At 42.2% G+C, this 69,735-nt stretch overlaps 2 protein-coding genes across 11 annotated transcripts; both read left to right on the top strand.

The window, feature by feature from the left end:
* The first annotated feature begins 9,323 nt into the window (after nt 1–9,323).
* On the top strand, nt 9,324–41,838 carry LOC108393487 (putative adhesion G protein-coupled receptor F2P). 4 transcript variants are annotated; one of them, XM_073225109.1, is made up of 9 exons: nt 9,325–9,740; nt 14,015–14,057; nt 14,746–14,897; nt 16,909–17,142; nt 18,068–19,429; nt 32,553–32,594; nt 35,231–35,290; nt 37,818–37,893; nt 39,110–41,838. In XM_073225109.1, the coding sequence occupies exons 1-8, from the start codon at nt 9,657–9,659 to the stop codon at nt 37,863–37,865; spliced, it is 2,025 nt and encodes a 674-aa protein (XP_073081210.1). In that variant the 5' UTR covers nt 9,325–9,656; the 3' UTR covers nt 37,866–37,893; nt 39,110–41,838. The 4 variants fall into 4 exon arrangements, with proteins under 4 accessions (XP_073081211.1, XP_073081210.1, XP_073081213.1 ...); XM_073225112.1 differs by lacking the exon at nt 14,015–14,057 and having other exon boundaries at nt 14,834–14,897; XM_073225111.1 differs by lacking the exon at nt 14,015–14,057.
* Nucleotides 41,839–42,560: 722 nt separating this feature from the next.
* Nucleotides 42,561–65,818, top strand: ADGRF4 (adhesion G protein-coupled receptor F4). Of its 7 annotated transcripts, none has more exons than XR_012126415.1 (11): nt 42,566–42,808; nt 50,936–51,046; nt 51,916–51,970; nt 54,375–54,526; nt 55,730–55,981; nt 56,827–58,206; nt 60,214–60,255; nt 60,680–60,739; nt 62,202–62,258; nt 62,786–62,864; nt 65,089–65,818. XR_012126415.1 is itself a non-coding variant. In XM_073225107.1 (10 exons), the coding sequence occupies exons 2-9, from the start codon at nt 50,948–50,950 to the stop codon at nt 62,253–62,255; spliced, it is 2,094 nt and encodes a 697-aa protein (XP_073081208.1). In that variant the 5' UTR covers nt 42,566–42,719; nt 50,936–50,947; the 3' UTR covers nt 62,256–62,258; nt 65,089–65,818. The 7 variants fall into 7 exon arrangements, 5 of the variants coding, with proteins under 5 accessions (XP_073081209.1, XP_017509794.3, XP_073081208.1 ...); XR_012126414.1 differs by lacking the exon at nt 62,786–62,864 and adding an exon at nt 62,514–62,785; XM_073225107.1 differs by lacking the exon at nt 62,786–62,864 and having other exon boundaries at nt 42,566–42,719.
* The last annotated feature ends 3,917 nt before the right edge of the window (nt 65,819–69,735 follow it).

Below are 69,735 nucleotides of genomic sequence, written 5' to 3'. Positions count from 1 at the left end.
CAAAAAAATCATGAAACAATTTCAAAAGTAATCTGAAACTCCAACTTGCAATCTAAGTTAAAAGCATCTCTGATTGAATGGGTATGCATGTTCTAATTTAATTATTAATGTCAAGAGGTCCATATTTTTAATCCCTCAACTGCCATGCTGATCACAGAAGGAATGTTACTTAAAATTTCTCACTTTAATAGTCTGATTTTGTGAAAAAGGAATAGAATTATTATACATCAATGAGCACAATTATGAGGATTTATACTATATATTCAAATGAAATGCTTTTATAGACACCCATAGTTCAGAAATCATTCTGTTACATACTGTCATCTTCTAACAGTTACTTTATACTATGACATATTTTTAAGCTGTGCTATTTCACTTATGAGTCTTTATTCAGGTGAACGATAGTTCTGGGTGCTTTTGGAGAGATCTGAAGCATTATGACCTGGTATGTTCCACAGTTGTGATAATAACATGACATCTATACAAAAAGTGCTGAAGTCTGTTGACATTTGAAAGATGGGAGAAGTGCTTTGGGTCAAAGTTTGCTTTAGTAGAAATTTGTACATGTTGAGACAAATATTTCTGGCTCACTGCTAGACTTGTTTGCATTTCCACACTTGCCTCTCCTTCTGTATTTCCTCTCTTAATTCATGTTATCAAAGCTCACTCAGGTCCTTAGCCTAGAGACAGCCATTCTATCTTTTTCTCTACTACCTTTTTCATATATGCTTTCTTCCCTAAACTTTTGCTTACTCCTCGAAACGTCCTGTTTAATAGCATTCTCCCTTCACTCCTTGTTCAGGCTCATTCGGTCATCAGGTCTTTGGAATCCATCCCCTGCCACTGCCATGCTCCTGGTCCTTCTACTGTTCATGTGGCAAAGGAATGGCCTCCTCCCTGGCTTCATGGCTCTTGTCTCTGCCTTCTCACCTGCCCTCTACACTGGCAGACTCCTTTTCTAAAATGAAATCAGACCCTGCCATGAAAGGACTTGGTGGCTCAACCTTCATGTTAGAATCCCATTGCTTTACTGTGGCTTTGAATCTGCTTCACTTTGGCATCGGCATACCATTAGCTGCTGGGCAGCACATACAGCTTTCCCTTCACACACCTGACGCTCCTACTCTGTGACCTTCCGGTCATCCCTGACCACGCCGGCTGCTTCATACTCCCTGCTCTGGGCCTGCCTTTTCTCGACTGGAGTTCTGTGTTTGCTTGTCCCTGGCAAGGTCCACACCAAATGCCACCTGGTTTGTAATGCTTCCCCAAACCCCTTAGGGAGAGTTGATGACTTTTTGTCATAGGTTTCTAAAGTATATATTGTATACATCAAGGAGAACACTTAGGGCACTAATTTAGATCATTCATATTTTCTGTCTTCCTCAGACTGTAGATTCCTAAAGGGCCAGACCATGTATTTCTTGTTTTATAACTGTCTCACAGCCTAAATCTACTTGCACAAAAACGGGCCCAAGGTAAATGTTTTCTAAATGAATAAATGAAGAAATAAGGTCCAGAGAAGTTAAGGAATTCAATAAATGTCATAAACAGATGATGACAGAATTGGGGGAAGAACACAGATCTTTTAACTTTCGACTTACTTCATGGTCTTTCCACAGTGACATTAAAAAGTTAATTTTTCCAACTATAAATCTGATTATTTTTAGAAAATAAGGAATAGAGAGAGAGGAGTCTGTGGGAAATTATTTAACCCTTTTTTGGTAGTTGTTAAAATTGTAGTATTTCTGGTGTTTTTATGTTTCTTTTTTAAAAATAATGTTTAGAAATTAGAAAAACCTCAAGTATAAATATGAAAATAAATCATCTACATTCCTATTCCTAGAATTACTTGCTATTATCTTATTGCTGTATTTGGTTCCAGCTTATTTCTTACACACCCTCTCCTTTTAAAAACCACTCTTTCATTTTGGTGGAAATAATATATGCTCATTATGAAAGAATTCAAAGAGAGCAGAAAATTTGAAGGGTAAAAGTTGAAACCATCCCCCATTCTGCTAACTGGAAATAACTGTTGTTAGTGATCCAATATTATTTCAGGTATTTTTTTCTGTATATCTGTTCATAGATAAGGACATGATAGAATGATTAATAGATACAAAGAGAAACAAAAAGCAGTACAATTATGAAGAGATGATTACAATATATTTGCTAAATTGAAATGAAAACTACTAAATTTAATTAATTTATTTGAATAAAACAGAAAACTAAATTAAACTGATTAAAAAATATCATTAATTAAATAGAAACTTTATGTAAATTATACAGAAAAGAAAAGAAAATATAGAACCTAAGGTATTTTTGAATCCTAAGATTTTTTTCCCTCTTATAATACTATCCAGAGACATTATTTTCTAGGAGATGTTTCTAATATTTAAAAAAGTATTATGCAATATACTGAAATTAGGGATAGTAATTTTTAAAAAATCCCCTGTTAATTTTAGGCACTGTGAATTTATTCCCTATTAGAAAGATGATGTTCTAGAACCTTCATATTTCATTGCAGTGTTCTTTTGCCTCTTAATTTTTAACAGCTAAATTGTATTTCTTTATATTTGCATTTCTTGTTTTCTTTCTTATCAACATTTTGCCTGATTACCTCAAGTCTTTCCTTTCTATGGATACTTTACTTTTCATTGTTGCTTGCAGTTCCTATTTTGTGAATTTCTTGATAGTACTTTGATCTTTGGGGTTTTATCTTAACCTGTTGTTTTACTGTTTCTTTTGAATCTCATGTGTCAAAAAATCATGCCATATTGAGTGGCTCAATAGCTTGAACTAATTGCATGTGTTTGGGTGAAAGAAGAGAGACTGCCTTTTATGTTGGAGTTCTTGGTCACCTTCCATAGGCTGTGCTCCTCTGTGTTTCCTTCAGAGTGTTTCTTCATAAAAGGTTTGCAGTGTTTCGATGCATTTCATCTTTCTCATGATCATTTGCTCAGATATGCAGCAGGTGAATTCCGAGCTCCCCTCTCTCCATATGTGACACCACTGTTTTTTTGCCATTGTTCATTTTGAAGTCTGGGTATTTTGTGCTCCTGGATTCACTTCTGTCCAAGGGAAGGGAGGAGGAAAAAGACCTCCACCACAGCCCTTATTCCTGGGATATCAAATCAGCTCCCAGCTAGACTTAGCACTCGCTAAAAGATTTACCTGAAAAGCATTTAGCTGAAGAAAATAAACTGAAGAGATTCTTTACAGAGGTGCAGGCAGGGCTAACGGTCACCAGCAGGGGGCGGTGAGGAGCCAGGGCATTCAGGGGAATCCATCCCTGGACCTCAAGAGGCAACGGAAGGGAATTCCTGGAGTCCGGTGTGCACTGCGGCCTGGAGGAGAGAATCCCAGTAGTGCTGTAGCCAAAGGAGAGCAGTCACTGCTAGGGACCGCAGAGGTAGGGCCTGGGGGGAGTCCGTATCCCCAACCCCCTATTTTTCCACCCTCTGACTTCCTGCCCATGACTTCCATTGGAAGTACCCAACTGGCAGCCAGAGGCAAGACAATCCGCAGACGTCAGCTTTTTGGGGCAGAGAGTCGGATGTTGAAGGACAGAGAATAACTGGCTGGGGATGGGGAGCAAATGGACAGCCACCTGCCCATCTGGGCTCAGCTCTCTCTTACTGAGATTTGATGAGATGCCCTATGCCAAAATTCGCTCCACTTTCCGGGGTGGTATATGCCAACAGTAGGTGTTGTGGGGTCTGGATTATTTCTCTGACTCGAGGGATAGCTCTGGGCCCTTCGTTTTCAGCAGAGTGAGTCTCATCATTCCCTCCCTTACTTGTCATATCTCCCCCATCATCCAAGTGACAATTTCTCCAGGCAGAAGAAAAACAAAAGGATTCTCACATATTGCTCCACTCTAGGTGTCTGGGTATTCATGAGATTTCTGAAGATTTTTTTTTCTAGTCTATAGTTTAGCTAAGGGGGAAAGAGAAGAGAAGGGTAAGGTTTAGGAGCTGTGATCTGCTTTTACAATCTCCTCCACTTCACAGTGTTCAGCTCTTTTCCTTGCACAGTTTTTGAAGTTATTACGATAAGTTCTGCCCCTTTTCTCATTTTGCTACAAATAGTAAAGTTTTTGCTAGTTTTCAATATTTTGTTATTGTTGGGGGAAATATTCTATGATTCATTTTCAATCAAGCATCTTAACTGAGAAATGCTAGTGGTGTTTTTCTATGGATGTGCATATTATATGGATATGTATATCAGACCTTACAGACTGATTTTTCCCATTAATAATATATAACATAATACTGCTACCTCATACTAATGTGTTATTAAGGCCCTTCATAAATGTTGTTCTTAATGCTTGTATAATATTCCTTTATATAGGTTTTTCATAATCTCCTATTCACTTTATTGTTTGGGATTTATACTGTTTCTATATTCTTTTTTGTTACTATGCACACAAAAGTCATCCACAAACTTGCAAGCTATGCTTTTTTCTGGACTTCAAGTTATTTCCATGTGACGGAGTCTCACAAGTGCTACAGCGCTACAATAATTTGGGTTTATCTGGTTACTTAACATTCCTTTCCAAATGGTGCGTACTCTTATAATCTCTTTAACTCATCCTGGCAGCCTCTGGCTGTCACATTAAACTCTCTCTTAAGCTTGTGGTGATTCACAAGGTAGGTGATTCTCGGGGCACACCTTTAGCAGGTGCCTGACATCGATGCTACCTGCCCATGTCCATCCCTCTATATTATTGACTTTTCAGGTGTGAGTAATTGTCCAATATTCCGCACAGCCTGAAACCTGCATGTGTAAAGGGGAAAGTATCCAATTCAAAAGACGTTTAGAGAAACTGGCCAAGGCTCAGGGTGAACCAATGAAATGATTTAAACTTTAAAACATTGGGCTTCTGGAGAAAACTGAGGGCTTACCCGAACATACGGGCAGGCAGCTCTGTGGCTGCAGTTTGGGGCACAGAGAGTTTACTCCTGAGACTTCGGCCTATTGACATGGGTTAGTGCCTTTACTCTGACTCCTGGAGAGGTTGCCTCTGGAAAGTCCCTGTTAAAATATACATTTACGTGATGACTAAATTACAAAGCCATTAGCATTCATTTTCATGTGGCTGGTAGTCAATTTATCGGATTAGTTAACTGCTCCTCCTTGGCCGAGGGATTCTGAAAGGCTGAGACCCAAGAAAGGATGCCCTTGATGTGGGAAAGGTGGCTTCAGGGTGAGGAGCTTTGCCCGAGGAAAGAGATCCTAGACTGGAGCCGAAAGTGAGACCTGCGCACCTGGGCACAACATGGGAGGTGACTCAGCATAAAGACAGAGGGAGCTCGGAAGGCAACTGTACTTGGTCAGTCTCGTTAAGGTCATCGAAATGTAGATCTCTCTCCCTCTCTCTTCCGCTCTCTTTCTCTCCATTATATGTATATGTATATGTATATGTATATGTATATGTATATGTATATGTATATGTATATGTATATGTATATGTATATGTATATAATATATATATATTAGAGAGAGAGAGAGATGGCGACCAGCCCTTTTACATCTTCACTGAGGACAGCAAGGAGGACAGGGATGGCATGATGTAGTTAAAAGAGCTCTGAATCCAGAGTCAAAAAAGTCTGGCTCTTCTAGTAACTTGGGGTGTGACCTTAGGAAAACCACTTACTATCTGGGCCATTTCTTCTTTCATCAAACAAGGAAAATGAGAACTTCTCTGCCTACTTCATAAAATTCTATGATGTTAAGGTGAAAGTCATACGTGCAAATGTTCTGAAAGAATTAACCCCATACAAAGATCAGCTCAGTCTCATACTGGGAACGTCATAGGATATACTGAAAAAACCCCCACAAAACTGGGTTTGAATTCCAAATATGCCACTGAGTTCCTGTGAGGTTGGGCAGGATCAACTTTTAGCCCCCGAAGTTTGGAAAATTATGGAAGTCACTCCAGTTGCACAGAACCACTTAATGGCATTGTAAGAGAGAATGTAGACATACTGCCAGACACAGAGTAAACAGAAAGTAACTATTTGTTTGACTCTCTTCTTCTATCATGTCTGTATTCAGGGAGGAGGAGTGGGATTGGTTATTAAGTATCCAATTGAGATGAAACTGGGATGGCTACAGGACAGAGACTATGAAATTTCCCACTGAGGTCATCTGAAGTGTATTCTCACAGTCTGTTTGGGAACTTCAGCAGCATTTTGTGAATCTCACTGGAAGCCTCAGCTTCACTATAATGTCAAATTATGTAGCCACAGACTGCCAGCTGGTGAAGCTGGTGATAAATACTCCTGGCTAGCTGCTAAAGTTCTGTCTGGAGTTTTGTTTACTTTTGTTTGTGATTGCTATTCTAGCACTTTCTTTCTTTTTTCTTAGTCAAGATTTAAGAGTTCAAGTTGTAGAGTTTTTTCCAAAATCACCCTATAAAATTTCTCTGCTTTCTATTGCTTGTGTATGTGTGTTTTTAAATTAAGCAAATGTTTGTTCCTGATGGGGTCATACACAGAACACGTCCCAGCGTGCAGCTCACATGATTTCTTTTGCCTGTTTTGTCTTTCATGAGTAATTTGTGCTTGTTTGTCAGCCATATGGCTTCAGGGTAGAGGAATTCAATAGAGATGGGAAGAGATATTTTGAAATTAAATTGCTAACAAAGATAAGAATCATTTTGTGGACCCTGAAACTTTGCAGGACTTGGCATGTCTGTGTGGTAAGGTTTGACTTAGAGGGTCTGCATGTCTTGAAGTAAACCCTATCCAGGTTCTCAACCTGCTGTTTTATTTAAGTATGGCTTCCCAAGGTGGTGAGGACACAGGGAAGTTGTCCTTGTTTTTCATTTCTAGCTGTTTAGAACATTGCTTGGAAATCATGTTGGTTGAATAAACACATAAATTAACATGTTAAGCCTCTTTGTCAAATTTGGAAAGCAGAAAACAGAGGATGGGAAACATATTTAGTTCAGAGGGTTGGAAATATGATCTCTCTGTATTTTTAGACATCGTACTGTATACTTTTCCTTTTTTTTAAAAATAAGGACAGATAGAAGCAGTTTCTCAATTTAAAAAAAATGTCAATGCTTCGTGTTTAGCACATTTTGCTTGGTGAAATTTCAGTGCTGATGTCATTGCTTCATGTTCTTTTAGTGTGAATCACATAAGATGACTGCTTTTTCAGGTTGTATGTTCTTGAGAGAGAAGCCTTTCCTGAAATGAATACAATGAATTTTTTGGCTTGAGCCATTTGAAATCAAAATTTTCAAACATTTGTTTGAGAAGAAAGAGTTATACTCCAGCTGGCCCTGCATTTCAGGAAGGTGTGGAGCTGCCCTGGGGGAAGGAGGCCTGAACTATTAGAGACATGTGGCTTTCCAAAAGAAAAGGAGGCAGGGGGCTGTGTGGGGGTGAGGGTAGCAGGAGGGAAGTGAGTGGTTGAAAGATTGGAGACATGTTATTATTTTGTCACTCTGCTCTTTGGCCTCTTCTAAACTGTCAGCTTTCATGGAACTGGAAAAAGAACAGTATGGCTTAAGGTCAGCAAATCTGGAACAAAAACGGTTTTACGTAAGGTTAAATTAAAATGCTCTACTTTCTTTAAAGTGCAATCAGTTTTACAAGCAAAACATAAAAAAGGTCAACTTTAGAAAATGTTGCTTCTAGTGAAAAACATTGAGAAAAAGCTCAAAATGCGCTAAAAATTAGAAGAGTAACACCCCTACTGACTCTTGGAGGGAAATTGTATTCCAGAGTTGCGGTCCCCAGGTTTTCTGTGACAAGTTAGCCCTGGATAGTAAAGAAGATGCTAGAAAATTCTGAGCTCCAGGTGATACAAAGTATTGTGAAGGTTATCACCACATAAAACACAAAGTGCTTATTTTGCCATACATAGGAACACAACTTTAGTAATAATCAAAGAGCATCTTGATGAAAATGAAAACTAAACTATGTTTAAAATTGAAGACAAAATGACAATAAAGAATCTTTTCAATCCAACACCTTAAAATGTTAAGTCAACAGAATCATTTTCATATTGATTTGCTGACTTATCTAATTATTCAATTCCTTCTCACTCCTACCACTTCCACTTTAAAAAAAAACAAAACAAAAAAACATCTGTTTGAGTGTCTGGGCTAAATAGTGCTAATTCTATGAAAGTTTTTTGTCTTATATCAGTCCTTGATCATTCTTTAAAATGAATTTCAGTTGAAGGACATTCTATATGATGAGAATTTTAATATAATGTTAATGTGATTCAGAAAAATCTGGATTCATACTCAGTTTTTATGAAAATCACGATAACAAATTCCTCAATTGTTTTAAATGTTTTCCAGTTTTGATGATTTTTTTTTTCCCAAAGCAGTAATTGCCTTGGTGATGGTTCTGGTAAGTCCCTTTGATGATTTCCGCAGTGGACTTTTCATCCATTTGAATGATTTAGGCTGGAATAAAGGCTGCAGACATGCCCACAGTTTTCTTGAAATCAATGGTGTGTCCATCTGGGTTGCTACTAAGTACATTTAAAAGTGATGAACAACAAAGTAATAATCCCTTTGCTTAAACTGTATTAACAGCAGGCTGAAAGAGGCCATGCAGAATATTTTGAATGATTGTTGGATTTCAGTGGAATTTCATCTAGGCAAACATTGCAGCACAGAAAGCATGCTAAAAAATACATTTTGCCTAGTCTTAAACATAATGGTGTTGTTTGCTATAGATTTATGCATGACTGGGATAAAGACTCTTTCTTTTTGGCTAAAAATGATCAAATAGCAAATATCAACCATTGTAAAAACTCCTGGCCTTTGTTGATGGCATCCAACTCTTCTGCATCCTTCCATCTAAAAGCAAAGAAACTTCAACTACCTTTCAAAGAGGATGGAAAATATTAACATTATTAAAATTTAATATTAAAATTCCAACTTGCATGGGTCCTCTATAGACAGACGCCCCCATGCAAAACGTGAGCTCTCCCTGACCCCCTCCCCTCCTTCTCTTCTCTCCTCTCCTCCTCCTTTATGGAGTATATTGTGAGTCCACCATGTGTCCAGCACTGTTCTAGTTGCCAAGAAATCATTTCAGTTTTGACATCAGTTTTGGCGGAAATAACAGAAATAGGCCTTGTCTAAGATCAGTTTTGAAGAATCTGCTCCCTACCTATGAAAATACAGCTCCAGAGTTAGGCGGAGTGAAGCCTTCGAGGCCGTACAGTGCTCACTCTCCTTCAAAAGATACTTCTAGGCTGAATTTGCTCTTTGAAGTGCCAGTTCACCTTCTCCTGCAGCTTCCTACACATTTCTCAGCCCTGCCTAACCCAGAGAGTGAGCCATCATCCCCGCTCCCCAAACAGGGCTGTCATTTATTACACCCTGGCAGGCGGGCAGCTTCCTCCAGAGGGATTCCCACATCAGGAATCATATGCAAACTGACAGCTAAGCTGGAGGCTGTCACAGCCGCTGCCTGCACCTCCCAGTGCCGTCTGGTGCTCACAGCTGGGGCCACCTGGTGAAGTCAGTGGGAGGTCAGAGGACACCATATCTGGGCAGAGGAGTCCAAGTAGACAGTACTAAGGACAGAACCCAGGCTCATAGGCTGCCTGGGTCTGCAGGTGTCCGGTGGAACTTGGAAGGCCTGGAGGCATTTCGTCTTTTCAAAGCAAGAAAAGCAGATATGCCGAAGACCATGACTCACACACTTTTGCTCTACTGCCTGGTGCTTACTGTGCCCACAGAGTCCCGCAGGACATTATCCCAGGTAAGAAAAGGGAGGTGGGAGGATGAACTGGCAGGGGGAGCAAATGGCAAATAAAACCCCTCAGTTAGCCAGCTCTCAGGTACCTAAGTAGGGAGAAGATGGTGGTAGAATGGTCCGGCCAGAAGAAATTGCAGCTCTGAGTGACCCAAACCCATTTTAGCTAACAGTTGGAAATGATTTTCCTGTTGATTTTTTTCTATCTGTTCCTGAGATGCAATGAGGCTTAAATGATTTAAGGGCAATAAACTCTTCTTTCCAGATCCTTTGATGGTGAGGCTCTCTGTTGCTTGCCACCAGGGTGGTGTCGTTTCCGTAGAGGCACTTGAAAATGTGGGGGTGCGGTATCCCAGTGACTGGGAGATATTTAATGGGCAGGACCTAAGAATGGCCTGGAACAATGAAGCATCGTCCCACCCAACATGGTATCTTCTTTGAGAAATCTGATAGTGAACACAGTGATGGGCTGGAAGGAACAATGAGCAACTCAGAGAGTCAGTGTTAGTCAAGGTCTAACTGGGGGGGAGTTTGTAGCAAAGTACTGCTTGTAAGTTTTGTGGGGCAGCGAGACCTATGGCTCTTTCTGGAATAGTTTTCCTCATCCTGGATCATTGTGACTTCCTTATTGGTTACCTATTTAAAATAAGGTATGGAGAATCATTAAGAGAATGAGGACATAAAGATATTTTGAGCTCCTCAGGAAGAGGGTATTTTTAGTTGTCCACAAGATCCGGAACATGGAGATCAACTGGTGAAGCTCCACTCTCTTATGTTATAGATGGGGAAACTGAGGCTTGTGGTGTGAAATGTGATTTGCTTAATGATACATACTGATCCAGCTATAGGGCGAAGACCAGGACTCTGTCTTCATCCCCTGTTTCTTGTTCTTTCCTTTTTAATAATGTACCTTCTTAAGAAGAGCTGCCTTAGGAAATAAAGACTTTTGGAAATTCTTTCTAGGAGTTTCCAAATGATACATACTTCACTTTTTAAATAGGGTGCCCCTGGATGGGAATTTTCCCCATAACTCCCATCCCCCAGCGCTGAGCTGATGCCTCATTTCTGGGAGAGGTTAGAGATCCATTCAGGGAGATGGCTTCCAGGAAACATCTCAACCCCACAGCTTGGTACTATTTCCCCTCTTCATTTTCTCATCCACATTTTCCTGCAAGACAGACTTGGAGAGTGGGCTGTATTGGGAGCCTACTCCCAATGAGAGAAGTTGATGCATTTTCTTTGACTTTGGGGATCACTGTACCAGGAACATTCCACAATGTCCTTCTCAATTTACAAGTTGCTGGACGCTGAGCTTCTGGGTTCTACCCTTCTGCTGACTTACCTCATCACCCAGGCAGTTCTGCGGGTTTAGCAGGTTTCAAGTTTACAAGTGTCTTTGCACAGTATTAGGTTGAGGACTGTGGTATCTGAGTTAAAGTGGCCCAGATTAAGTGCCACCCTACCAATGAAATGACCAGGAGGAGTTGTATACGGATGCGCTTTGGCAAATTAACTAGGAAGAAGTGAATTCGGTCCTTCACTTAAGAAGGCAGAGTGTCCAAAATTCCTTGTAAATGGTAGACTGTGGCCTTCTGCCCACACAACTGATTAATATGATGTGACTTCACTGGAGTCTGTTTAATGGGCCGAGTATTATCCAGAATATTCACTTTTAAGTGACTTTTTTGTGGCTTATTGGAGACAATAGCCCTTTCAAGATGGGGTTGGACATCTTGAGATGCTTGTACTTCCAAACAACCTGCTCTGCCTTCTCCACTTGGACAAGGGCTGGCTTGGTGGAAAGAGCAATGTTGTAAGGGTTAGGAGCTGAGTTCTAGTCCCAGCTCTACAGGAAACTGCCTGTAGGGCCTTGTGTAAGTTACCTCCTTTATCAAAGACTCACTTCCCTTCTCTGTAGAATAAGGGGGTTGGGCTGGTTAATCTGTAAGTGCTTCCAAAACTCTAAAGATATTCTAGCATTCTTGTTTAGTGGAAGGCCATGAACTCTTTCACATATATAATAAGGCTTGATTCTCTTGATTGTAAAATGAGACTTACATCTGTGTTTTGAAGAACATTGTATTTCATGAATCCTCACTGATACCTTCTTCATCTTGGACAGGCCCCAAATACTCAAGTCAGCTTCCCCATGAATTCTCATCTGGTAGAGAAAATGGAAGATTCAGCCTTGTTTCTTGATAACATATAGAGAAACAATGTTATGAAGGAGAAAGGGACATAAATTCCAAGTGTTAGTCACACAGCTGAGTCACTGGACTTCCGTAACTTCCAATGGTTTAGATCTTGTAATGCAAGTTGGGATAATTGTACCAAGGCTCTTTCCAGCCACTAGAGAATGAACTTTTGGTGCAGAAACAGGTATTTTCAGTCTCTCTCTCTCTCTCTCTCTCTCTCTCTCCACACACACACACACACACACATGCACGCACACACACACAGCACATACATATATACCAGCATCTGAATACATAGTAATGTGCAAATATACATATACACACATATGTATAAGGCACAGAACTAGCTCCATTGGGATATGAGGAAGCACAATACACAATTCACGTTCTTAAGGAACTTACAATTTACCTGAGAAGATGATATGCATATATAAAATAGGTTAGGTAACAAGAGAGCAAGTCAAGTGAGTATATGCCAGGCATTGAATGAGTGGTGTGGTGGTGTGGATAATAAACCCTATGGGACCCAGAGAGGAAGAGACGTATCATTTAGGACTGGATCAAGAAAGACTTCCTGGAAGATGCAAACTTGGGCTTTGTATGTAACAGACATTTAGTGAATCCACATTCAGAGAGTAACAGCAGTTGATCTTCAGTACCACTTACGATATTCCAGGCCTCCTCTAAGTGTCTTCCATAGATGATCTCATTTGATCCTCATAAAAATACTGTCAGGTACATACAATTATAATACTATATAGTTCCCACCCTACTTTATGGATGAGGAAGCTGAGGCTCAGAGGTGGACTTTCCCAAGTCTCAAGTGGTGGTTTTGGGATTTGAACCCAGGTGGTGGCTCTCAGAGTACACCCTTTGACCACTATGTGACGCTGCTCCTCAGGTACGATATGGGTAAGTCGGACAGAGAGGGGCTTCTAATCGGAACAGGTGGGATGCTCATGATAGGGGGAAGCCAGGTTTTAGGAGTGCCCTTAAAAAAATACAAAATTACAAATACAAAATGTCTACTTAGACTATCTACTTAGAATGAGAAAAGTAGCCACAACAAATTTCAAGCTCAAATTACATTCAGTAATTACTCAGCATTATAAAATGATAAATCCAGTAAAAGAACAAGATTTTTATTAACAAACTGCCTACATTCTTCCTCTATACTTTTGGCTGCCTAGCTGCATATCAATAATTTTATAATTTTTTCTACAGAGAGAATAGAAAGATAATTCAGTCTTTCCTCTAACATTGTTAATCAACTTTTTTTTATTGCCAGTTTGAAAAAATATCTTTCAGCTTCTCACTACATCATTAGCAATGCCATGTAAATATGTAAGACTGTTGTCAAATTTGGGAAGACCTCGAATGAGTTTCTTTCACGTATGAGCTTCAAAGTTTCCAGGGCACTTACAGTTGTCTTGTTCTGTGACTAATTGTAAATATACTTAGAATTAATGCCACCTGAGAATTTACATGTGGAAGTCCTCATTGCAGTGCAGCAATGACTGCAAATGACATAAATAAATCCAAACTAAATGTATCCCCAACTCAACTTTTACTTGTCCAGATGCCATAAACAGCTATGGCTTCTCCAGTGCTGTCCAACGACAGAGAGTGTGGAAGAGGGGGAATCGGAGTGGCAAAAAATAATGGTCTGAACAGATGGTGGTCAAACTATTTTGCTTTTGGCAATTCAGTAAAACATGTGATCACATGAACACATTGCTAGACCCTCCAGGGCTCTGGAGGGCCCCATATAAGCAAGGGATTCTGAAGCTGACCGGTCAGCCCACCTCTGCTCATGTCGTATTTCCTGGATAGAATGTTGACCATTCTTCCTGGGGTGGAAAGGGAGCTCTTGCCAAATAGCAGCGGGAGAGAAAGGCATCCAGGCTGAAGGGGAAACGGGGCCCTGGGGATGGGCCTCATGGTCTTAGCTTTGAGGGATATCCTGGGTGATGTAGGGGTATCACAGTTGATTCAGATGTGGTTTTTGATCTGTGATTTAAATGAATCACTGGGCTGCTACCCTGGCAATTGATTTGGATGTGGATTTTGATTTTCCCTTTCTAGGCGGCCTGCAAAAGCAAGGAGAAGGTGTCCTCCAGCCCACACGGTATGTTGGCAGCAGTTACTAATCAAATGGAAGTTTTGTGTCCATCTGTGGTAACAGAGGGCCATCCCCAGCCCTCCGCCTTATGGCCTGGCAGACGGGACTCCCTGATGGCTTGCATTTGGACTCACTTTCTACTTGTCAGATCCGATTGTACCTTTCACCCTTGCTCCCCTCTCTCCCAGCACCTTCTCCTCCATCCTGGTCTGAGTTCTTTGCCATCAATCTTGTGCGTTGAGCCAACTCAAACTGTAGCAGGGGCTAGGACAAGACTGTGAGAACTTATTGGTGACATACTCATAAATTGTGGAGCTGAATGGTTTCTTAGAGAACATCAGGTGCTGTGACTTCCCAGCTATTGTGGGGAGCTGGAGAGGTATGTGGAGGTACTCAGGGGTGCCTGTGGGGTGTGACACACTTGGTGGACTGGACTTTGGACATTTCCCTCTTGCTTCAACTGGGACAGTTCCACTTTCATCTTTTATACGTTGAGTTCAGGAGAAGACTTTGTGGGATAGAAGTCTGTCACTGATCACTGAACTATTTTATTCTTCCTCTACTTTACAAAGAAAAGACTCCTGAAGTCCACAGGGTTTATGTGCCTCCAGAACACGGACACCTCGGTGGCGGGCCCCGTGCAGCTCAGAGCCCTGGCCTCTCCTTTTGATGCTGATGCCTTTTCTTCAACCAGGTCTATGTGGTGGTGTCTGTGTGGACAATTCCCCCTGCTGTCAACCTTGCCCTCCAGGCACTCAGGGAAATATGGTGTTTTTATGCAGGGAAAAGAAATGGTACAAGATCACTGATACCTGCCGGACTATTAATGCCTTCAACATCTTTGAGGTAACATCCTTTCCCATGCAAGGTGGAGTCCCAGATCAGCAATGCATATTGTGCTCAATAAGAGAGAGGGAAAGCAGGAGGCAGGTGGTAGGTAGGCAGCCATGTTTGTATGCAAATACGTAAACACCTACCCATCCTCTGTCTACATGAGAATAAAGGTCTTAACTTTGGGCATCTAAAAGTTTATGCTCCAGTCTCTCACCACCTCTTATGAAAGGAACCTGATCATTTAGGTCAGAGCTAGAAGAGCTGTCTAGAATATCACAGCCTACTTCTCCAACTTCACTCTTAGCTCTTTAAACTCCAAAGCCTTGATGCCTAATGTGTCCTTCGCTGACCAGCAGCATGGGGGCCCTGAGACCATTTAGAGATGCAGGATTTGGGCCTCACCCCAGACCTGTGGAATCTGAGCCTGCATTTCATCAAGATCCCACGGTGATTTCCGTGCTCAGGAAAAGATGCAAAGCAAGCTAACTTTAAGGAACGGACTACATTATCAAACAAACAAACGTATTTCTGTGTATACTTAAGAAGTTACATATTCTAGAAAAATTAAATTTTAATAAATAAGATCAGGTCAAATGTTGTTTCTTCTCCTTTGTTTCTTTTTCTCCTCTTCTAGTAGCGGCTTTACCTTCCTGAGGTTCAGTCCCTGATTCTTCAGAGGAGTCACTGATGTAGCATTTCTTGGGTCCTATGGGTCTGTTTGGAACAGTCCCTGTTTTGGGGGTGTGGCCAGGGGGAGCACCAGTGGGTGCTCTACCTCCCAAGGCTGCCCACTGCAGGGTGTCTGTCACCAGGCCCACCCTAATTTGAGAGACTTGGGCAAAGATATGCAGAGACCCACCTACCACATGTCCTAATATCTGAATGCTTTCAATCACGCCTACAAACTGCCAAGTAATATATATACTTTTGGCCTCCTGTCCCAGATTCTGTCCTGCCCTTAGAAGGTGGTGGTAAGTCAAGGCCACACAGCTATAGCCCTGAAAGCAGATGCCACCTCACCACCTCACAGGTCTAGGGGTGAGCATGGGGGTGGCAGGTTCCATCCTTGGCAGCACGAACTAGGAAAGAGCCCCACCTAGGCTCTGGAAATGGGCTTGGAGTTGCTGAGCTGGGAATCGGAGTGTCTAGAAGCACAGTAATGGGTTCTGAGAAGGCTTACACCGCTGCACCCATGGGCTCCTAGTCCCAAGTGAGGGGCAGGCTGGAGGAAGATCAGTAAGTGGTCCTCGAAAGCAAGGGTTGGCCAATTTTTTTCTGTAAAGGGCAAGAGTACATATTTTAGGCTTTGAAGGTCATATGGCCTCTGCTGTGACTATTGAACTTTGCTGTCATAGCCTGAATGTGGCCACGGACAATGCTTGAATGAATGAACAGGCTGAATCCCAGTAAAACTTTATTTACCAAAAACTAGTGGGTAGCCTGCAACTATTGTTGGCCACCCCTGCTCTAAAGTGTGAGACCCAGAGCATGAATCTGTGGGAGATACTCTCTAACATTAGTTCAGTCACTTGTCCTAATCTAGTTCAAAATTTCTATTTTTAAAATATGCTTATGTCTCATGTTTTGCCCCTCAAGGATAGTAAAGGTAAGCTTAGGTGACAACAAAAATTTACCTAAATGCACAGGATGCCTATTCAGTGTGTGTGTGTATATATATACATATACATATATAATATATATATTATCTCTCTATCTCTCTCTCTATATATATATACATATATATACAGAAAGGGTCTGAAGTGTTATGCCAAAGATAAAGTTGCTTTTTTGGTGGGGGAAGCTGGCAGTAGGCATCTGGCAAGCTGAGACTTTGATACTCTTTCATGCACCTTGGTATTAGGCAAGTTATTCCACAGCAAATCAGACTCTGAAAATGTAAAACTCCAAAGCAATATGCAATATAAAATTGTGTAAAAAGGCTATCCTAAATTTTAGTAAAGGTGCTGTCACATTTAAAACAAAAGTACCATAATAAAACTTATTTCTCTTTGCCATTTCTTAGGATAATTTATATGCAGCTTCACCAATAGGAGGACACATAAAAATCTATGAACACGGCAGACATTCTGAGACCATTGCAGATCGGTTGCTGCAAATGTGTCCGCAGGATCTGTCCTGCGTCATTCGGAACATTCAGCAGTCTCCCCGAATCCCGGGCAACATTGCCTTCATTGTGCAACTCTTACACAACATATCAACAGCACCACTGACAGATGTCAATGAGGCAAAGATGCAGGTGAGTGGCCCTAAGTATTTGGTAGAACGTTATTTTGTTGGGAAAGGAATGCAGGTTAGGTAGAGATTTTGTGGGCTTTTTGGGGACTGAGGCCCTTGTCTCTCAGCACAGTATCTCTAATGCCTAGCATGGCAAGTGCTCAGTAAATCATCATTGAAGAAAGAATGAATAAATGAATGGAAAAAGGGAGCACATTCAATCGTCAAGCATTTAGAGAGATTGTTTACTGGGGGCTGGATTAGGCGTGGAAGTCAGCTTTCCCAGTGTGTGTTTTGGCTACTGAATGCCTCTAAGAACCATTCTAGATCCTGTAGAAAGAAAGGTTTTGTTATGTTTACCTGTGAGTCAGAGCAGGTTGCTAACATGGAAAATACCTGAATGCCAAGAAAAAAGCCATACCTGCTTGCTGCAGAGATGTTACCTGCAACTGGATCCATTTCTTCTGTCTCTGACCTTTGAAGCAGAGGATAGTAAAAAGTATGTTCAGCCTCTGGGGTCAATTTCCAATTTGGTACAGGGTCCTGCACACAGCTGGGGGTTAATAGAGGTTAATGAGGCAATGGGTACTCTGAGCAGGGCAAGCGAATTGCTAGTTTCGCTGAGGTGTGAAGTGCAACTGATGATGGGAATGAGCACGAGCAGGCTGCCTGCTGGCCTGTCTCACAGGAAGGCATTGCTTCAGTGGGATGAGGGTGATTCCTGGTAACTGTCCTCCAGCTGACTTCAGCGGCATGCACGCATTTGGGGGTCCCATTAAGATGCTGATTCTGATTCATGAGGTCTGGAGTGGGGTCTGAGATTCTGTATCTCCAAGATGTTCCTAGGGATGCCTATGCTGCTGGCTGTTCACTTACGAAAGTGAATCCTAAATGTCCTGGCAGGGTCAGGGAGTGGCCCTGTACTAACGTGGGTTCTCCATTGGCAGAGTTACAGCATCATGGCCAACCACATTCTTAACAGCAAAAGCATCGCAAACTGGACTTTCATCCCTGACAGAAACAGCAGTTGTGTCCTGCTGCAGTCAGTCAATTCCTTTGCCAGAAAGCTATTTATAAATAAACAGCCCATTGACATATCAGATGTCTTCATTCATACTATGGGCGCCAACATATCCGGAGACAACACTGGCAAGAATTTCACTTTTTCGATGAGTGTCAACAACACCAGCAGTGCGGTCACAGGGAGGGTGCTGATTAGTGGCGATGAACTTCGGAAGGCGCCTTCCTCTTCTCAGGTTGTCAGCATCGCATTTCCAACCCTTGGGGCCATCTTGGAAGCCAGCCTTTTGGAAAATGTCACTGTGAACGGACTTGTCCTCTCTGTCATTGTGCCCAAGGAACTTAAAAGAATCTCACTGATTTTTGAGAAGATCAACAAGTCAGAGGAGAGGAGGACACGCTGTGTTGGCTGGCACTCCTTGGAGAGCAGATGGGACCAGCAAGCTTGTCAAATGGTCCAAGAAAACTCCCAGCAAGCTGTTTGCAAATGCAGGCCAAGCAGGTTGTTCACCTCTTTCTCAATTCTTATGTCACCCCACCTCTTAGAGAGCCCAATCCTGATTTACATCACGTACATAGGCCTGGGCATTTCTATCTGCAGCTTGATCCTTTGCTTGTCCATTGAGGCCTTGGTCTGGAACCAAGTAACTAAGACAGAGGTCACATATTTACGCCACGTGTGCATTGCTAACATGGCCACTGCCTTGTTGATGGCTGACGTGTGGTTCGTCGTGACTTCCTTTCTCAGTGGTCCAACAACACACCACAGTGGATGTGTGGCAGCGACATTTTTCCTTCATTTCTTTTACCTTTCTGTGTTTTTTTGGATGCTCGCCAAAGCACTCCTTATCCTCTATGGAATCCTGATTGTTTTCCACACTCTGCCCAAGTCAGCGCTGGTGGCATCTCTCTTTTTAGCGGGCTATGGGTGCCCTTTGGTTATTACTGTTATCACGGTTGCTGCCACTGAGCCTGGCAAAGGCTACCTACAGCCTGAGGCCTGTTGGCTCAACTGGGACGTGACCAAAGCCCTTCTGGCCTTTGTGGTCCCAGCTTTGGCCACCGTGGTGGTGAACCTGATCACAGTCACACTGGTGGTTGTCAAGACCCAGCGAGCTGCCATCGGCAGTTCCATGTTCCAGGAGGTGAGAGCCATTGTAAGAATCAGTAAGAACATCGCCATCCTCACACCACTGCTGGGGCTGACCTGGGGATTCGGAATAGCCATAGTCATCGATGACAGCTCCCTGGCCTTCCATGTTATCTTCTCCTTGCTTAATGCGTTCCAGGTAAGTCCAGCTGCTCCTGACCAAGTCTGAAGGGAGGGAATTCAAGAAGTTTTGTGCTCAGGAGCTTGTGGTACCACACTCCCTTATAATGGCAATGGATTTGGAATAGTGCGTTGAGTCAGGAAATAAACTTGTTCCAGAAAAGCCTGGATTCAAATCTTGATTCATTTACATAATGTGTAGCATTCTCCTGGGGTGTTTGGCTTAACTTTTCCAAGCCCTATTTTCCTCACTTATAAAATGGAGCATAATACTGCCCAGTTTATAGGAATGTTTGGAAAATGAAATAAAATAATGCATGGGAAAGCACTAAAGATCAAAATAGCCTAATGGTAGGCTGAGCTGCTACTGTTTAGAAACTAAACAATATCACTTCCCCCAAAATCTAGGTTTGTAATGGGAAGCAGTAAAATGTGCACATTTATTATATTTTGTCCCATTTAGAATTTTTAGTTATCATTGGAAAACATCTTATCTTATTTTAATAAGGTGAGCCATACAGAGTAGTATTAAAGATAAATTGTTTCTTCTCTCTTCTCCTCTCATCTTACCTTTGTTAATTAAGCCATATTCACAGTTTCATGAGTATTCTTACCAAAATTTTTTTTTTTTTGAAAGGGCATCTCTCATATTTATTGATCAAATGGTTGTTAACAACAATAAAATTCAGTATAGGGGGGTCAATGCTCAATGTACAATCATTAATCCATCTCAAGCCTAATTCTCGTCAGTCTCCAATCTTCTGAAGCATAATGAACAAGTTCTTACATGGTGAACGAATTCTTACATAGTGAATAAATTCTTACATGGTGAACAGTACAAGGGCATTCATCACAGAAACTTTCGGTTTTGATCACGCATTATGACCAATAAACAATCAGGTCAAATATGAATATTCGTTTGATTTTTGTAATTGACTTATATGTTGATCCCACATTTCTCCCTTTCTTCTTCTTCTTCTTCTTATTTTTAATAAAATGCTGAAGTGGTAGGTAGATGCAAGATAAAGGTAGAAAACATAGTTTAGTGCTGTAAGAGGGCAAATGTAGATGATCAGATGATCAGGTGCGTGCCTATGGACCAAGTATTAATCCAGGCTAGACAAGGGCAGCAAAACATCCAGGGATGCAGAAGATTTCTCTCAAAGCAGGGGGGGTGAGGTTCTGAGCCTCACCTCTGTTGATCCCCAAATTCTCACCTGATGACCCCCCTGCGACTGTGCCTGTCTTAGGTTGTTCCTCCCTTGAGGAATCTTACCCGTCTCTGGCTAACCAGTCATCTTCCGGGGCCATACAGGGAAATGTAAAGTTGGTAAGTGAGAGAGAAGCCATATTGTTTGAAAAGGTTAGCTTTTTACTTCTTTGCAGATTTATGCCCTGTGGCTTCTATGCCCAGCACTTGTCTTGAGGTATCTTTACCACCTGGAGGAATTATGATACTCGGTAAATTCGATATGAGGCACGAATTCTATTTAAGGGTTGTAATTAGGAAGAAAGAAGAAAAGCTACAGATGTAGCATATGGAAGGAAACATGGGAGGATTGATTATTCTTTGACATATCTTCTTGTTGAGTACCTTAAGTATGTATAGGTTTTAAACTTCTAACTAAATTGCACACACATATTAACATAATAGGAATACGGTGACATAAACAAAGCAAATCTATAATTACCATCCATCTCCAGTGAAGCCAAGAAAACCGTTTAGGCACCCTAGGCATTTGTGAAAATTTGTCTATGATATGATGGATATTGTTCAACTGTACTTGAACAGTCTGAGAGAAATCAGACAAATTAAAGCAGCCCATTTCTGGGATCTGTTCACATCCCATATGTTCTTTTAACTGTAGATAGTCTATAGTCATAAGATTTTGGAGTGCTACACCTTGCACCCCTCCCAACTCCTGGTTGAGTTCCAACAGTACAGATCTGGTCAAATTCATTGTCTCACTGTATGCACATGCCAGCCTAGACATCTCCCTCCTCATTCCAATGGCAAGTCCAGGAGACGGTGGGCTGGATGCAGCCACAACCGCAGCATCGTCCGGATCCCTGTGGAGGCTTTTTGATGATCATGCCCCGGCACAAGTCCTCCAGAGTGTGCTGATGCTGGAAGCTCCTCCTCATATCGTATCTTAGTTCATTTTCTGGGTATCCAAGCTAGGCCTTGATCTTCTGCATAGAAACAAACAGACCCTTTGCCCACACTTTGACATGCCCTCTATACCATTGTGCAGAACCCATTGGAGGTCAGCACACAGTAACTGCTTTTTTTTTTTTTTTTATTAAGAGAAAGGAATATTATCAGAAAAGAGTACCTCCATAGCTGATCATCTGACACCCTTTAAGTGATCAACATTAAGGATATTTAAAGCATGCGTTGATCTTTGATTTACCAATAGTTTAATCCTATCAAGGAGTAATCCCCCTTTTCTTTCTTTCTTTCTTTCATTTTTTTTTAAATTTTTAATCTACACTTACATGAAGAGTACTATGTTTACTATGCTCTCCCCTATATCAGGTCCCCCCCTAACAGCCACATTACGGTTACTGTCCATCAGCTTAGCAAAATGTTGTAGAGTCACTACTTGTCCTCTCTGTGTTGTGCAGCCCACCCTCCCCTTTCTCCCTCCCCCCAATGCATGCTAATCTTAATACCCCCCTTCTTCTTCCCCCTCCCTAATCCCTCCCTGCCCACCCATCCTCCCCAGTTCCTTTTCCTTTGGTACCTGTTAGTCCATTTTTGGCTTCTGTAATTCCGCTGCTGTTTTGTTCCTTCAGTTTTTCCTTTGTTCCTATACTCCTCAGATGAGTGAAATCATTTGGTATTTCTCTTTCTCTGTTTGGTATTTCTGTTTCTCTGCTTGGCTTATTTCACTGAGCATAATACTCTCCAGCTCCACCCATGTTGCTGCAAATGGTTGGATTTTTCCACTTCTTATGGCTGAGTAGTATTCCATTGTGTATATGTACCATATCTTCTTTATCCATTCATCTACCAATGGACATTTAGGTTGCTTCCAATTATTGGCTATTGTAAATAGTGCTGCGATAAACATAGGGGTGCATCGGTCTCTCTCAAACTTGATTGCTGCGTTCTTAGGGTAAATTCCTAGGAGTGGAACTCCTGGGTCAAATGGTAGGTCTGTTTAGAGCATTTTGAGGAACCTCCATACTGCTTTCCACAATGGTTGAACTAATTTACATTCCCACCAGCAGTGTAGGAGGGTTCCCCTTTCTCCACAGCCTCGCCAACATTTGTTGTTGTTTGTCTTTTGGATGGCAGCTATCCTTACTGGTGTGAGGTGATACCTCATTGTAGTTTTAATTTGCATTTCTCTGATAATTAGCGACGTGGAGCATCTTTTCATGTGTCTCTTGGCCATCTGTATTTCTTTTTAGAGAACTGCCTGTTCAGTTCCTCTGCCCATTTTTTAATTGGGTTATTTGTTTTTTGTTTGTTGAGGCGTGTGAGCTCTTTGTATATTCTGGACGTCAAGCCTTTATCGGATCTGTCATTTTCAAATATATTCTCCCATACTGTAGGGCTCCTTTTTGTTCTATTGGTGGTGTCTTTCGCTGTACAGAAGCTTTTCAGCTTAATGTAGTCCCACTTGCTCATTTTTGCTGTTGTTTTCCTTGCCTGGGGAGATATGTTCAAGAAGAGGTCACTCATGTTTATGTCTAAGAGGTTTCTGCCTATGTTTTTTTCCAAGAGTTTAATGGTTTCATGACTTACATTCAGGTCTTTGATCCATTTTGAGTTTACCTTTGTATATGGGGTGAGACAATGGTCCAGTTTCATTCTCCTACATGTAGCTGTCCCGTTTTGCCAGCACCATCTGTTGAAGAGACTGTCATTTTGCCATTGTATGTCCATGGCTCCTTTATCAAATATTAATTGACCATATATGTTTGGGTTAATTTCTGGAGACTCTAATCTGTTCCACTGGTCTGTGGCTCTGTTCTTGTGCCAGTACCAAATTGTCTTGATTACTATGGCTTTGTAGTAGACCTTGAAGTTGGGGAGTGAGATCTCCCTACTTTATTCTTCTTTTTCAGGATTGCTTTGGCTATTCGGGATCTTTGGTGTTTCCATATGAATTTTTGAATTATTTGTTCCAATTCATTGAAGAATGTTGCTGGTAATTTGAGAGGGATTGCATCAAATCTGTATATTGCTTTGGGCAGGATGGCCATTTTGACGATATTAATTCTTCCTAGCCATGAGCATGGGATGAGTTTCCATTTATTAGTGTCCCCTTTAATTTCTCTTAAGAGTGACTTGTAGTTTTCAGAGTATAAGTCTTTCACTTGTTTGGTTAGGTTTATTCCTAGGTATTTTATTCTTTTTGATGCAATGGTGAATGGAATTGTTTTCCTGATTTCTCTTTCTATTGATTCATTGTTAGTGTATAGGAAAGCTACAGATTTCTGTGTGTTAATTTTGTATCCTGCAACTTTGCTGTATTCCGATATCAGTTCTAGTAGTTGTGGAGTGGAGTCTTTAGGGTTTTTTATGTACAGTATCATATCATCTGCAAATAGTGACAGTTTAACTTCTTTTTTACCAATCTGGATTCCTTGTATTTCTTTGTTTTGTCTGATTGCCGTGGCTAGGACCTCCAGTACTATGTTAAATAGCAGTGGGGAGAGTGGGCATCCCTGTCTGGTTCCCGATCTCAGACGGAATGCTTTCAGCTTCTTGCTGTTCAGTATAATGCTGGCTGTGGGTTTATCATATATGGCCTTTATTATGTTGAGGTACGTGCCCTCTATTCCCATTTTGCTGAGAGTTTTAATAATGAATGGATGTTGAATTTTGTCAAATGCTTTTTCAGCATCTATGGAGATGATCATGTGGTTTTTGTCTTTCTTTTTGTTGATGTGGTGGATGATGTTGATGGATTTTCGAATGTTGTACCATCCTTGCATCCCTGGGATGAATCCCACTTGGTCATGGTGTATGATCCTTTTGATATACTGTTGAATTCTGTTTGCTAATATTTTATTGAGTATTTTTGCATCTACATTCATCAGGGATATTGGTCTGTAATTTTCTTTTTTGGTGGAGTCTTTGCCTGGTTTTGGTATTAGGGTGATGTTGGCTTCATAGAATGAGTTTGGGAGTATTCCCTCTTCTTCTATTTTTTGGAACACTTTAAGGAGGATGGGTATTATGTCTTCTCTGTGTGTCTGATAAAATTCCGAGGTAAATCCGTCCGGCCCCGGGGTTTTGTTCTTGGGTAGTTTTTTGATTACCGTTTCAATTTCTTTGCTCGTAATTGGTTTGTTTAACTTTTGTGTTTCTTCCTTGGTCAGTCTTGGGAGGTTGTATTTTTCTAGGAAGTTGTCCATTTCTTCTAGGTTTTCCAGGTTGTTGGCATATAGGTTTTCATAGTAGTCTTTAATAATTCTTTGTATTTCTGTGGAGTCTGTCGTGATTTTTCCATTCTCATTTCTGATTATGTTGATTTGTGTTGATTCTCTTTTTCTCTTAATAAGTTTGGCTAGAGGCTTATCTATTTTGTTTATTTTCTCAGAGAACCAGCTCTTGGTTTCGTTGATTTTTGCTATTGTTTTATTCTTCTCAATTTTGTTTATTTCTTCTCTGATCTTTATTATGTCCCTCCTTCTGCTGACTTTAGGCCTCATTTGTTCTTCTTTTTCCAGTTTTGATAATTGTGATGTTAGACTATTCATTTGGGATTGTTCTTCCTTCTTCAAGTGTGCCTGGATTGCTATATACTTTCCTCTTAAGACAGCTTTCGCTGCGTCCCACAGAAGTTGGGTCTTAGTGTTGTTGTTGTCATTTGTTTCTTTATATTCCTTGATCTCTATTTTGATTTGTTCATTGATCCATTGATTATTTAGTAGCATGTTGTTAAGCCTCCATGTGTTTGTGAGCCTTTTTGTTTTCTTCGTAGAATTTATTTCTACTTTTATACCTTTGTGGTCTGAAAAATTGGTTGGTAGAATTTCAATATTTTGGAGTTTACTGAGGTTCTTTTTGTGAGCTAGTATGTGGTCTATTCTGGAGAATGTTCCATGTGCACTTGAGAAGAAAGTATATCCTGTTGCTTTTGGATGTAGAGTTCTATAGATGTCTATTAGGTCCATGTGTTCTAGGGTGTTGTTCAGTGCCTCTGTGTCCTTACTTATTTTCTGCCCGGTGGATCTATCCTTCGGGGTGAGTGGTGTGTTGAAGTCTCCTAAAATGAATGCATTGCAGTCTATTTCCCTCTTTAGTTCTGTTAGTATTTGCTTCACATATGCTGGTGCTCCTGTATTGGGTGCATATATATTTAGAATGGTTATATCCTCTTGTTGGACTGAGCCCTTTATCATTATGTAGTGTCCTTCTTTATCTCTTGTTACTTTCCTTGTTTTGAAGTCTATTTTGTCTGGTATTAGTATTGCAACCCCTGCTTTCTTCTCACTGTTGTTTGCGTGAAATATGTTTTTCCATCCCTTGACCTTTAGTCTATGCTTATCTTTGGGTTTAAGGTGAGTTTCTTGTAAGCAGCATATAGATGGGTCTTGCTTTTTTATCCATTCTATTACTCTGTGTCTTTTGATTGGTGCATTAAGTCCATTTACATTTAGGGTGACTATTGAGAGATATGTACTTATTGCCATTGCAGGCTTTAGATTCGTGGTTACCAAAGGTTCAAGGTTAGCTTCTTTAGTATCTTACTGCCTAACTTAGCTCGCTTATTGAGCTGTTATATACACTGTCTGGAGATTCTTTTCTTCTCTCCCTTCTTATTCCTCCTCTTCCATTCTTCATATGTTGTGTGTTTTGTTCTGTGCTCTTTTTAGGGGTGCTCCCATTTAGAGCAGTCCCTGTAGGATGCCCTGTAGGGGTGGTTTGTGGGAAGCAAATTCCCTCAGCTTTTGCTTGTCTGGGAATTGTTTAATCCCGCCATCATATTGAAATGATAGTTGTGCTGGATACAGTATCCTTGGTTCAAGGCCCTTCTGTTTCATTGCATTAAGTATATCATGCCATTCTCTTCTGGCCTGTAGGGTTTCTGTCGAGAAGTCTGATGTTAGCCTGATGGGTTTTCCTTTATAGGTGACCTTTTTCTCTCTAGCTGCCTTTAAAACTCTTTCCTTGTCCTTGATCCTTGCCATTTTAATTACTATGTGTCTTGGTATTGTTCTGCATGGATCCTTGCTGTTGGGGGTTCTGTGTAATTCCATGGTGTGTTCGATTATTTCCTCCCCCAGTTTGGGGAAGTTTTCAGCAATTATTTCTTCAAAGAGACTTTCTATCCCTTTTCCTCTTTCTTCTTCTTCTGGTATCCCTATAATACGAATATTATTCCTTTTGGCTTGGTCACATAGTTCTCTTAGTGTTGTTTCATTCTTGGAGATCCTTTTATCTCTCTCTATGTCAGCTTCTATACGTTCCTGTTCTCTGGCTTCTATTCCTTCAATGGCCTCTTGCATCTTATCCATTCTGCTTATAAACCCTTCCAGGGATTGTTTCACTTCTGTGATCTTCCTGACATCTGTGATCTCCCTCCGGACTTCATCCCACCTCTCTTGCATTTTTCTCTGCATCTCTGTCAGCATGTTCATGATTTTTATTTTGAATTCTTTTTCAGGAGGACTGGTTAGGTCTGTCTCCTTCTCAGGTGTTGTCTCTGTGATCTTTGTCTGCCTGTAGTTTTGTCTTTTCATGGTGATAGAGATAGTGTGCAGAGCTGGTACAAGTGACTGCTGGAAGAGCTTCCCTTCTTGTTGGTTTGTGGGCTTCCTCACCTGGGAGAATAGCGACCTCTAGTGGCTTGTGCTGGGCAGCTGTGTGCAGACAGGGCTTCTGCTTCCTGCCCGGTTGCTATGGGGTTTTTCTCTGCTGTTGCGGTGGGCGTGGCCTGGCTGGGGCTGCTCCTCCAAAATGGTGGAGCCCAGTTGGAGGGGGAGCAGCCGGGAGGCTATTTATCTCCGTAAGGGGCCTCTGTGCTCCCTGCTGCCCAGGGGGTTAGAGTGCCCACAGATCCCCAGATTCCCTGCCTCTGGTCTAAGTGACCTGTCCTGCCCCTTTAAGACTTCCAAAAAGCACTCTCAAAACCAAAACAACAACAGCAACAATGAGAGAGGGAACAGAAAGAAAAAAAAAAAAAAAAAAAAGGAAAAAACAAGCGATTTTTTTTTTTTTTTTTTGTCCTCAGGTGCCGGTCCCAGGCACCCGCTCACTGGTCCTGCTGCCCTGCCTCCCTAGCACCAGGGTCCCTGTCCCTTCAAGGCTTCCAAAAAGCACCCGCCCACTGGTCCTGCAGGAAAAAACGCACGATATTCTTTGTCCTCAGGTGCCGGTCTCAGGCACCCTCTCACCAGTCCCACTGCCCTGCCTCCCTAGCACTGGGGTCCCTGTCCCTTTAAGGCTTCCAAAAAGCACTCACCAAAAAGAGGAAAAAAAAGGGGAAAAACGCGTGATTTCCTCCGTCCTCAAGTGCCGGTCTCAGGCACCCGCCCACTGGTCCCGCAGGGAAAAACGCGGGATATTCTTTGTCCTCAGGCGCCGGTCCCACGCACCCGCTCACCAGTCCTGCCGCCCTGCCTCCCTAGCACTGGGGTGTCTGTCCCTTTAAGGCTTCCAAAAAGCACTCGCCAAAAAGAGAAAAAAAAAGGGGAAAAATGCGCGATTTCCTCCGTCTTCAAGTGCCGGTCCCAGGCACCCGCTCACCTGTCCCACCACTCTGCCTCCCTAGCAATGGGGTCCCTGTCCCTTTAAGGCTTCCAAAAAGCACTCGCCAAAAAAAAAAAAAAGAACCGCTCCGGTTTCTTTCCACCCGCCAGGAGCCAGGGGAAGGGGCGCTCGGGTCCCACCGGGCCGGGACTTGTATCTTACCCCCTTCGCAAGGCGCTGGGTTCTTGCAGGTGTGGATGTGGTCTGGATGTTGTCCTGTGTCCTGTGGTCTCTATTTTAGGAAGATTTTTCTTTGTTATATTTTCATAGCTCTATGTGTTTTTGGGAGGAGATTTCCACTGCTCTACTCACGCTGCCATCTTGGCTCCGCCCCCTCCCCAAATTTTTTTATCCTAACATACAAATATATTTTCATATAAGGGTTTAGAGATAATGTATATTATTATGGAATTTACTTTTTTACCTAGAGATAAATCCTAGCATTTTCCCAGGTCACTAAGTATACTTATGCCTCTTTAGTGGCTACATACTGTTCCATATCCAGTAACTCCCTTCCTTCTTGAAATCTTGGTACTCTAATTTTTTTTTCTGTTGCAATGTACCAAATACAGCCAAAATTTATTATACTGAATGTTACATATGTAGATAGCAACTGGTTGAAAACAAAGCTTTTATTTTCCTAAAGATCTCTAAAATACCCCTTTTTTTTCTGAATGTATGCTTATTTGAAAGTAAGGCTATTTTCAAATAAATGTTTTACCTAATGGATGGTAGAGATTTTCAAGTCAAATATTTTCTCTTTTTTTTTCAAAATTAAAGTATAAATCATGTCATTTTACAATAAACATTTTGATGCCTTGAAAAAAAATAATAGGAGCACCTCACTTTTTGAATATCTGGTTTTGTTTGCATTTCTATAGAAGATATTTTCATACCCTCCATTTTTTACATAGTTCTTAGTAATTACCAATTGCCTTGCCCATGTTTATGCAGCTAGTCATTGATAAGGCTAGGATAAAAATCCTAGTGTTCCCAAATTCCTATTTAGCACATCTCATGGCTCATTCATCATGAACCCCTGGTGAGCTCATGTCTCCCTTCTCAGCCCCTTCCTCTCCTTATTTCCCCTGGGGCCATCTTAACTGTGAATTTCATTTTGGACGAGCTTGTTTATCTATCACAACAGAATCAACTCATAATTTCAGCTCAGTTTCTGCCATTTACTGGCAAGGAGGAGGAGGGGGCCCATTTAAAGGCCAGTGCCAGTGGTACAGTGAGAAACCGAGAGAAGGGTTGGCTGAAGGTCAGACACTGGAGCAGGCAGTAGGCAGCGGGGTGCCGGAGTTGGTCTGTGCTGGCTCACCAGAGCTGACTTTCTATTTTCAGGGATTTTGTGAGCTGGTTGTAAACACAGACATCAACAAAATTAAATGATATAAACTCACAATTAAATAAGCGAGATTAAAAACAAAGGTCAAACACTCTCAAAATGCATCACTTCCTAATTGTCTACATTTTCCTGTGCTCTTGGTACTATTTAGGTCTATTGCATCTGTATGGTAGAAACACCGTATAATGATGTGCCCATCTTTTCCTAACTCCATGTTCAGTAATGTCACGTTGCTAGATTTAAATCAGCCAAGGAGGGGAAGTATTTATCCATGGAGACTGGCAAGTGCTACAAGTTAGAAGAGTTGATTATTGCTATTTGCCAACCTATCAGTGCATCAGGGCATCCTCAGGATTCCCAGTGCAGGAAGAGAGAAATGAGAGCCATACACCTACTGAGGCAGGAGACACAATTGACTGAGTAGGAAGGCACGGGATGAGCTGAGTCTTAGTAGGAGCAGAGATGAGGAGCATCTGGGGCTGAAGAGAGACTTCTAAACATGTGTGGATCCAGAGGATGTGGGAGAAAGACCCTTATAGAGACTTCCTGGTCCTAGTCCCATGGGACAACCTCCACTGGTCTGAAAGCTCAAGCACCCTCTTCACTAGGGAGGTGTTAGTATGTGGTCAGTTGCAACCCTGGCTGCCTGTGTTGCCAGCCATCACATCTCGTAATCCTCTCTCTTAATTACGGAGAGGAATTGTGGGCTGGGTAAGGCTTCGGAACCCTCAGAGCTGTTTTGGTGGGACAAAAGTAAATATCTTGGTCCATGCTGGCTGCTATAACAAAAATACCACAGGCTGGGTGGCTTATCAACAAAGACATTTATTTCCCACAGTTCTGGAGGTTAGGAAATCTACGATCAAGGTGCCAGCAGATTCGGTAGCTGGTGAGAGTCTTGTTCCTGGTTCATAGATGAACAGCCATCTTCTTGCTGTAACCTTACATGTTGGGAGGTGCAAGGGGACTCTAGGGCCTCTTTTAAAAGGGCACTAATTCTATTCATTGAGTGCTCTGCCCTCATGACCTAATCACCTCCTAAAGGTGCACCTCCAAATACCTTTGCATGGGCATTAGGTTTGAGCACATGAATTTTGGGCAGACACAGTCAGTCTGTAGCAGTAAAGCGTGTATTTTAAAACTTGGGAAAACACCTTTTAACTGCTTGAATTGCACTTTATCTGCGAAAAGAAATGCAAAGAAGCTGTTACCAGTGAATTCTTTTCAGTCAGATATTAAACTTCATGACTAATGTTTTGTCCAAATTGAATGATATTTTGTGTAACTTTTCCCCAAGTGGCATAGACTAATGAAAAGTGAGCCTAGTGGAATATTTTCCTGTTACTCTTTATGGCTCTACAGATGCAGTTTGCATAGTAAAGTAACTAAACACACACACACACAAACATAAGTCAGGGGATACCACATTTATTGAATATTTTTATTTTGTGCCAAGCATTATGCTAAATGTTGCAGATATAAATATAATTAGTCTGACCTTCAGGAAATGGAAAATCTTACAGAAGAGAAATTCCTCTTAGCCTTTTAGTTAACGTAACGTTTATTTGTAGAGGAAACAGGCTAGAATCATGGTTCTTACATCTTTAAAAAATTTAATTCCTGGGCAAAAGTCATGGAGATACTGATTTAAAATGTATTCTTAGTACAAAACCAGACTGGGATGTATTTGACCCAAGCATTATCTTTATACAAATGGTATTTTGTAACCTAATGCCCCATACTCTTAGCAGACACAATGACGGATTTCAATAGCTATCTCATAGGCTAAGAATGTTCCACAGGGGAGCAATCTGATAGGAGCCTTCCCTGCTTCGGAGCACTGGCTGGACTGGCTGAGTGAAGAGGTGTATTAGCGTGTTTGGGGAATGGCTGAGCTGCATGACCATACACCGGGGCCTGTGAAGTCTGCTGCTTCTAAGCTGAGCATTTACAAATTGTGTTAACAGTGGGTTTGGTATTGTGTCTACTGATGACCACCAGGTTGTAACATGGTAAACCCACATGTGTGGACAGGCCTCTGCCTGGCTAAGTGCTCACATACATTTATGTAATTGAAGCAGCTTAACAAGGATTTGCCTAAATCAAAGGTCATATCTCACTTCTCTTCTCAGGTGAGCCAGGATCTGAATAACAACACCTTCAAGAGAAACTTTGTCTAATGAACGTTACTGTCTATCATGTTTGGAAAGATGAATGTTTGAGCTTCCTTTTCTTTATCTGATAAGGAAAGATACTTTTCCTTTCTTCTTCCAGGGTGGTTTTGTGGGAAAAAAAAAAGTCAAAAACTTGAATGGACTGTAACGACGGAGGAGTAGCCTCCTTTTGACTTTAATGTGTGTGTGTTTATGGATAAGACATATGAGAGCAAATTAATTCTCTCTATATCATCTTATTTGGAGCACCTGTTTCCGAGCATACATGATGTGTTTAGAAACTCAATCTGTTTTATGTCCTAGTTTTTCTGAGGATCCATGTACTTGGTTTTTCTTTATAAGTTTTATAACATTCTTTGGTTGCGGGTGGAGGAAGGAGATTAAGGTTGTTAATGGAAGCTGGGCATAGCTACTTTTGCTTTTTTCTGTGGAAGATTTTTCATTACTGAGTGCCCAGGGACTGCAAGGCTACTGTCCATTGCCTAACATCACCTCTAACTCTTGCAGACATTATTAAATTATTAATATTATATTATTAAAATTATTATATTAAATTATATTCTGGTGAGATGCACAGCTCCTGAGAAAGGCACAACAATTTTATTTTGCCCAATTTAAAATGAAATTTATATAATATTGTATGAATCAGGGACCTTGGTCTGTTAGGCATACTGAGGTATCCCAAATGTGTAGCACAGTGGCTGGAACATGGAAGATGTTCAATTAGTATTTGTTGAATAGATGAATCGAGGTACTGTGACCTCAAAATGAGAAAGTTGAAGATTTAATAAAATTGTTTTTATTTTAGTTTTGTTTTTACCAGGGTAAGACCTGATAAAATGAGTGCTGGTATTATTATTGCTATTTTATAAATGGCTGTCCCTTCTCCTGTCTTTCGCAGGGCTTCTTCATTTTGGTGTTTGGAACACTCCTGGATCCAAAGGTACCATAAGTTCTTACTGTTCCTGCATCGTGGGTACCTGGCCCTGCAGTCCTCATTTGTAAAGACCACATATTGAGAGTCCTTCACCTCCAACATTACACTTGAACAGGCATTACTGTTCTTTACAATGCAACTAATACCTACTGTTGTGCAAGCTCTTAAGGAGCTGAACGTTTTAGGTTCTTTAGCTCTAATCCTTAGTGTAATCTTGGGTATATTCCTATTTTCAGTGTTACAGATGAGGAAACTGAGACTCAAGAGTGATTAAACTTGCATACGATCGCTACAGAAATCCCCTCTAGTTGAAACAGCAAAGCAATTTAGTAAATCTCACAATATCATCTCTGGGACGGTCTCTCTGACTTGGAGGCTTGGAGGCTACACATCAGGAGTAGTTCCCAGGTCACGGCCCAGAGCTGCTCCTTGAGGGACACCATTACCTCTCCCCACTTTCACCAGGCCAACAGTCAGACCTTAGAGGCTGCCACTGCTCCACCCTGCTGTTGGGGACCCCACTGATAGCTGCTTCTTTGCATTGTCATGTTGGATTGGCTGAGCCCAGGTCACATGGCTACATGTGAGCTGCAAGGGAGGCTGGGAGAGTGAGTTCCTGGCCTCTACCTTGAAGAGCAGTGGACCCAAGGAAGGGAATTCTCCAAATATAGATGAATGTATATAAGTGGCGAGTGATGAAAACAAATAACTAAACAAATGAGTAAAACATTAAATGTTTACTCGGGCTTCTAAGGTCACTCTTTTTCTGTTGTCCTATATCACTTCCAGGAATGAGCAAAGCATACCAAACTTTCAAAGGCAGACGCAAACACCTTCACTGCAGGGTTGACTTTTAATCTTTTGTTTTATTTATTTATTTTACTATTAGTGCTCTCTATTAAATTAATAAACAAGGTTTGTACAAGAGGCATTTCATAATGGTCTCTTCACATTCTTATGAGGATACCATATCAAACTAATAAAACTATCTGGAGGTGAAAATGATGAAGTGTAAGTCTTTGAGTCTTGATATTTCTGTGTACTAGCTGTGTGCTGCTGGGGACTTTCTTAGCTCTCATGTACCCCAGATCTCTCAAATGGAATACAGAGGTAATGATTTCCCTACCTTTTCTTCTAGATTGTCGTAAGGAAAAAAATGCAATTCTGCAAGCGAAAATGCACAGAAAGCATTTCAGATATTACTATATGATAAGGGTTTTATTAATATTAATATCACAAGTAGTATTTGTAGTCAAAGCAGCTGCAGCTGCATTTTATTTATTGGTTTAGCAGGGTTACGTGCTGTGAGATGTGCAAAGACCTCTAAGATGTAGAACCTTCCATCAGGATCAAAACCTCTTGTATTTAAAATTATAATGTAAAAGGTAAATATTCGAAGCTGTCACAGGACCATACATGATTAACTGACAAAAAGTTGTGTGTCAGTTGTCTTTGAATTTTTAGGATGAATAAAAAAGCAGTGAGCATGCATTCTCTGATGTGTTGATTATTAATTTATGAAGTATGTATTATGCACATTGTGAAACAATTAAAAAGAGGATGAGAAAAAATTAATTTAAGTAGAAGCTCCAATGTGTCTTTATATATTCCAGTGGGTCTCCGGGTGCTTAGACCCCAAGCCCCCACTGAGCGCTCCTCCCTCTTGGGAGCCTGTGTGTGACAGAGAACAGTTTTCAGGGAAGGGTGAAGTCAGTCTGAGCTGGAGGACTTTGGCGTGGACTGACCATGAAGACAGAACTTTTACAAGGCCTTGGGAGGTGGACATCATTTTATAAAGCAGAAGCGAAGAAGAGGGAGTAGAACTAAGCAGAGAGTGCCTGTGTTCAGCAGGGAAGATTAAGGGAAAACAACAGGATGGTCTGGAGTCAGAGGACACGAACTCAAGTCCTGCCTCTTCCTCTTAGTAGCTGACTGACTTTGGATGTCACTTGATCCGCAGTCTTGATTTCCTCAGTTGTAAAATGGGGATAATAATATCTACTTTGCAGGATTATTTTTTAAATAGGATGAGACGACAAGCATGAAAAGCACTTTAAAGCACTTTAAAAAAATTTAAGTATAAGAATACAGTTTTAAAAACAAAACATTTAAATAGGTATTTAACAACTAACATTATTTTATTCTATATTAATATAAATATACAATGTAGGTATATTATTTAATATATTAAGCATATTGAGTACATACTTAAAAATACTATTATTTATTATTCTTGTTTTCTTAGCTATACAGGCTTTTGCTATGCTGCATAGAGTTCTTTTTTTAAAAAAAACTATGTATTGTCCTTCTAGTAAAGGGGCTTTGAATAATTGATAGACTGTGGGAAATGTTCAACTATCCTAATGCTCCAAAAAATACTCCCAAAGAAATATCAGGAATCCCTCAGCGTTGTGGCAAACTGCATTTCTTAGCCATTGGGTTCACGTTTGAGGCCCTGAATGGGCGTCTCCTATGCTAGCTCTGTACCTTTTCCCAGACCACTTCTCCGAGGTACCAATCCCTCCATATGCCACCTACAGGCGCTGGCTGGTAACACACGCCCTCCCTGTGTGTTTGCCGGGCCCAAGCACATGTGCTGATTTTTTATAATCTTTTCTTAACTCCTTTTGTTAATTATGCAGATAAGAGAAGCCTTAAAGAGTCGAGTAACCTCTGCAAAATGGATCTCCAGAATATCAGAGGTAAAACCTTCGTATTCATTACTGCATGTAAAAGATTGGCAAGATAATAGTGTTGCTTAAACTATTCCTTAGCACTTTGTGGTCTGGAATTTTCAGAAGTGCTAAGTGTGTGTCCCTTTGAGCTGTTCAGATTCTTTCTGGAGTCGTGGGACCACATCCAGAGGGGTGAAAGCAGACTTAAATGCATTTAGAGGAGAGACAAGGTGACCAGGCCTGGAGGGGTGACCCTCAAACCACACAGCGGGAGAGAGCAGATGATGGATAGACAAAGTAGAGAAGTTGAGGAATCTCAGGTTCCCTGGCAGCTTGCTCGTTGTCTATGATTCCAATCAGTTGAACCACAATCAAAGTATGAAAATTTCACAGACACAAATTCTGACTCTACACAGAGAACTTCCTAATAGCTTGATTTCCAAGAGGGGTCGGCTGCCGGGGTTACTGGAGTTGCCAAAGAAGGCAAGGGCCTGCTCAGAGGTGTTGTGGGAAGGTGTAGTCTTTGGATGCAATATATAGGTGCCCTTTCATTTATCTTCCATTCCAATCATTTAGAAGCCATGTATTGTTATGTGAAGGATGGGACTCCTTAGCTTCTGAGGAAGGGAAAAATTGGAAATTTTTTAAATGACACCAAAAGAGGACTCAGGGTAAGCCCAGGGAACACACCCAGGAACAAACAAAGAGGTGATCTGGGGTTTCACAGGCCAACATCTGATGGGTTCTGCATTGCCTGGCATGGACTGGTGTTGCAAAAGGTATACCTGCAGAGGGGTGCCGGAACCCAGGGGCTGGGTGCCACATGGGCCGGAGTGACAGAATTGCACCTTCCCCATATTCCATGCCTTTCCATTCCCTCTCCTTTCATTTCTTTAGCCCTCTTTTTGTCTTCTCTCCTTTTCCTTCCCTTTATTTTCCTATTTCCATTTGTCTTAATCTTACACAAACTATGATCTTGTTCCTAGTCCTTGGTCTCCAAACCTGGGAGGTTGCTGACCCCTCTACACCCTTTCCAGCTGACATGAACAAATAAACAAACAAGCAAATTCAAGTTTTACTGAGAATAAACATCTTTGCCTAAAGCAGTCGTTCTCAGCCTTAACTGAACATTGGAATCAACTGGGAAACTTCAAAACCTGTTGCCTGAGTCCCACTATTGGAACTTCTGATTGGAATGCCCTGTGGAATGGCTTAGGTTTGGGGAGTTTTACAAGCTCTCCAGGTGATTCTAATGTAGTCAGGATTGCGACCCACTCCGCTAAGCCTTCCTGAGGTATCACAGCAGTGTAGATCTTTGCCTCCAGCCAGCCTACCTGGCGGAAGTGTTCCCCTCCTACCTCGCTCTGGTCTGCCAGCACACTGTGGAGAGTGGCCGACTTCCAATCCCTTCCCATTTAGTATCCCTCCTCTTCTTATGTGTTCTCAGCATTGGTCCATTCAGCTACCACAAGGAAATTGTGCTCGCCAGTGCTAGAGAATAATAGGCATTTTGCCCACTTCTCTTTGTGTTTCTATATGAACAATAAGGCCAGATTATGCCCCGAGCTTTATTATCAGTTTGTTGGTTGTCCAAGTCAGTTGTTTTCAATTCTGGTGCCCTTAGAAATAACTAGAGAGCTTTATTAAAATGTCACTGTCCAGGTTCCACCCAAGAAAATTTAAACCAGAAATTCTTGGGGGTAGGGTCTAGTCGTGTTTCATTAAAGGTCCCCAGGGATTCTAATGTGTTGCAGGTTGAAGAAGCACCGGTCTAGGTGACAGGTGAAAAACGTATCCTACTCTGTCACCCTTCCTTCATTCTGCCTGCTTGCTAGCCTTGGCCTGTGAGCTTCAGTTCTGCCGGCCCCACTCGGGGAAGAAGGCTCATCTGTCTTCTTTCCTGCCTTATAGACCTCTCATCCCTAGGCAGCAGTCTTCTTCAGTCCAGATGGAACTCTGTCCCCGTGTGGGACCTGCCTGCAGAGGGTCCGTCCCAGATCCCCAAGCCCAGGACAATAAACACACTTGTCTGTGTTCACTCTGTATCTGATGTGACGTACTAGTCCATGGCTATGATGTACTTGTCTGCCACCGGCTAATGTAGTGCCTATCTCAGGCAACATATACCTAAAGCACAAGAACTTTTAGGGACATTGAGTATCTTATTTCATATTTAATGTCAACGGTACTTATTCCAGCACATCACGCGTGGATGACAAATGCTGGGGGTTTCAGCAGGCCAGAGGAGAAGCTATCTGGGGGCTTGGGGGCGTGTTAACATTTCCCCTCCACTGCCTCGTCCCTGCCTCCCTCCCAGAGTAGAGTCTCCCAAAGGAGAGAGATTCAGGCCAGGCCAGCGAGGAGGAGGGTCTCTCACACCAGCCCATTCTTAAGTGGTTAGCGGGTCTGATATAAAGAAGGAGAGAGAGGCAATGAAAGGGTGAAATAAACCGCTGTAAGTCACAACTCTCCATGTGCTTCAAATAATTGTGATAACAGGTTATTGAAAACAGCTCAGTAACGATGAGTGTGATTCTACTTTTGTCTCCAACAGAACCTTTCTTCTGATCTCTCTTGTCACCCCACCAAAGGGCCAGGGTAACAAGCAGGCTGTACTCCTGACTTGGGCGGTGAGTGCAAAGCCAGGGGCCTCCCTATTCAAGCCATACATATGACACTTCCTTCAAAAACCACAATTTGATTGATTCGAACTTGAAATGATTTTTTTATTGATTGAAAAGATTTTCCTTATACAATCCGTTCTCATGTAGCTATGGTTAAAGATATGTGTGCACCTCTACTTCTTGCGCTACTGGCGTTTTTGTTGTCCCTGTAAAGCAATCAGGTCATCTGAGAATGCTTGTAAATTAGGCTGAGTGTGTTTAAGAAGGGGGTGAGCAGAGGTGCCAGGCCACACGGCTGGTCCCTCTCCTCCTCCCCTCCTGTTGCTCACCCCCAGGACATCCTCTAAGATAGCAGTACCCCACCGGTGTCCCACTGTGGCTCCTTTCTTTTCCGTATTGTTAAAAGATCAAGGAATTATGATAAACACTGTCTGTGAGAGGCCTCAGAGGTCATGTAGAAGTTAACTTACGTTCAAGGTAGTGTCTGAAAGACAGAGACACAGAGAGAAATAGAGAGAAGGAGCCACTGGGGGGCGGGGACAGAAATCCAGTGATACTTCCTGAGGGGCATGGTGACTCAGGGTTGGAAGAGAACAGCCCAGATGAATGGGCACGTGCACAAAGGTCTTTCAATCCTCTGTCCCCAGGTCCCTGTAGATACAGAGAAGGCCAGACAGGGACACAGAGACACCCACATGGGGGACACACACTGACAGTGAGTCAGAGAGGCAGAGAGAGGCCAAGGGTTGTAGGGACACACCTAGAAAAAAAATGGAAAGAAACAGAGAGAGACACACATTCAGACTAAGACTCCCATGGAAGCACACACAGAGCAAGAGACAGAAGCAGAGAGAGAGGCACGCAGACATGTAGAAGGAGCCCTTGCCCCGCACCCCAGTCCATCTGGGCCCCAGAGCCTCTGCAGCTGAGACCCTCTGAAGCAGCCCAGGGCTTTGTACAGAGAAAGGGGTATTTCCCAAAAGGAAAGAAGGGGTCTAGTTTATGGAAAGACAAGGTTTGTAACTCAGCATTTATAGGCAATAGAACAACTAGTTCCACAGATTCCACAGTGACTAAAAGGGAAGAGACTCTTCATTTGCCAAGGGGTCTCTTCCCAGACGGGCTTGTTTTTCCAGAAAGAGTGAGCCTATAGGGCAATTGTCAGGCGGCTTTGGGCCTTGCTGCTTGTGTATTAAAGCTGTGATTTTCTGTTCTTGACAAGGTCATGCGTTCCAGGAATGGCAGCGAGTCCCCAGGAGAGATGTGCATAGTCCTGTCTTCTGGCCTCTGGGGGTCTGTAGGGAGCCCTCTGAGCTGTGGTGCTGCTGGAGCAGGGCCTCAAGTGTGGGGACGACGGAAGGCCCTCTGTCTGAGCTGATCTGTGATGCTGACCATTTCTCCCCCAGTCAACCCTACACATATATGTAGACAGATTTATGCCACGCCAGGCACCCGCAGAGAACAGACAGACACAGTGGGCCGCAGGAGGGCCTCGGTCTCGAGGGCCTTCAGCTCCGGCTGCTGGGTCACACGTATCCTCAGGAAGAGAGCTCTGGTGCCTCTTGGCGAAGGTGGCCTGAGATACCACCTGGCTGGAGTCTGTGGGCTGCTGCGGGAGGGGCCCGTGAATGATCACCAACCGGTGGGCTCCTTCTAAGTGCATCATTGCTGGTCTTGTACTAAAGGAATTCGAGGGCCAGCACAGTCCACCTCTCCAGATTTAAATAGATTGCACGGTCAGCCTGACTTGGGCTGACACACACTGCTTTGGCTGTGAATCAAGTGAAAAGTATAGAGCTTTTGAACCAGAAAGGTGCTCATTTTAAGGAGACTCATTCTGGAGTGATGGGTCACAGCTAATCAAGGCCTGCACCATGGGTAGAAACCCAGGTCTGTGGCTCCCAGCCCTGGACTTTCTCCTCAAGTCATGGAGCCACCGAGGGACTCTGTCTACTCTGACAATGTCCACTTAGCTCTCACCAACAATATGATTGTTTTGAAACTTGTGTTGAGGAAGGGGAAATATCGTATTTCATGTCAAGAGATGCTCATTTTCTTAATCTTGTATGTAAACAAATTCGGCATTCAAACCAGGAGCCACCTGATAGGAGGGCAGTGCTATAGATAGAAGCCATTTTAAGAAAAAAAAGAACTCCTTTACAGAGCAAGTTCACAGGCTGATGCATCAGAAGAGAATTAGTGGCCAAGGGAAAAGGGGGCAATGAGTAGCCCCCAGTTATTCTACCAACAGTCCAGCATTCATGATGTTATATTACACATGGGAAAGTGAGACTCCGTTTGTGAGTGAGTGGGGTCTCTCTCTCTCTCTTTCTTTCTACTACAAAAATCTTCCTCCAAGGAGGGATGTTGGAGAAATTAAAACTGTAAGAAAGAGATCAATCAGAAAGCAGGAGCGTACATCAACCTGGAGCATGAGTCACCTTTCAAGTGGCTTTGCCCCTATTGGGACAACACTTGCTTCCTTTTCAAAAGTTGGAAAGTGGTTGTAAGTTGACATTTCCCAGTATTTCTGTAGAATCTCCTCAAGGACAGGGAATGGGACAGTTCCAGTCCTGGTTCTCTCCATGCTGAGAGCTCAGTACAAAGAGATGTCATTTGCTGGGGTCCATGTATTGAAGTGATGATGCAATCTCACAAAACTAGTGTTAGAATTAAAAATCTAGACAATCATTAGAAAAGACTGAGTCCATTTGCAGATGGGAACTCTGAGCACCAGTGAGAGAAAGAGAGATTAGCCTTTTGTCTGGACTGGCCACTGAGCAGTCACATCTGTAAGTATGAAATCACACTCCACTCAGATGAACTCATTTACCATGACAGGATGGCAGGAAAGGCATTCTACTGTGGGATCATTATTAACCAAGAAAAACCCATGGATACCACTGAGAAACTCTGGGATGATTCGGGAATCCCTTGAAGAAGCTGTACCCTCTCTCCTGAAGCTCACAACCTTGTCTGCCCCATCCTGGAAGATGTCAATGAACCGCATGGCTTACGATGACTATGGGACACCCTGGGTGGAGACATAGGTCCCATTCATATCTCACCAAGGAAGTGACTTGGTCAAAGTGGCTCAAGGAGAACTTGGTGCTAACAATCCGCTAAGGCGGATTCGTGGTTAGAACACTTAATACATATGATGATCTTTGAGAAAGTTGTTTCAATTCCTTGGAGTTTGATTTTCTTATCTATAAATTAAGAAAAATAGAGCCTACCTCACAGGGTTGTTGTAAAGATTAAATGAATGAATGTAGGTAAAATACTTAGAATAGTACTTGGCAAAAAATAATTGGCCGTTAAGATGTTGGCTGTTTTTGTTAGAGTACCTGTGAATTCCTGCACACACGAAGACATACACTTATACACGCAAGCACAGAGCATGGCTTTTGGCATGAATTTGGATGTAGACACTCTCATGGGAGTTAATTCATTGACTTCTAAATAGAAGAATTAAGCATTTGATAAGGTCTGTTCACCATCAGGGGTATGGCCTCCCCCAAATCTGCTGAGCTTTTCACTGACCAATCTTTTGCTCAGCATTGCCATGGTTGTGACATATATAGTTTCCTGCCTGGGAAAGAGTTTACGTCACAGGGTTCTATTCAGGGCACACTGGGTCCGAGCTCTGCTTCACTTTTTGTCTCCTCCCTGAAGTCTTCCCTGATTAGTTCAACCAGAAGTACTGATTTCCTATAATATTTATAATCTGTGCTATTAACTTTATATTTTGTATTTATTGTGTTATATTGTTTGTTTACTTTTAAGTCCTTTTACGTGCATATATTTTCTTTTTCAGATAAGACTATAAAACCTTGGGGACGGGATTACTCACTTTTGTTACTATGTTATTCACTTTTGTATGCCCAAAATGCAGAGCAAGGTGTCTTCACATAGAATATGTTCAATAAAGTCCTTTGATTACACAACAAAGGTTTGATGATACTGGCTCTTTCAGTTCCCAAATGACCCAGTACTTAACTAGCAGGCTCAGTGAAACTGACCTTTATTTCCACAAACATCTCCTTCTTGCTGTTTACTACTGGAAAAGATGTATCACAATTGTCTTTCACTTACTTCTCCTATTATCATCATTTCCCTTGATAATATTGAAAAGGAGGTTTGCATTAATTTTGGGACCAGGGAGGCATGTAAATAGGAGACCCTGGAATTGGATTGTATGGGACTATTTGGTGGTGACAAGGAAAATCCAAAGAGACTGCCCAGTCTGAAGTCAGGTCATATGAAGTTTGCTGCTATTGGTGCCTCCTGGGTCCAAACCCTCCACAGCTGTGGCCCGAGGTAGAGCTTCAGTAAGACCTCCTTGGTCCAGCTATTAAAATCTCTCTTGCTAAGGTAGGGATTAGATCATGACTCACTGATCAATGTTCCAGCCATGTTTTCCCAAGTTTAACATCATACAGGCAAAAAAGTGATAACCTTTTAGAATCCTCAACAACGGTGGCTCAGCCTTGCATTTTACCCCTCTGCCTTCCGATTACGCCACTACAAGAGGTGCGAGCCGGCGTCTCATGTAATCATCTGTGATGAAGGTAAGCGATGAAAAGACAAACAAGTGACTCATTTTAATGGAGTTGCTTCAGACAAGAGAAACCTGTAATTTCTCCTAGGCGTGCTTGATGGCCCCATTGTAGAGTGAATCACAGACTTACACAAGCCTCGAAAGCCCGAGCAGTGTTACAGTTCTCAGATCGCCTTCTCTCAACAAGCGGCTGGTTTGCACTGGGCCTCCCGGACTTTCTTTCAAAAAATGGAGAAGCGGGATCGCAGCTGCTGAAACGGGCCCATGGGAGGTGTGAGGGCTGGCACGCGTGATGGTGGGGCCCTGTGGTGGGGTGCTCAGCGCTGACTTCCCACTGGGCGGCCTGATCCCCCGGATGTGGTGAGTACACGGGCCGCACTGGCGCCTCTGTGCTCCCGAAGACAGGATTGCTTTTGCATGTGTTCCAGAATGGGGAACATGTGTCATTTCTGGTGATATTTTCTGGAACGCTTGAATCTGCAGTACCTTCCCTATCATTATTCAGGAATTGGCAAGCTCCAGGTTGAAGTATTTCCTAAGTTTCTTTTGCATTTGTTTTTCTTTAAAAAGTCATTTGTCAGAAACTAATTGCTCACCCCTAGGTGTGAAAAGGCAAAGCACCTCGTCAGACAATTAGACTCTGTTCTCCCGATGTCCTTTTGCTTGATAAATTGGATGAGCAAAGTAGCTTTCAAGGCACTTCCTTTAGGCCGAATGTTTTTTATAAAGCATTCTTTAGTAGTTTTTTCTTTCAGTGAGGCTGACAAAGCTGTCCTTATATCACCTTAAAAGAAAACATTTCCTCCAGTTACTGCTGAAACTTTGTTGCAAAGGCATCGCCTCTCATTCTGAGCAGCCAGTAGAATGCCATCTGGTGGCCTATATCCCTTACCCTCTGAGGGCAATTGTGGGAACTGTAAAGTGTGCATAATAAGGTGCTTTTTTTTCTTTTTTTAAGCGTTAGCCATCCAGTGGGCTTTCTGCGTGGACCATAGCAATTGCCTGGTATATCAATTTCTTTAAAATCTTGATAGAAGTATCAAGATAGTTGGTGAGATGCTAGATGTTTTTCCAGCTCTGAAATTATGTGATTCTTCAAACTTACCAGAATTTGAATCCAGACTGCAATTTTCAGAAAGGATATTGAGCTACAAAGAGACTGGCTAGAAGCCATCTGAAATAGCCCAGGAAAAGAGGTTTCTGATTCTAATACATCTTTTATATGTTTCTTTCCCCATAGGCTCTATAGGAAGCAGCTCACCCATGGCAAGAGAGGGTAAGAGTGACTGAAGGCACTCTTTTATTGAGGCCAAGAAAGACACAAACAACTTGTTTTGTCCTCTGACTCTATAATCAGAGTTCTAATTATGCAGTGGAGTAGATGGAAAATACAGTTGTGAAATTAGGCTGAGGGAAACAAAATGTGCCTGCACGCACACACCACACCTAAAAATGTGGGTCACCCAACTCTAAGTTCCTCGCCCTCCAGCTAACCTTTCTGATCCGGGGGTTGCCATCAGTAGGATTGGCCAAGGGGTGTGAGGTGAGTTGCCACCCAGAAGGCTCGCCAACAAGTGAGGACAGGCCCACCCTCTGGCCATCGGGTGAAATTTCAGTGGCGAGGAACCCTGGGAAAGTGAATGCTTAGTTTGTAAACACTCCCATCCAGCTTACCTTCAGGGGTTTTGCATGAAGAGGTCTGAGAGATGACGCGGGAAGACACATTCCTTCCTGACCCACTGGAGTTACAGTTCCCGGGCTCTACCTTTAAAAACTCCTTTGAGACCCCGGATGCCCACCGTTCAGACAGGTGGGGACTGCCCCAGTCCATGGGACTCAACTCCTGCAGCTCCACCTAGCGCACAACAGAAATAAACACCAAGACCCAGGCAGCATAGCTGTGTTTTTGAATTCAACTCATTCAGAAACTCAGCTCTAGGTTACCGGAAAGATGAGACAAGTAGAAAATGGTATTTAAGAACAGCCAGGGCCTTCTGTGTGTGTCCAGGGAAAGAGTGTTCTATGAGTTCCGACTTTGTGGAGACTGTGGAAAGAGATGCTTGCCCTACCGTGCCCAGGGCTGGCATCACTAATGTGGCATGACATTGTTTCTGGCTAAACCCAGATGGGAGCTTGCAGTCCTTTTTCACATAAGGCTCCAGATAGTACAACAAAGAGATCCATAGGAGGCTGGGAACATTTTTACTTAATTTTCCCGATTCCAAAATTATTTAGGGTTGGAAATATGCTTGTCTGTTTCTCTTATGGTAGAAAAGATGCTTTGTGATTTTAAAATAAAAACTTCAGAAGCTGGCTGGCATCATTCTCTTCAAGGGGGTGATTCACTTCTTCATTTATTTATCCAGCAAATGTTTACTGAGTGTCTATTATATACCTAATACTCGGCTGGGGCAGAGAAACATCCCTCCTATCCAATGACAACCTGAATTTTTTTTTTTGTCTGTTCCATTATACATGACCTAATGTCTCTCAGTGCTGGGGGGGCTAAGAGCACTAAGCCGTGGGCTCTGCTGATCCCATGTCAATAGGGCTTAGGGTGCAGGCAGTGGTGTGGGGGGCACCCGTTGCTGTGGATTCACTGGGGAGGTGGATCCTGAGACATCTTACCTCTGGGGCTGTAGTGTCTAGCTACATTCTCCTGTAAGCCTACGAGGCCAGCAAATGCTATTTTCCTCTCTCTCCCTGAAGTAATCACTCCATCAGAGCAGGGAGTCTGGTCTCCCTTTCAGCAGCCTAGAACTGCTATTTATTATTAAGTGCAAAACAGAGGAGGATTATAGTGGGTAATTCACACTTCTAAGGATGCAGAGAGAGGTGGGTTGTGGAAGCAGGGAGGGACTTGGGACATCACTTTTCTAGTTCTCGAGAAGCTGCTATTCCACGTGGCTTGTTGCTATTATCTCTGAAATAAGTCATCTTTCAGGCCCTTTGGGAACAAGATGTGGAGCCGCCTTCACTGGGTGACTGTTGCAGAAGCTGGAGGGAGTTTATCAATGTCAGAAAACTCTTTATTTGCTGAATTACCACAGAGAGCCACAGACAGGAGTGCTTTCGCACTGTGTTTTCTCTTCTCCTTTTTTATTTTCCATTTCTGAGTCAATTCTCCCTCCCTTGTGATTGCCCCAAACTTCCAGCAGTCACGCCATCCGTGCCTGCCTTCTCTCACCCCTCCACCCTGAGGGTCCCACTTCAGGAGAGTTCTGACTCCTTTCATGGGTGAGATGACGTGTCAGCTGCCTCCGCTCAGGGTTCTCTGCAGCCTGGATGGTTACTGTCTAATGGGCCACTTCGGGTCCTGGTGTGCGTGACTTACAGGAGCTTCCCTAAGGTATTAGCGCAGGGACCGGCATGTTGTAGGTGCCCAAGAAATGCATGTGGAGACTGAGTCAGGATAAACAAATGTGTTCCCAGGTAACATATTGTCCTTGAAGAGCAGCCTTACATTGCCCCAAAATGCTTTTGAGGATCAAGTAAAATTGATAAAACCGAGATGAAATAGTATTTTCACTGCAGGAATTCTCAGAATCTTTGCTATGCATATGTGCATGAGTAAGTGGCTGCAGGGGTTGGTGCTTGTGCACATTGTTTCCCAAACTGATCTGACCATGGAACCCCTTCATCTTTCACAAGACTAGAGTTCTGCAGAAACCCATTTCAGGGCACAATACCTTGAGCAAATACAATACACATCAAACCCTTTATTCCTGAATTCATAGAACTTTTAAGTCAGTGTATACAAGTGTCCTTAACGTTAAGTTTTTCTTACATCCTTTTCTTCTTCAACTTTCAGTGCCTGCTACAAACTGCTGGCAAACAACTGGTAGCCCCTAGGCCTCAATCCCAGGCATAAATATGTATTATCACAGGTCTGTCAGGATGGCTGCTCACTCTTTTTATTTCTCCCCCTACCAAGTATGGGTCTTGATTTAAAAAGCTAGCAACAGTTCTTCCCAACAAAATGTTCTTCTGCCACTGTATCCGAGTGGTTTATAGAACTAAGGAATTTATGAAGACACATAGTTTTGTTGATAAACTGAACATGCTGTGTAGAACCAGGAGTTAATGCATGGTATAAAGGTAATTGAATTGTACTGGATGCAGAAACCTCTGGATTCTCCATGTGGGACAGGACCTGGCTTTGACTCCAGCTGTTCTTCACTTGAAACTAGTAAGCCCCGGGGCCATGCTAGTTGTCCTTGATGAGGTTCACACCTGAAAGCTGCTTCTATCCGGATTGTCCGTGTTTTGCTGATGTTCTTCTAAACAGTCCCTTCTCTTCTTGTCACATTCAATTGAATGTTCAGATTTTGTGTCCTTGTTCTTTTCTTTTCTCATTCATTCAAGAGATAACTTCTTACTAGCAAACATGGTGCTAGGTGTTGGAGAGGAACTTCATTCATATTTTCAGAAGTTACTCAGTTTGAAATTACACCAGTCAAAGTTTACCTTAATTGTTAAGTCTTTCTCAGTGGTGGATCTAAGAAAGTGTGCTTCCTCCATTCTGTTCTGTAAAATATCAACCTCTGATTAGGAATTATACTGGCAATGCTTCTTTTTATTTTTTTAATCCTCCATTTTTAGAGCCCATAGGCACTGCTCATTGTCTGCTCTGCAGAGTATTCTGGCTTTTGGCTTTAGCCAACAACTGAATTCTGGCGGGAGGGATCTCAATCAACTCCTCTGTTGAGAAGAGAAACAACCCAACTGGGACTAACTTGAAAACAATCTAACTGGGTGCAAATAAGACTGTTATGACTCCTCTTGGGTAGTACCATTAAACATTCTCACCCCCACACTTACAGTAATTGAAGGCAGTTTGCCATATAATTATCATACAATGGTATATTGGCTACATACACCAGACAATAATAACAGAAATGATCAAGGAGCAAATTAATTAACCAAAACCCTCTAAAAAGCCAAATGTGCTCAGTTCAAAGTTTGTATTTCTTATCACTTTGCTTATAATGTCATATTGCATGTTAGACTTTCTGCTTAGGAAAATTTTTCTTAGTTTATATGAATAGATGAAATGTATCACTATTTTATAGCATTCCACAAACAGCTTAGTGATCTACGGAGAATGCTTTGACTATTAGATCTTTTATTCCCTGGACACTCTCAGGAACTGTCAACTTAGAAGCCCTTACACGGGTCAGGGGAACATTTTTGGACCCCGTAAATCGCATCCCATCACTATGCCAAAGCTGACTTTCTTCCAGCAAGATTATCTGTAAGCAAAGTTCCTATATTGAAAACTGGACAGTAAAAGTGACCCTTCTCCTGAAGCCTTAGATAGCAAGCATTTTTATGTGTAAATGCTTCGCTTTAGCTGGTCTTCCCCCATTTAACTGTGCATTTCAAACCATGTCCTCTAGGTGGAAGAGAATTGCATTTACCGTCAACATCAGACCTATTATCTGGTCCTAATGGAGGTATCTTTTCTCTCTGACACAGGTACCTTTGGAAAGAGAGTTCAATAGAATTGTAAAGTGTAGCAAAGAGAAAGAGCACAGTAACCACTTTAGTGGGAGAAGTGAACAATTTCCAACTTGATAATGACAATGACTCTTATAGTCTGCATTTCTGTTTTTCAAAGTGCAGGTTATAATCCATTAGAGGATTGTGAAACTTTGCAGAGAATGTCAGAGAGAATAGAGTTGAATACAAAAATGTATGGGAATAGCAGTGTCTTGTTTGTAGGTAGGAAGGATAGGTATTTTTACACAGCATTTTTAAAATATAAAAATTATGTGTTTGTTCAGTGTTATATATGTACACCTATATATGGATACATATGTATGCTTATACATAGATTCACAATGTAAGGTCTGTTTCTTACTGTGTCACAGTCAAAGATTGTTTTGAAAGCCACAGGTGTATATATGGATACATTTAAGACAACTTATAGTGGTTCTTCTGGTACTTTTGTTATGATCCATTAAAAGTCCATCCTAAACAATACTCACATGGCAAATTGCTTAGCGTATCCATCCACCAATTTGCTGCATACCTGAGAACGCCCTTCCATCCACACAGGTAGGATCATGAATTACACACACGCATCCCAGCACCTCTGCAAACCCGTTACCCTACTCTGCTTGTCATCCTGCCGTGTTGCCCTTCCCCTGCTCAGACTTGCTCTACAAGATGAGAGTGTAAATCAGAATAATTTTCCCCTGTTTACTGGGTAGGAACCCAAAGACAATTTTGAACTCAAAGACAATTTAGAAACCTTTCTGTAAGTGCCTGCAGCTTGTCATGTCAGTGGAGGGCTCACTGGAGTCATGAAAGCCCACCCAGCAAGGGTTTGATCCCAGACCAGTGAGTTTTGTTGGCTCGCCGGCCACAGATTGCCTCAGAACCTAGATGGACAAGAATTAGTTCGTCTCCGTTAGAGCACAAGGAGATTTATGTTTGCTGAGGGCTCAGGTTCTGCCTGGCCTTGTTCACGAGATGCAATGTGCAGATGATCTCTGTTCTCACTATTGGCCTGACTTGTCTGTGTCCCCCAGTGGACATCCTTTATGGAAACAGTGGCACCTTTTATTTCCATACCCCCAGCATCTGGTACATTTTCTGGTAAATAGGAGGTACTTGATAAATGTTGGTTGGTACAATGAATGATCATCCTGCATTTTATGAAATGGATGAGAAAACAGGTTCAGAAAGGGTCAAACAGTTCATTAATAGCAGAAATATGATTACAACTTAGGCATTGCTGACTTTGAAGTCCATATGTTCATTTTGTTACATCTGCACTACCAGGAAAATCACTCCAAGGAACTTTCTTACCAATTCATGGTCTTAATTGCCACTATCTTATGAAAACAGTCTGATGATGATGCTCATAATGCTGCTGATGAATTTCAACTGTTGTAAAAATACTTCCTTGGAGATTTGGTTTGGAAAGGTGGAACCAGCATGAAAAAGGCCTTATCACAAGAAAAGAAAAAGTGTGACTACATGTGGTGATGGATGTTAACTAGTCTCTTATAGTGATCATTTTGCAATACATACAAATATGGAATCATTGTGTTGTACACTTGAAACGAATATAATGTTATGTGTCAATTATGTCTCAATAAAAAAAGAAAAAGACAAGAAGCAGAATATGGCAAAAGAATGGAGAGTTGTCTTCTAGTGCATCTAGTTTCTCTGTGCAGTAGTTGATTCCTCTAACGGGGGACTCTCAGTGCTTCCAGTAGCAGACAATAGTGGGTATTCATTTCACTTTAAGTGACTTGACTCCATAAGCCTACAGAGACAGTGCACCGGAGGGAAGTGGTTCTCAATTGGGGACCAAATGATGCCAGGGCACATTTGGTAATGTCTGGGGATATTTTTTGTTTTCACAACTGTGGAGGGAGCTGCTCCTGGCATCTACTGGGTGGAGGCCAGGGACACTGCTAAACATCCCACAGTTCAAAGGACAGCCCCCAGAAGCAAAGACTTATCCAGCCCAAAATATTAACAGCACCACAGCTGAGAGACTCTGCTATAGAGACTGGCTCTCCGGGTGGACCATCTGGCTGGAACTCTCGGCTCCATCACTTTTTATCTCAGTGACCTTGGCTCATAGTTGTTCAATGCTTTATACCTTAGTTTTTCCATTGATAAAATGAAGACAGGAATAGTAACTTCCATCATATTATTAAATGAGTTAATGCAGAGAAAGAGCTAGAACAGTGATTGGCAAATAGGAGTTCTTGATAAGTGTTTGTCTTCCCAATGTGTTTCATTCCTGAGCAAGTTCACTATGGATTCAATGAGACCCAAAAATGACAATGGAACGTTCTTGGGGTGAAAGATTTTATACCCAATTTTATTCCCATGGTGGCAGGTCAATCACTAGAATCCTGTCCACCTAGAGAGAGTCTGCATGCAGCAAGCCTGTCTCTGCCTCTGGGCCTCTCTGTCCCCACAGCCATCTCAGTCTGTCCTCGGTGCTGCCACCACTCCAGTCTCTGCTCTCTTGCAGCCATGCAGCTGTGCAGCCATGCCACCATATCACCCAGAGCACTGGGCAGGGCTCTTCATATAGAGTCAATAGCAACATATTGCCCACACGTGTGTAGTGAGCTAACCAGGTTGGCTAATCAGGGCCAGGTGAGAATCCTGGCCATAGGAACCTTCACTTTATCCACAGTGTTACTATTAAAGAAACTTGTGGATCAAATAATAAGAAATGATACTTTGGTGAATATACATCTTTCCCAGTGCTTCTGTCATACCTTTTTATTATTTACAGAAAGGTCAACAATTGATAGAAAGCCTTTTCTTTTGTACGTTTTAGCTGGTTTGGAAGTAGATATTTGTGTCCTTTCTTGGGACAGGTTGTTTGGTGTGAGTATCTCCGAGCGCCCAGTGGGGTCACTAAGTAGTAGGTGCATCTGCTAAGACTTGTGTTAGTTTTGTGGTGTTATCACCTCCAGCCAGATCCATCCTCATTCACTTCTATTGCAGGTGAAGATCCTAATGTGTGAAAAAATGAAGTCCCGGGCGACCATGATTTGCTGTTTAATGTTATTTCTGGCCACGGAGTGTTCTCACTCCAGATCCAAGATCCAAATAAAAGTAAGTTTGATCCATTCTTAGGTGCTCTCATGAGAAATCTGTCAGTAGTTCTAGATGGCTAAATTTATGACAAATAACATGTCATTTGAGAGAAATTTTCAGATGACTCTTGTTTTCTGAAGAATGGAGCAAAGAAAAGTTGAGGGGTAGCTGGGACTGCAACACCGTATTTTCAAGGTGCAACAGGATGCAGCCATATGGTGGAAAAGTCACTTTTCAAGTCACAGAGGATGTGGACAGGCAGCTGTTGAGAGGAGGAAGATTAGCCTGACAGTCAGGCAATTTTGGTTAAGACGTGAACTTTGCTTCTTGTTACTTGCACAAGATGCTTCAATTCTCTGAGTCTTAATTTCCTTATCTATAACATGAAGGGTGCTTTTTTTTCTTTTACACAATCTTTATAGTCCTTTATAGCCACAAAACAGTCCGTGGTTCTATTATTGTAACTTAGTGATTATTCCCAGTGTCTGCTCATCTCTTCCTCCTCGGGGATATGTAGTATCTGGTGGACACTATTAGCTCCTTTCATAGTTACAGGTAATACAGGCAGAGAACAGCTTAGTGCTATAATTGCCATCTCTGGGTTCTGCCTGGATACTTAAACTTCCCCACCTAGGAACCCAGTCCCCTGACCTGACCTTCAGAGCCCCAGTGACCAGTGTCAGTATCCTGCCTTCTTCGAGGACAGTGTGTTCTTGGTCTTGCTCCCATCCATGTTTCCTTCAGCAAGTTCCTGCTCTATCAGCTTGTGGACCCTCTTCCTAGTTCTGAACACATTCTCTCTTCACATTGATAGAGAACCTGTAAGTTGAATTGAGAGAGAGGAGAGTTCCACATAAAGAGGACCTTTGGGGATTTCTGTTTTACAGGAGGAATATAACCATCAGCATCCTGAAGAGAAATCCAAGGCTGAAAGTATACAAGGTATGTGGCTACAGAATAGTCGTCTGTTTTTGGAAAGGAAGGGCATTGATATTGCAAGTGCATCCCCAGACCGCAAGCTTTCAAAGTGGATAATAATATTTAATCAGTTCTCAGTGTTTATCAGTAGTGAGATTTTCTTACAATTACACCATGATCCATGGCATAGACAGTGAAGCAAGGTGGCAAATACTCAAATGTGTTCTAGAATGGAAGACAAGTATGCATTTTAAAACCTAAAAAAGAACTGTGTGGACTAATGAGCTAATAAGAAGCAGAAGAGGGAAGAGAACAGGATTCATTCATTCCTTCATTCAGTTATTTTTAGGATGCTTAAATGTATGCAACGGTCTGGTGCTGAGAAGTCTACTGAAATGATGTAAGATAGGTATTACGTTGGCAAGACTGGATACTCTCGAGAAGTGGAAAATAAACTCTGGAGGTAACCATTAATAGTAAGACAGTGAGATCATGCTATTCTCCCCCAAATAGTAGGGATAACTGGACTCAGCATGAACTGGCCAACTGTATTTTTGGCAGCAAAAACATCTCTGCAAAGATGTGGAATTGAGGAAGGAGAAAGATAGTCAACATTTATTGAGCATTTATTGCAACATTGATCTAAGTGCTCTGCAAGATGTTGTCTTATTCAATGTTTGTGACAAGACTATGTCACCACCTCCAAACTATATATAGATGAAAAAATTGAGAGGCACTCAGTCTGAATAGCTTACAAAAACTGATACACCTGATTAGATGTCAAAAAAAGATGCAGACCCACTTGTTTCCTTTATCCAGGAATGGAGGCACCCTAGAGTTGTCCAAGCCTTAAATATAGGTGCACTCCTTGCCTTACAGCTATTGGTCACCTCATCTTATTGACTTCAGCACCTTCATACTTCTTTTCTTCAGCATTGTCTACTTCTTTCCATTCCATTGTCACTATCCTAAGGCAATTCTTCCTGGGAGTGCTTTTGAAGGCTTCATTCTTGGGCGCCCTGCCTCAATTCAATCTACTCTACCCATGGGCCAAATTAGGCCTGCCACCAGTTTTTATAAATCAAATTTTATTGGAAGATAGCCATGTCCAGTCATTTACATAGCATGTTTGGCTGCTCTAATGCTGCAAAGACAGAGTTAAGTAGTTGCAGCAAAGACTATATAGCCCAGAAAGTTGAAAATATTTACTCCCTGGCTAGAGTTGTCCTACTTAGTGAATAAAAATATAGGATGCCTGGTAAATTTCAGATAAAAATGAATCAAATTGCATGGGTCATACAGACACCAAAATATATTCATTCTTTCACTAAACACATTCAGTTGATCCTCATTATCTGTGGATTCTGCATTTTCAAATTCTCTTGCTCATTGAAATCTATTTGTAACCTCTACATCAATACTCATGGTGCTTTCTGGATCATTCACACCTGCTCAGAATAGCAAAAAAGTTGAGTCAGTGAAGGTGCACATTCCTGGCTGAACAAGGTGGCCCTCTGCCTTCTTGTTCCAGTTCTCTCCTACTGTATGCAAATGTTTTAGTACCACATGTTATGTCCTTTTATGCTTTCTGTGGGTGATTTTGATGTTTAAAATGGCCCCCAAGTACCATTTTGAAGTGCTATTTTATGTCTCTAAGAAGGCTATGATGTGCCTTACGGAGAAAATACGTATGTTAGATAAGCTGTCATGAGTTATACTGTTGTTGAGTTACAGTGCTCTTGGCTGTGAGTTCCATGTTAGTGAACCAACCAGATGTGTTAAATGAGCTGTCTTCAAATAGAAACACACATAAAACAAGCTTGTATATTGATCGATGAATGGAAGTGTTGTGAGCAGAAGTTTGAAGGAACCTAACCTTGCATTTCCCCTGGGAGCAATGACTAAGTTCTCACTAATTCAGTGTTTGTGGTGGAGGCTTCATAAAACATAACTACTCCAAATGAGAATTGACTGTATTTGAAGATAAAATTAACATTTAACTGGCTTTCTTATTTTATCTGGACACCCTTTTTATCTGGTCCTTTACAGAAGATTTACTGATGACTCCTCTATGCTATTGTTCATTATCCCTTCCAAAACAAATCCAGCCATGTTTTCCGGTAATCCACATATGAACACAGCATTCAAAGTCCTTCACAGCTTGACCACTGCCTTCCATTCTGTCCTCATCTCTTGCTACTGCAGATGCTCTGAACTAGCCTTTCTGAGTGACCTGTGAACCCTCCTTTCCATGAGCTATTCATGCTGCTTACATACTTTACAACCTGCCTGGTGGGCTTTAGTTGTTGCTGAGAATTCTATTCAATGTCACCCCTTCTAGGAAGCAATCCCCAAACCTCCAGAATAAGTTAGATGCCCTGCCAGAGTGGGAAAATGCTAATTAAGCTTCTCTCTTTTTCCTTTTCAGAGAAATGCCATGGACATTGTACTGCTTCTTCCAACTGCAGCCAGTCCTGTGCTCAGCACTTTCATGGAGAAATAGGATTTACATGTCATCAGAACAAGTGGCAAAAATCAACTGAAACCTGTACAAGCCTTTCCGTGGAAGCACTCTTTAAGGTGATGTGTTTGCATATTATTGGCTTCAGGAGACAATTCCTCAGGAGGTGGTGAAGTCATTTTTAGTGTGTTCAGTGTGACAGTAAATCTCAGATCTGGGTTTAGGAAAATCTACAGCGAGTATTAAATTTGTCTCTTCCCATTTCTTCCTTACCCAATCTCTCAGGTACCCTCCTTTCCCCATTCTCTCTCTCTCTTTCTCCCTCTCTGGATCTTTTCTCAAAAAGAGATCTGAAACTCATTTACACAATGGTAAATACTTAGAGGTTGAAGTTACAGCTCTAAAGAAGGATTTGGGTGCCTATTGTGCTAATCAGTTAATCAGCTAAATGTGTCTAGAATCAAATACATTGTGATATCTTTTTCTAATACTTCAATCACTTGACCAAAGGAAAAGAGAGATCTGTGACTTGAGACTAGAAATCCAATGAATAGAACAAATCTCAGTTAAAATGACCATAACCTCTCTTATATTCTTTCACGTAATTGTTTCATTTCCTTCTACCTTCTCTCCAACCTCATAGAAGCACATAGATTTCTGCATTTCCTAAAAATTTAACAGTAGTTTTATAAAGGGATTGTCAGTGGTATCTGTCACTTAGCCTAGGTTCTCATGTAGAGGTCCTTGCAACAAGAGTGAAATTCAAAAGTTAATTAAATGAAGTAAATTATTGCTTTGACTTATCCAAAGTCACATTTTGGGGGATTTGAGGGAAAAGTATGAGGAAATGGACAATTAACTTCTAATCAGTGAACTCAAAACTTTTTGAAATCGCAATTCTTAAGCACTCTGTGTTTGACCACCCATCTTCAAAAACCACTCCCCTTTCCCCTTAAATTCCTTGTAACTCCTCTTCAAAAACAAACTTAAAATAATTAGATAGATTCTGTTTCTAGAATTTCTCCCCATCCTTGGAGAGAACTGTTTTGCTGTAATACTTGAGTTAAGAAACACTGTCCTGAAAGCAAATTCCAATGGGACAGGTCAGTATCCTCATCTCTGAGGGAATTTTGGTAGCATCTCCTGCCTGTCTATGGCCCCATCTTACTCTCTCCATGGTGCTCAGCAACTAATCCATTTTTTAGGTCCATTTGCTTCTTCATCTCCCTTCCCCACATGGATTATTTGTGCCTTTAGCTCCTTCAGTCTGACACCTGTTAAGTCATTAATCATTTTTGAATGACACATTTTTAAAAAAACAGGACTCAGATAGTGCGTCACGCCTTTCTCTGGCAGCAGCATCTATACCTCTGCACATTCCTGACTTTCAAGCTCTAGCCACCATCGGGAGCGTCTCTCAAGGACTCCGCAAGCACTGCCCCGTTGATTATGCCTGCATAGTCGATGCTGTGGAATCATCAGAAGCCACATCTGGAAATATCGCCTTTATAGTGGAATTATTAAGAAATATTTCTACAGACTTGTCTGATAATGTTACTCAAGAGAAAATGAAGGTATTCTTTGTTAACCTGACCATGTTTATTTCAAAATCTTGCATTTTAACAGTTTCAGATGTACTTGTCAGGGTAAAAACTGTAACAGCCACAGCAACCACAGAAACAATAAGCATTTCATCTCAGTTTTGCATATTGAGTCACTCTAGTTTATGGGTTTGTTTTCAAGAAGTTAGAGCATTTTCTATATGTGTTTTGTATGGTGTTAGTATTTTTAAGAAAATATCACACAGGGAGGGCTGTGAGCAAGACTGTGCTTTCTCTAGTGTTTCCCAGATTTCATTCTGTAGAACAAAATGGTTCTGAGAAATGTTAACAGATGTTCCATTTTTGAAAGGAGGATCCATACATAGCACAGCAGATGTAGGAACTCTGGGTTAAACAAAGTTAAGCAGGGTTCCTTATGGCAGGATGTCTCTGAGTTTTAATGTGTTTGAGGAACTTTGACGCTCTGTCTGAGGAACAGAGGCATATGGGATACAGGGTTTCTCAAACTTAGGTTATCGTACCCCCAGCTCATTCCATTAAACAATCTTTAGGTTCTCAGGGGAAACTTGGGTTATACAGATGGCAGTTTGGGATTGCGACTCTGGGCACATAATAAAGCAAGTTCTTTATCTGTGATGCTTTCTCTTTCCTCTTACTATTTTCCTCTCTTTTTTGCATTCTTATACTTTTCTTCCTTTCTGAAGGCTTGCTAGTATGAGACTCTAACAGTACATCTGAAAAGAAAAATGTCAAAGAAGATCAGCTCATTTGATCTTTAGAAATTTCAGACTTCAGAAACCAACTTTGTGCAATGCTGTGTAAAGCCTGACCCTAGTGTCCACTTCTCTCTTTTGCAGAGCTACAGCAAAGTGGCCAGCCACATTCTTGACCCAGCAGCCATTTCAAACTGGGCTTTCATTCCAGACAAAAATGCCAGCTCAGATTTGTTACAGTCAGTGAATTTGTTCGCTGGGCAACTCAGCATCCAAAATGAATCAGAGAACATTGTGGATGAATTCTTCATTCAGACGAAAGGGTTTTACATCAACCACGATACCTCAGAGAAGAGTTTCAGTTTCTCCATGAGCATGAACAATGCAAGAGAAGGTGTCTTAGGAATGATAGAAATTCCCAGGCATGAGCTGCAGAAGTTGCCACCAAATGCATCCCAAGCCATCAGCGTAGCTTTTCCCACCTTGGGGGCAGTTCTGAAAGAAGCCCACTTGGAGAATGTGAGTCTTCCCAGGCCAGTAAATGGTCTGATTCTTTCTGTGATTTTGCCAGACAGATTGAAGCAGATCTTACTCACCTTTGAGAAGATCAACAGATCCCAGAATTCCAGGGCCCAGTGCGTTGGCTGGCACTCCAGAAAAAGGAGGTGGGATGAGAATGTGTGTGAAACGATGTTGGAAATCACGGACAAAGTGAAATGCCGGTGTAACTACACTAGTGTGATGATGTCTTTTTCCATTCTGATGTCCCCCAAATCTATAGACAATAAAGTCCTGGACTATATCACCTACATTGGGCTCAGCATCTCCGTCCTTAGCTTGATTCTTTGCCTGCTCATTGAAGCCACTGTGTGGTCCCGGGTGGCTGTGACAGAGATATCATACATGCGTCATGTGTGCATCGTGAACATCGCTGTGTCACTCTTGACGGCTAATGTGTGGTTCATCATAGCCTCTAACTTTAACAAGAAGGCTCTGGATGACCACTGGTGTGTTGCAGTGACATTTTTCAGCCACTTTTTCTACCTCTCTGTGTTCTTCTGGATGCTCTTCAAAGCACTGCTCATTGTTTATGGAATATTGGTCATTTTCCGGAGGATAATGAAGTCCCGCATGATTGCCATTGGCTTTGCCATTGGCTATGGGTGCCCGCTGGTCATTGCTGTCACCACAGTTGCTGTCACAGTGCCAAAGAAAGGCTACATGAGACCTGATGCCTGTTGGCTTAACTGGGACAATACCAAGGCACTCTTAGCCTTTGCCATCCCAGCCTTGGTCACTGTGGCTGTGAACCTTACCGTAATTGTTGTCGTTGCTCTCAACACTCAGAGGCCCTCGATTGGCAGTTCCAAGTCTCAGGATGTAGCTGTAATGATGAGGATCAGCAAAAATGTTGCCATCCTCACCCCACTGCTGGGACTGACCTGGGGTTTTGGAATAGCCACCCTCATAGATGGCACTTCCCTGATTTTTCACATCATCTTTGCCTTGCTTAATGCTTTCCAGGTAAGTGCAATAGGGAGACTTATTTTATCATTAACGTTAGCTGTGGCATCTCTTACTTATTAAGTGTCAAATTGGATTTGAATGATCAGGCTGGTTAGGTGGACTCTCCTTCCCTCTCTCCTCACAGATCTGCCTGTATCCTTCCTACACTGTCAATGTCAGAAGAAGTTGACCTTCACACATAGAGGACTAGTCTTTGGTCAGGGATGCGAGAGGTTACACTCAGATGTTAATGCTTCAAAACAAGCACAATTTTTATCTTCTCTCAAGTAGTTTGGGAACTCAGTGAAACGACAGCCATTCTCCATAGTATGAAGTGATGGCCCTCGCCATTCTCTTTGGATGTTAACCAGTCTCATACCTCATCTCTGCTATTCCCTGTGAAGTAAATGTAGGTTGTTATTCACTGAGATGGACCTTGCCACCTGATACCCGGTCTTAGAAATATCACTTTTCTCTGGGCCTAAATCTCCTCATTGGTAAGATAAAGATATGGATCTACAATAATCTCTATTGCTTTTATGGTTCTAACTTACTTGGTTTGGCAAGATTGTCTCTCTAAAGATTGTTTCATGACATTTTGGCTGCTGAATTTGCACTCTTGGGAAGCAGTCACTGACCAGCTGCTGCTTTCCATACCCATGGGTGATAGCAAATTTGGCAAGCTCAGATTTTTAATTATGTTTTTAATCAGGGGTTGGCAAACTATGGCCTACTGCCTGTTTTTGTAAATAGTTTTATTGGAACAAGGCCATATTAATTTGTTTATATTTTGCCTATGGCTTCTTTGCAAAGCTGAGTAGCTGTAACAGAGACTGTATAGCCTGTAAAGCCTAAAATATTTATTATCTGGTTCTTTGCAGAAAAATTTTTCCAACCACTGCTTTAAATAATATTAACATAACAGCTTAATAAAGCAGCAAAGTAATTCCTTTTAACATGTCACTATCACTATTACTCTATTTAAAAATGTTTAACAAAAAATAAAGCAGAATTTTAAGAGATGCCTACTCAGATCAAGTATATATCTTACTCATAATTCTTAAACAACTATGGAGAACATTTATTCCACTCTTTCTCTTGCACAACTTTAAAGAGAACTGCTTTTTTTTTGGAAATAAAAAGCTCTTGGACTCATATAAATCTCCCCAAGTCTTGAAGTTAATTTAGTGACTAATTATCTCATCCTATTTTTTTACCTTACAACTTAATTAAATCACAGAAAATTTTGTTCTGTTTTTTTCAGATCATTTCTTTTTCTCTTTTCTTGACAGAAAAATACAAAAACACTTCTAGTTACATACACTCTACATAGCAAGCTTTCTCTGTGATTTACATTTAAAAATGTCAGTCCTTTTATTAATATTTCTTCACCATGAAACTATCGTTAGAAACCTAGGCTTCCCTCCAATCTCATGGCAGGATCCAGATTTTTCTTGAACCTCAACTCCCAGCATTTAAAAAGATTGACTATTAGTTATTGTGATTTTATAGGTGACCAAATAATTTAAATTTGAAGAGGCCCTGGCCTTACAGATCTCTGTAGTTTTCTCTCTTTTATGCATAAAATTCTCCCACCAGCTCAGAGACCCTGAGTATCTGTTTTTTGACTTTTAACTCCAACCAAAAAGAGACTAGAATACAAGTTTAATTTTCTCAAAATACCTTCCATGATCACCACTTTAAACTACAAGATTCTGTGTCACATATTACCATCATCAAAAGTAAGAATATGTCCTTCATATTTGGGAAGATGGTACACAGATTTAATAAGGTTCGCATTTGATAAATATCAATCATTCCCGTGCACAGACCTGAAGGTGATCCTTTTCCTTTGAGGCACACTCAAAGAAATGATTTGCCAATGCATTTTTATCTGAATCAGTAGAAGCTGATGTTTCTAACATCCAATAACTCTCCTAGAAGGATCTAGAAGAGTGGTATTAAAATAACCTGGGATATTGTTTGCAAAACTGTTTTTCATACTTGTATTGAATTTTGCCACAGGGGTTCTTCATCTTGTTGTTCGGAATCATTATGGATCACAAGGTAATTTGAATTTGTTTCACTCACTGTACACAATTTGCATGTGTCTGAGGGAAGGAAGAAGGTGGAGCAGCTTGGATCAGAGAGCTTGGTCCAGGGGAGCTGAGTTTGTCGGGGGTGGTTGAGGCATCAGTTCTGAGGAAGAAAAGAGAAAACTGTGCCTTCTCATTTCCTGCACTTTATCAAGTCAGCAGCAGGCTGTGTGTGTTAGGCGGTGAGAAGAGTAGAAACCACAATCAGAATTTTGATCTTAAACCTAAATCTAGTTATAACTATACTTCAACTTCCATCCAAGCCTTACTATTTGCCAAGCACTGTGCTAAACCATCTCATGCTGCTTCTGCCAGTGTTGCTGGTCTTAAAGGTTCAGGACACAGGTCTCGGGTTTGAGGATGTTGTCATTTCCTTACTGTCATTGCTTCTTTAGATAAGAGATGCTTTGAGGGTGAGGATGACTTCATTGAAGGGGAGATCAAGGGCAGCAGAGGTAAGCCTCTCCCTTTCAGTCTCAATACTGGAGGGGCGGCATCTTCAGCAGAGTTATGAAGAAAACATTACAGCTTAGTATTCAGGATTTGTTAGCAAAGAGAATCATTAGAGCATACCTTCAGTCCTTCATTTCTTCATCCAACAAATGTGGAGTATCCCACTAAAGTTTAAGGACAGTAGAATATATCCCAAGAGAATTTTCCACATTGGATGTCTTTCAACTTCACAGGTAGACCATTGAGATGGGACAACATGAGCCCACGAACATAGATTCATAAAAAATGTGAGAACTGAGAAATGAGAGATGACTTAGATATGAGATTCGAGTTCAACCTTGTCATTTTATAGGCAAGGAAACCAAGGCCCACAGTACTGAAGAGCTTTGCCTAGAGCCACCCAGCGAATCATGAGCACTAGCCTTCTCCTTGCCCAGGGCTCCTCAGTAAACCACACTCCTTGGATTGAAGTATCTGTCCAGTAGTCTCCCCTCATCCCCAGTTCTGCTTTCTGTGGTCAACCGCTACCCAGAAGCAGATGATCCTTTTTCTGGCTTCTGGTCAGAAGGTCAACAGTAGCCTACCCCTATGTCGCAATGCCCACCACAATCCCCTCACTTCATCTCCTCATGTAGGCGTTTTATTACCTCATGTCATCCCAGAAGAAGGGTGAGTACAGCACAAGAAGATATTTTGAGGGAGAGAGACCACATTCCCATAACTCTTGCAATAATATATTATTACAATTGTTTTCTATTATTATTTTGTCAAGTTCTTCTGTGCCTAATTTACTATCAGGTATATATATAGGAAAAATAATGTATATAGGGTTCAGTACTATCTGCAGCTTCACACATCCAACTGGGGATCTTGGAATGTATCCCTCATGCATAAAGGGGGATGACTATTCTTATTGATCTTGAAGATGACTTTTGACCAAACTATTAGTACTTTAAGGTCCCAATTAAAATTGCCACCGTTGCTACATTAATTAGAAAGAAGTTATTTACCAAACCAACAGTTTCTCAGTATAATTCTTTTAAAAATAAACAGAAACTTTGTGGACATTTTGAAAGTCAGCATTATAGTTAGCTAGTATTGATCATGACTTTTAGTACCATAGGTCATCGATTTGAAGATAGGCATTTTCTTCACTTTTTAACATTTCTGAAATTGGAATACATCTTATAATCAATGGCATGTCATGGTTTAATTGGCAAATTGTGTTTTTTTTTTTGTTAGTGGAACATAAAAATAACAATGTAGCTTCCCATGTCAGATTCAGTGAAATACATTAATTTAATTCTGGGTAGCTGTGTCAACTTGGGTACTACTCTTCATGTTTCCATTTTCACATGTTTATCTCTAGGCAGGCATATTCATAAATATAAATATGTGTGCATTTTTGTTAATCCGCTACTCGCTGACATCACTGTTATCTTCCCTCGCCACCACCCCACTTAGAATGCTTCGTTAAAACCAAACAACGGATCTAAGTTAACGCATCGTGGAGGATGACACGTGAGTATTAAAAGGCCAAAGAGAAGCCCCACTTGCTGGTTGTGGAAAACCCCTCAGTGTTCTTGTGAGCACACTATGGCCTGCTGTGTGACATGGAAGTGGGGGGGGGGTAGGGAACAGGTGGATGTATCTTTCAGAGAATGGAAACTTCTTCATTGCCCAGAGCACAAATGAAAATTACGCATACTTTTGAAATCTATGTCATCTCAGGTTATGTGACCAAATCTTAAGCACCCTTTCCTTTCCTGTCCTCAGTGAGAGGATGCGGTCATCACACCTGCACAGATATGGGATGCACCCTTGTGGTCCGCAGCACTCACACACCTAATTCCGTCTTGTCGGTGTGTGGTGACACTTACCATAGCCTTGTTGTTGAGACGGAAGACTTAGTGGATTGAAATCACAAAGCAAGAAGCCTGACTCTCCCTAATGAAGTCGGAGCCCACAGTCATTCCTAAGCAGGAGTGGGTGGAGTTGTGGCAAATTAATTGCCTACCAACCAACCTCTGAGTCATATTTCTACACAGGTGAGCTCAGAGGAAAACAAATATTAGGCAGCCATGAAGGGGAGAATAAGTCATGAAATGGCAGCCAGAAGCCTGAGAGGTAACAGGGGTGTTTGGGCAGGGGTGATTGACCTTAGAGTGGGTTGTCTGGGAGAGGTTTCATGGCCTTTCTGTATGGATACAGCTGAATATCAGGCTTTGTTTTTTAACACCATTTGGCAGCAGGCACATCCCCTTTTGCATTCCTTCCCTTTCTGAGTCACGGCCCATATATTAGACAATGGGGCAAAGCAAAGGTTTGGAACAATCATGGAATCAAAGGCATTCCGAGTTGGAAGAACCCTTAGGATACCTCCTTTGTGACAGATTCTGCAAACCTGATGTTGCAGTGGTGTGGGACAGTGGTGCATGGGGTCTCAGGGGGAGTGGGGAGAGAGAGCTTTGTCATATACATTGAGTGGCACATGTAGGGGGCTGGGAAAACAGGGGAAAACACAAGCATAGCATTCTTAATGAATCACCTTCATATTTTTATATTGGAACTTTACAAAGGGGAAGAGAGGGTACAGTAGAAATTTAAAAAGGTTAGCTCTCCCAAACTTTGCCCATCTCCCTGTCCACAGGGTTCTTCTGTGGTGGAACATCACTATAGCATTTCCTGATTAGTCACTCATCAAGAGGTAGCCCAGATGACCTATTAAAGCTGACCTTCCATGAAGATGACCTGTTTCAGAAATGAGACTGTCTCAGGTGGAGGAGGCCTCACCTCCTGGGGACACTATCCAGGCATTCTAGAGAAGAGAAGCATGGCTGGGGTTTTATCTCCAGCTAGTTGGGTTTTATCACCAGCTAGTATGTGGTTAACTGTAGTAAAAGTTGGACACAATCAGTAGAATCCAAGATCAGAATTGGGAACGTTCACAGGCTTAGCCTGGTATCAGGGGCAAGCAGAGGAAGGAGGGGGAACGCAGTAACAACTCTCCCCGGAGAAGTTTTCGCCACATACGTCACCTTTCAGCTTCTATTTTTGAACCTAGAGGTGGAGGATGACCTGGGGATTGCATTCTTTCTGCATATCCTCTGTAGGTGGCCCTGTGCCTATTGACGTTTCTAACTGGGGCTGTGCTTTTTCCATCCAGACACACATGGCATCAGAGGTGGGTCAGGAGCAGCAGCTGGCACAGGGGCAGACCATGCTGGGGGTCCGACAACTTAGATGACAGCGACAGGGAATTCACTGTACATGAATGAGAGCTGGCAGCGTGAGGGTGGTCTTTCTGCAGAGAGAGGGTCTCTCCAGCCTCGTGGTTTAGAGCAGAATTACAACTCTGTGACCCAGGGTGTTGGTAAGGGCAAGGCAGGGTTGAACCCCAGCAGGGCTAAACCCCTGGGGAAGGCAGGATTTCAGCCCTTAAATCAGAATACACAATCGAAGACTGATGGGGTTTCAGGAGGTAGGCAGAATTCCACTGCAGGAAAAGGGGATAGGAAATGAGAACTGGACCTGCAGAGAATTGAGACTTTGGCCAATAGTGTGAAAGCTTCTCATATCCCAATGACCTGATGAGGGATTTCTCTTAGAAAAAAGGTCAAAACAGGTTTGTCAGAAGGTCCTGGGGTCAGGGAAGGACTGCAGTGTGGTGTAAACAGGGACGTTGCTTTAGGGGTAGATTCTAAATGGGGGGAATCCCAGCAGGGGAGGGAGGGGGAGAGTGTACTTACGGGGCCACGGCTGCACAGCGCCCTCTGCCGTTCACATGAACGGCTGGCCTCTAATTTCACCCAAACAAGGCCTGCTTTACCCCGAGTGATTTCAGGATCACCAGGAAAACTCTACAATCTCTTCATGTATTTGTCTATGTCCAAAACTCACTTAAAGGGTATGGAACTCTTCATTCCACAGAGAGAAATGAGACCGATTGAACAAACACCCCAAGAGAAGCAACACGGTGTTCTATGTAAAGCTGTAATCCAGAGCGAAGGAGTCGTTCTGGAGACAAGCTCAGAGAGTGGAGCAGGCAGAGGGCCCTGAGCAACGCGTTGAGAGGGGAGGGAGCAGCACGGAGAAGGCCCAGGGCCCAGGAAAATACAGCCAGGGGAATAGCCTTCCTGCTGTGAGACCTTGAGGAAATTGCTCAGTGCCTCTGTGCCTCCATTCCCTCACCTGTAAAGCAAGGCTGCTAACAGCCTCCCGGGATGGTTTCGGGATTCAGTGAGCTGACACTTTTAAGAACTCATCGAATGGTGCCTGGCCCAAGTAAGGTGATCAATGAATGCCTGCTGCGTTTCTTACTGTAAACCAGTGTTTCAACCATTTTGCCTAGGCTGACCCACTCCTCAAGGATGCTCCACGTCCTGGGCTGAGCGTTGCGCTCCAGAAGGAGGCTGGGAGGCAGGGCCAGCCATGCTTCCTTGGAAAACTTCCTCTTCCTGCCAAGAGTGACACCTGAGCTCCCAGTGCGAAAGTGTTTGCTGGGGAAAAAGCGAGGATCAGCGCTGGTGACTGACCCTCTGGCCTCCCCATGACCGGCCAGAGCCTGGCTTCTTGGGCAGCCTTGGCAAGATGAAGACAGCCAGCCATTCTGTGACCTCCTGGCCGGGCCGGGGCTGTGGCGGCCCTGCTAGGCTTGGTCTGCTTTCACTCCGAGCCCTGCTCTGTGGCTCCACATGCCCAGTCACCCATTCCTGCATGGATCCTGGGTGCTCTGGGGGACAGGAGCTAGACCCAGGGGTAGGGCTGGGGGTGGGACTGGAGGCTCGGGTGTCAGGAGAAACACTGAATCTATTTTGGAGACCTTAAGTCATGGTAGGGTCCCTCAAGATAAGGAACAGAATTAAAATAAGAGGACTTGTTAGTATGATTAATATTTTAGTCTGTTTTAGACTTTGAGGAAAATAATTTAGCTCCCAGGACCTTGGTTTTCTCATTTGTGAAACAAGGAAAATATTCTTGTAGGTATTATTATGTGCATATGTGTGTGTTAAAATAACTACGTAGAGAAAGATTCTGATTGTTATTTTAGAAATAAAAATGAAAATATTTGCCTTTCACAACTTGCTCATGTGTGAGCTCATTCAAGATGGCCATCCCCCTCGGTACCATGACATTCCTGGGTATCAGCGCCGTTATCCATCTACCTCCACCCACTGAGCAGACCCACAGGAGCCCAGAAGTGCATTCCTACCATGTGCTTAGAAAGCAAGAACCTGGAAAATTTGGCAAATAGCACTACTGTCTTTCAAAGATGTTTAGTGAAATTTCTATTACCAGGTTGGTTTTAAAAAGCAAGCCAGTCAGTAGGGCTGAAGCTGGCCGTGCAGGGGTGGGTAGAGCAATTTGAACAAAGCAGATGCCATAAAGGCCATTCAGTCACCCCCCTTTCACAAACACATGAGTTCCTCTTCACAAGTTGCTTTCAAAACCTTTAGTACCGGTAGGCTAGAAACAGCTGAGGAATGGTTTCAAAAGTAATAATTATTTAAGTGAAATAAATAATTAAGTGAAATAACTACTAAGTGAAAAATTGCCATCAATTTGAAATTATTCTCCTTTCATAAAATTAAAATACATTGTTTATAGTGAGGGACATGAACCTAATCTCTAAATTTATAAAATTTCCTGAGCATTAATATATTCACCCATATTTTCTTCCTGATTCTTGCTACTAAAAACACTTTTTATTTCTCTCAACCTCCACATCTAGACATTTCCTAAGCTGTCTGTCTTTTTAGTGCCTTTTCAGGGAAATATGATGTTGAAAGTAGCCAGTTCTACAATAGCAGAACTATATATTCCTAAAAATCACTGCAATAAAAACCACAGAAATTATGGGAAAAATGGGATTAGAGATATAATATGTGAGCAGCCAGACATGAACCTTAGGTAGAAGTATCTCAGCCCTGAGCAACTCCCCTTAAAGATGAATTTTTTTCTGCAGAATTTTTCCCTCCTGGTAATTCTCATTTTTGGGCACAACTCAATGACTCCGTGGTGGTAGTCCTGTTGAGAAATCCATTTTTCCCATGCATTCTGTGGCCAGGTGGTAGTTTATAATCTCTTGCCCCTTTTCCATGTCCCATTCAGTCCGTTTAGAGGTGTGGCTGAGTGGATTACATTATGTGGCTAAAAAAGTTTGCATTGCAAACAGAAGGGGTGGGTGGCTTTTACCTGGCGTCTGGTTTCCCAGCCCAGCTCTTGAAGAGGTAACACTCTACTCAGGGACAGGGGTGCTGGCGTCCAAAGAGGTACAAGATCTTTGGGAAACAGTCAGTTGAGGGGTGGCCCCACTAAAAACGGTAACCAGAGAATAGAACACTTGCCCCTCTGCCCAACTTCCTCTGGGAGGAGGCCTGCTGAGGCTGAAGACAGGGCAGCGTATGAGGCGCCAGCAAAGGGAAAGGTGTTGCTGATAAACGAGGAGTGTTGGGACTCATTAAACAGGAAATGATCCAGTTACAGAAGATACTTTAAGACATGGCTAGAACCTTTATTCAGGCATATAAAAGGACTATAAAATTCAGGGAGTGAGGGCCAGGAACATCTTGGCCTCAGGTCTGGGGCTTTGGGGATGGAGTAAGTAAGGCAGGACTGGGGTTTGGCTCTGTGATGCCGTTCATACAGAGGAGGGTGGCCCAAGGGGAAGAAGACAGGTTGTGGAGACAGCCAGATGTGTGTTTTACTTCTGTCCTTCCCTCATTCTAGTTAAGATGACTTAGACAAGTTATTTAGTGTCTAGGAATCTCCTGCTTTGCTTATCTATAAAATATACTGTCATATAAACCAGGTCTGATGGTATTGTTTCCGGCAGACACTAGAACAGGCTCTTTGGTCCTTGTCTTCACGTATTAAAAGAATTTAACACTGACAAACACTGAGACTTAGAAGTATGCAAGCGAGCAGTGCACTTTATTAGAGAAGTGAGGCAACAGAAACACTGTGACAGACCAAGGTAGGCCGCTCAAGGTGAGCCAGCCCTGAGAAGAGAATGTCCCTTCACTAGTTATCAGGTCACCGAGCATGAGTAGGGAGGGTTTCCATCAGCATATGTGCAGGTAGATTGCGGGCATACCTGTATGTGGCAGTCATCTCATGTAGCATTAGCATATCAATTCTCCACCCAGGGCTGGGAAATGTAGTGTGATAATGACGAAAAGGCACCTATCAGACACTGTATTTTCCTTACGTGCGTGTCACAACTTGTTTGTGTCTTGGTCCATTGATGATCTGATGAACAGGTCTCTAAACTTAGGACATAGTGGCTGTAAAACGTGTTACATTAGTAGGCTGACATGAATGTCCTCGAGCCTCACAGAGCCAGTGGCTGGAGTGACAAGGCCTTTGGCAGGACTGAGGGATGTAGGGTTGGACTGGTCTCTCCGTTTTTCCTATTATCTCAGAACTGTGGAGAGTAAAGATGGTGTCTAGGAAAGCACCTGCTCTTGTCTAACACATGCTTAAAACTTTGCCATCCTTACTCCTCTATTCATGTGCCTGGGGCTGGGGGTGTGAGGACCCTGCTCCTCCTCTGAGGGTGTTTTTGGCTCTGTGCAATGAGTGGGGTGGTGGTGTGGGTTAGAGAGGTGGAATCAAGGACTTGGGACCTTCATTTGGCTTAACAAGGTTTCTGAGGAGTAAGATATGTCATCTTTTGGTGTCTGGGAAGGGGGTGATGGTAAGCAGTTTTCTGCTTCCCATGGCATGGAAACTATATATATATACACACACACACATACGTACATACATATATATATAATTAAATATATATGTATATATATATATATTTTACCATTTGGATCATATAAACATTTTACATATTAAAAAATTAGTAAATAAAAACATAAACAAGAAAGCAAACATGAAAAGAATACATACCAGGTATATATTACATGATTCAATGCATCTAATTTTCAGTAAAACATATGAGGCGGTGCAATAATGCACAGGAAACTGCAGATCTTTGCTACTTAATAATTTACCCAAATCATAAAACTAGTTGGTGGTAGAATTACGACTCACACTCAGGTTATTATGACTCTGGAATATTTCCCAAGGTCATTCATTATGCTAGCATGTAAACCCCAAACTATTCTTTCCATTATTTCACAGCTGCCTGTGGGCGATTAAATGTCACCCAGTGTTCTCTTCAATGTGTCGTCTGTATTAAAAGTAATAGTAAAATTTCTTGTACTGCCAAATTGTTGCAAAATGTCCTCTTCAAACTCTTTTAGAAGCTTCTTGCAGTTAGGAAATAGTAACATGAGTTGCACATGTACAACTTCTCATAACTGTGGTCTAGCGCCCAGGGATTGGAGCTGACTTTAGGCGGTAGCAGCTCTGGATGCATGTGGAAAGCCGGAGTCATTGACTCCAGGTGCTGATGGATGGGCAGCAGTGATGGTGGGAGTTTGTGTAAAGTGCTTTCCTGGTGGCTTTGATTTCTGCAGAGCAATGGAAGAAAGGTCACTGGGTGACAGTGGGGATGGGGGAGAGGGGATGGGAATTTGGGCAGAGAGAATGTGTGGCAGAGTCATTTTGGAGAGAGGGGTATATTGACTGCTGGGCAGCATAAAGAAACCACTTGAGTTTTACAGTTGTACATTGAAGGAGGTTGTAGGCAGAGAAGGTGGTAAGTTGGTGTTCACCAAACTTGTGGTTTGCCCAGAAAGTAGGAGCAAGTTGGAGATAGGCAAGGGAGTAAAGGGGGTGTGTGCTGAGAACTGACTATGGAATTCCAGCCAGGTAAGGAGGGGAGCGAGACCTCAAGAAGGTGAGGAAGAGTGAAGAGACTTGACGTCGCTGAATTGCAGGTGTCAGTGGGGCGGAAGGACATTGGCACAGGCATTAGAGGGCAGAGTGGGACACACTCACCTGAGGCTGTGGAGGGTGTACGGCTCTGCCATGACAGTCATGGTCTTCGGTTGTGACCATGGGAGTGGCCCAGGTCATAGACGCCTCAACTGTACATGTATTG

Source organism: Manis javanica, chromosome 16, assembly GCF_040802235.1.
Source record: "Manis javanica isolate MJ-LG chromosome 16, MJ_LKY, whole genome shotgun sequence".
Taxonomy (NCBI): domain Eukaryota; kingdom Metazoa; phylum Chordata; class Mammalia; order Pholidota; family Manidae; genus Manis; species Manis javanica.
Note: the sequence above shows the minus strand (reverse complement) of the source record. Positions and strands in the feature narration are given on the sequence as shown.

What these genes read in the sequence shown, in the direction of transcription:
- LOC108393487 (XM_073225109.1), top strand. Translation starts at nt 9,657, where the DNA reads ATGCCGAAGACCATGACTCACACACTTTTGCTCTACTGCCTGGTGCTT. An exon ending in CCCGCAGGACATTATCCCAG is followed by an intron (nt 9,741 to 14,014) that starts GTAAGAAAAGGG and finishes TTCCCTTTCTAG; the next exon opens with GCGGCCTGCAAAAGCAAGGA. An exon ending in GGTGTCCTCCAGCCCACACG is followed by an intron (nt 14,058 to 14,745) that starts GTATGTTGGCAG and finishes TTCTTCAACCAG; the next exon opens with GTCTATGTGGTGGTGTCTGT.
- ADGRF4 (XM_073225107.1), top strand. Translation starts at nt 50,948, where the DNA reads ATGTGTGAAAAAATGAAGTCCCGGGCGACCATGATTTGCTGTTTAATG. An exon ending in GATCCAAGATCCAAATAAAA is followed by an intron (nt 51,047 to 51,915) that starts GTAAGTTTGATC and finishes TCTGTTTTACAG; the next exon opens with GAGGAATATAACCATCAGCA. An exon ending in CAAGGCTGAAAGTATACAAG is followed by an intron (nt 51,971 to 54,374) that starts GTATGTGGCTAC and finishes TTTCCTTTTCAG; the next exon opens with AGAAATGCCATGGACATTGT.